Source organism: Cherax quadricarinatus, chromosome 80, assembly GCF_038502225.1.
Source record: "Cherax quadricarinatus isolate ZL_2023a chromosome 80, ASM3850222v1, whole genome shotgun sequence".
NCBI lineage: Eukaryota > Metazoa > Arthropoda > Malacostraca > Decapoda > Parastacidae > Cherax > Cherax quadricarinatus.
This window is the reverse complement of record NC_091371.1, coordinates 4,372,625-4,444,713: the sequence shown is the minus strand read 5'-3', so window position 1 is coordinate 4,444,713 and position 72,089 is coordinate 4,372,625. Positions and strand designations below refer to the sequence as shown.

Below are 72,089 nucleotides of genomic sequence, written 5' to 3'. Positions count from 1 at the left end.
CGGTCTGGGGCTCCTCGCATACATGTCTGAACCTCAATTATGTTGTGATCTGAGTATATTGTTTTTGATATGGTGACATTTCTTATCAGATCATCATTGTTAGTGAATATGAGGTCTAGTGTATTCTCCAGTCTAGTAGGCTCTATTATTTGCTGGTTTAAATTGAATTTTGTGCAGAGATTTAAAAGCTCGTGTGAGTGTGAGTTTTCATCAGAGCTGCCTCCTGGTGTTATTACTGCAACAATATTATTTGCTATATTCCTCCATTTTAGGTGCCTTAAGTTGAAATCCCCCAGGAGCAAGATGTTGGGTGCAGGAGCTGGAAGATTTTCCAGACAGTGGTCAATTTTTAACAGCTGTTCCTGGAATTGCTGGGATGTTGCATCCGGAGGCTTGTAGACTACCACAATGACTAGGTTTTGGTTCTCGACCTTTACTGCTAAAACTTCCACTACGTCATTTGAGGCATTTAGCAGTTCTGTGCAAACAAGTGACTCTGCAATGTACAGGCCAACCCCCCCCTTTTGCCTGTTCACTCTGTCACATCTGTATAGGTTGTAACCTGGGATCCATATTTCATTGTCCAAGTGATCCTTTATGTGGGTCTCAGTGAAAGCCGCGAACATTGCCTTTGCCTCTGCAAGCAGTCCACGGATGAAAGGTATTTTGTTGTTTGTTGCTGGCTTTAGACCCTGTATATTTGCAAAGAAGAATGTTATCGGACTGGTGGTATTGTTGGTACTGGGGGGGGATTTTTTTTCCGGCATTAGTATCTGTATCTGTTGGTTTGGAGTGGAGGCCATCGACTGTGGTTCCACTCCAGGAATGACTGGATTTGGTGTACGATTTCTGCCATTTCCTACCAGTTTTTTTTCCTTCCTGGCACTAAAAAACCTCTCCCTCTTGAGTGGCTGTGGCTACCCAGGTTTTCCCATGGCCTGGATGTTTTGTATCTTTTTGTCCCCTTTAGATGGTATGCCTGGCAATTTAAGTTATAGCACAGTCTTTCCTGTACTGAAGAGGTACACATTTCAGGGTGAAAAAGCTTACAGGAAGGGAGTTTGCATTTTCCTGTTGTCATATGGGCATGGCATTTTCTAGGGTGGTCATAGTTGCACGTCCCATCTGTTTTTCCAGATTTCCCATGCCAGCAGATACCAAGTGCATAGTATGTGCACAGGCTTGGTTTCCGCTTGCCTTGGGTTTCTGTGACTGTATTCCCTGTAGGTGCATGTTTCCCTGTCTTACTTCTATCCTCCCTAGCACAAAGTAGAAAGGCGTAAGGAGAGGAGGAGTTTGAGGTAATCAGTCCCTCAGCCTGGAGTCGATGTGTTCAGTCCATCAATCTTTGTATCAGACTGATGAAGCCACTGTGTGGCGAAACGTTTCCTGAATAAAGATTCCCATATGTTGCATAAGTGTCTCAATCTTCAACTTGTCGGTTTTTCAAACCATTCATCACAACTGTCAGACACTGCAGCATCATGGGATCTTGTTACAAAGAAATCAACACTTGTCCAACCTTTGGACGAAGACCTACTTCGACTAGTGGATGGTACCACTATGACCTCACCTCCTCCTGCTTCGCCTCACCTCACTACAGTATATAAGCCACGTCTACGGCCCTATGCTGTACATTCTACAAGATTGATGGACTGAACACATCGACTCCAGGCTGAGGGACTGATTACCTCAAACTCCTCCTCTCCTTACGCCTTTCTACTTTGTATCGGACTGATGAAGCCACTGTGTGGCAAAACGTTTCCTGAATAAAGATTCCCATATGTTGCATAAGTGTCTCAATCTTCAACTTGTCGGTTTTTCAAACCATTCATCACATGGTAGACAAGGCTGAGGAGGAGATGTGCCAGTACTGTCAGCACGTTTTCCAGCGGCCCCTAACACACTATCTTCTGGAGTGCGAAGTTACTGAGACACTCCGCAGGCAACTAGGAGTGATATTCCCTCCCGAAGAGGACCCAGAGATGACTGCGGCCACACTTGTGTACCATGGAGTCAACGAACAAGACAAGCTGTTACCTGTTAGGTAATACACATATGCAACAGTTAGGCATCTTTATTTCGAAACGTTTCGCCTACACAGTAGGCCCGGTGGCCTGGTGGCTAAAGCTCCCGCTTCACACATGGAGGGCTCGGGTTCGATTCCCGGCGGGTGGAAACATTTCGACACGTTTCCTTACACCTATTGTCCTGTTCACCTAGCAGCAAATAGGTACCTGGGTGTCAGTCGACTGGTGTGGGTCGCATCCTGGGGGACAAGATTAAGGACCCCAATGGAAATAAGTTAGACAGTCCTCGATGATGCACTGACTTTCTTGGGTTATCCTGGGTGGCTAACCCTCCGGGGTTAAAAATCCGAACGAAATCTTATCTCTTATCTTAGGCTTCTTCAGTCGAGTACAGAAAAGTTGATAGAAGCAGAAGAGACTTGAAGACCTAACTGTTACATATGTGTCTTACCTTACAACCTGTCGGTATTTTATACCATTTTAATGTTCAATCTGTCAGACACTGCAACACAAGGGTATCTTGGTACAGACCTTAAATCAACTTTGACAACCTCTACTAGTGAGAACGGCTGGATTTGAGAGGGACCTGACCTCCCAACATCTGCGTTCTACTAGTGACCTACGTCTCACCTGGCTCTATATAAGGCTCCATCCTGTCACTTCAACTCCATATTGTTTCAGAATATGGAGCAATGCTCTTCTCCAGACTGAGGGACTGACCACCTCGAAACTTTAAGGGTGATGGACTGATTACATCGTCTTCAAGTCTTTTCTGCTTCTATCAACTTTTCTGTACTCGACTGAAGAAGCCTACTGTGTAGGCGAAACGTTTCGAAATAAAGATACCTAACTGTTGCATATGTGCCTTACCTAACAACCTATCGGTATTTTATACCATTTTAATGTTCAAGCTGTTACCTGTGATAACGACATATCCTCCTCGCTAGTGTCCACAGTTAGGAGTACATATGGTGTTGTCGCTTATGAGATGCACCAGTTGAACTGACCAGAAGAGTGCTTGAGCACCATATGTCGCATCACTGTAGAAACCTTTCTCCCTCGGGAGCCAGAGACGGGTAGTGGTGACGTGTACTTAGCTCTGTGAAGACCTGTTTGTGTGCTCTCTGTGAATCTGAACCAGGATGCCCTCTCTTGAGCAGCTTTACCAGCAGCTGAGAGAAGAGCTCAGAGTTGCTAAGCTGGAGATACGGCGATTAACGGAGGAGAACAAGAGGATTCGTAGTAATCCTCCTGTTGTGAGTCCCCAGGTTAAGAGGGGAGCTTGGTCAGTGGCCGGGCAACATGGAACCAAGCTGAAGATCAAGAAAACGGTTGGAGAGGCAGAAACAACGAGAAACCAGAAGACTACCGTGGAAACTTCCAACTCATTCTCGGTGCTACCTGACGAATGTGAGTGTTCTACTGGGAATGCCACAACGAGCACCAAGGAAGCATTGGCAGTAGTGAGTGAGACATCCCTAGAAACCCCAACGAAGACCATCGAGAACGTCTTGACGAATTCTACAAGTGGTGTAATGCTACCTGGCGAATGTGAGTCGACTACTCGGAGCATCACGACGGACGACGCCAAGGAAGGTAAAAACATTGTTGTTGTTGGGGATAGCCAGATTAGGTACATGGATAGGGCATTCTGCTTGAAGGATAGGAGTAGGAGGCAGAGTGTGTGTTTTCCTGGGGCTGGGATGAAGGATATTGTTAGCCGTCTGGATGACATCATGAGAGGTAATGGGAGCAATCCTATTATCTGTCTCAGTGCTGGAGGCAACGATGTTGGCAGACGTAGGAGTGAGGACCTGATTAGCAGGTATAGGTCAGCAATAGAGATAATTAGGAGGAAGGGTGGGAAACCTGTCATATGTGGCATTTTGCCAAGGAGAGGAGTTGGAAATGAATGGTTGTCCAGAGCAATTGGTGTCAATTGCTGGCTGGACAAATACTGTAAGGAAAATGCGGTAACATTCATTGACAACTGGGACCTCTTCTATGGCAGAAATGACATGTATGCCAGGGACGGGGTTCACTTATCTAGGTGTGGGGTGGGAGCACTGGCCAACGCAGTGGAGGGAGCTGTTAGGTCTTTAAACTAGGAATAGTTAGTGGTATGGGTTTTTGCGGGAAAACTGTGAAGTCGCAGGGTAGTAATATGAGTACTAGGAGAACTAGTAATAGGCAAAATGAGGTGGATATTGGAAAGCCAGTGGCACTAATTGACAAGGACAGTAATAGGTTTAGTGGAATAACAGAAAGGAGCAGGAAGGGTAAAGAGAGAGGAGGGTCTTTAAATATTTATTACACAAATAGTCGCAGTGCTAGAAATAAGATGGACGAGTTGAGACTAGTTGCTAGTGCAGGTAACATAGATGTATTTGCCATTACTGAGACGTGGTTTAATTCAAAAAGTCGGGACATGCCTGCAGAATGTCACATCCAGGGTTTTAAATTGTTCCAAGTAGATAGAAGTGTCGGAAAGGGGGGTGGGGTGGCATTGTATGTCAGAGATAGCTTGAACTGTTGCATAAAAATGGGTATTAAGTCTGAAGTAACACATACAGAGTCTGTTTGGATAGAATTTTCAGAGGGGCATGAAAAATTAATTTTAGGTGTGATATACCGTCCCCCAAATTTAGATAGGGACCAGGGGAGACTACTATGGGAGGAAATTGTTAGGGCCACAAGGCACGATAATGTAGTAATTCTAGGAGACTTTAACTTTAGTCATATTGATTGGAATTTCTTGACTGGGAATTTAGAATCACACGACTTCTTAGAAGTAGTTCAGGATTGTTTTTTGAAGCAGTTTGTGACAGAACCTACAAGGGGTAATAACCTGCTTGACTTAGTTCTGGCAAACAACGAATCCCTTGTTAATAATTTAGAAGTTTCAGAGGAACTGGGTGCTAGCGACCACAAATCAATTACATTTAGCATTGAATGGAAGTATGATAGTAGGGATAACTCAGTAACAGTCCCAGATTTTCGCTTAGCAGATTACGATGGGCTTAGAGAACACTTATCATCTGTTGACTGGGGTAACGAAGAGAGCTATCAATATGACAGTTTTCTGAACACAATACATGCTGCTCAAAGAACGTTTATCCCTTATAAAGAAATTAGATCAAATAGAAATGACCCAAAATGGATGAATAATAGGCTGAAATATCTACTAGGGCATAAGAAAGGAATTTATAGGCGAATCAAAAGAGGCGAGGGTCATCTTATGAATCAGTATATTGACATTAAGAGGGACATTAAAAAGGGGATAAGAAAAGCTAAAAGGGACTATGAAATTAAAGTTGCTAGGGATTCTAAAACTAACCCAAAAAGTTTTTTCCAGGTATATAGAACAAAAGTCAGAGATAAGATAGGTCCCCTTAAAAATAACTATGGGCATCTTACTGACAAAGAGAATGAAATGTGCTCCATTTTAAATAATTATTTTCTCTCGGTTTTTACACAGGAAGACACTAATAATATTCCGGTAATTAATTTTTATAGTGGGCCAGAAGAAGATAAATTATGTAACATCACAGTCACTAGTGAAATGGTTGTGAAGCAGATAGACCGACTGAAGCAAAATAAGTCACCTGGTCCTGATGAGGTTTTTTCAAGGGTTCTTAAGGAATGCAAAATGGAAGTCTGTGAACCATTAACTAATATTTTTAATTTATCTCTTCAAACAGGTGTAGTGTCTGATATGTGGAAGATGGCTAATGTGGTTCCTATTTTTAAAACAGGGGACAAGTCGTTACCGTCAAATTACCGCCCAATAAGCCTGACCTCAATTGTAGGCAAATTACTAGAGTCAATTATAGCTGAGATTATAAGAAGCCATCTCGATAAGCATAGCTTGATTAATGATACTCAGCATGGATTCACAAGAGGCCGGTCTTGTCTAACTAATTTATTAACTTTCTTCAGTAAAGCTTTTGAGGCTGTTGACCACGATAAAGAATTTGATATTATTTACTTAGATTTTAGTAAGGCATTTGATAGAGTTCCGCACCAAAGACTGTTGAAGAAAGTAGCAGCTCATGGCATTGGGGGAAGGGTGCTCTCGTGGATCAAATCATGGCTCACAGACAGGAAGCAGAGAGTGTCCATAAATGGGGTTAAATCCGAGTGGGGATCAGTAACAAGTGGCGTTCCACAGGGATCAGTCTTGGGCCCGTTGTTGTTTATAATATATATCAATGATCTTGATGAAGGAATTACTAGTGATATGAGCAAATTCGCCGATGACACGAAGATAGGTAGGATAATTGATTCAAACGTAGATGTTAGGGAACTTCAGGAGGATTTAGACAAACTCTACTCTTGGTCAGAAATGTGGCAGATGCAGTTCAATGTAGATAAATGCAAGGTTCTGAAGCTCGGGAGTGTCCATAACCCTAGCACTTATAAGTTAAATAATGTAGAACTTAGCCATACAGATTGCGAAAAGGACTTGGGGGTTATGGTAAGCAGCAACCTTAAACCAAGACAGCAATGCCTAAGCGTACGAAATAAGGCAAATAGATTACTGGGATTTATATCAAGAAGTGTAAGCAACAGAAGTCCAGAGGTCATACTGCAGCTTTATACATCATTAGTAAGGCCTCACCTAGATTATGCAGCTCAATTCTGGTCTCCATATTACAGAATGGACATAAATTCGTTAGAAAACATTCAGCGTAGGATGACTAAATTAATACATAGCATTAGAAATCTTCCTTATGAAGAAAGATTGAAGACTCTTAAGTTACATTCACTTGTTAGACGAAGAATGAGGGGAGACCTGATCGAAGTGTATAAGTGGAAGATAGGTATTAATAAAGGGGATATTAACAAGGTCTTGAGGATATCTCTCCAAGAGAGAACCCGCAGTAATGGATTTAAATTAGATAAGTTTAGATTTAGAAAGGACATAGGAAAGTATTCGTTTGGAAATAGGGTAGTAGATGAGTGGAACAGACTACCTAGTTGGGTTATTGAGGCTAGGACTTTGGGTAGTTTCAAATTTAGGTTGGATAAATACATGAGTGGGAGGGGTTGGATTTGAGTGGGACTTGAACATCAGAGCTTATTTCTTGGGTAGCATTGAAAATTGGGTTGGTCAAATGTTTAAAGGACCTTTAGTGGGATGAATTGTAAAGGACTGTGCCTAGTATGGGCCAACAGGCCTGCTTGCAGTGTTCCTCCTTTCTTATGTTCTTGGCGAAATGTTCAAATAAAAATGTTATGTTGATCCAAGGGAAAGGTAGGTCCATTTCCTTGGATCAAGAGCACCTCGCAGGCATCAATGAACTTCTTTTTATTTATTTATTTAATTTATGTCTTTGCAAACAGTACATTGAGATTTTGTATTTACAATAGTGGGTTGCAATGCAAAGAGAGCCTCTATTATGCCTAGGCATTATTGAGAGACACTTCTTTAAAACCTAACTAGTAACGACCCAACGATGAACAACCTTTTATTTTACTTTGCTAGGTTATCCTACCCATCAGGTATAGGTACACATAAATACAGTTACGTAAAGTACCATATATAGCAGCTTATGTGTAGCTTACCCAGGATAACCCAGAAAGTCATAGTGACTTATTTCCATTGGGATCGGGTGAAAGCTTCTTGATTCAAATAATCAATTGATAGAGTCTTCACTCACTTGAGGACCTAGAATTGCTCTCCAGCATTGGCGAAATATTGATCAAGTTTCCTCACACGACGATGCACCATCCCCCCAATGAAAAGCAGGGGTGTCACTAGCACGTTAAGAGACCATACAATAAGTGTCAGGGGCCCGAGACTGTTCAACTGCCTCCCAGCACACATAAGGGGGATTACCAACAGACCCCTGGCAGTCTTCAAGCTGGCACTGGACAAGCACCTAAAGTCAGTTCCGGATCAGCCGGGCTGTGGCTCGTACGTTGGTTTGCGTGCAGCCAGCAGCAACAGCCTGGTTGATCAGGCTCTGATCCACCAGGAGGCCTGGTCACAGACCGGGCCGCGGGGGCGTTGACCCCCGGAACTCTCTCCAGGTAAACTCCAGGTAAACACCTGCTTTACCCAGTTCACCTAGCAGTATTATTATTATATCACTCTCTTATTTACCCCTATCTCACCTATGGAATTTGTGCATGGGGCTCAACAACAATTAACCATCTCAGACCACTAATTACCCAACAAAAGGCTGCAGTTAGAATGATAACAAATTCTCACTACAGGCAACACACTCCACCAATATTCAAAACACTCAACCTACTCACCATACAAAACATCCATACTTATTACTGCACCTATTACATACATAGAACACTTAACTCTGATATTAACCCTCCCCTCAAACATCTCCTTGCCAACCTCAACAGAACACATGACCATAACACAAGGCACAGATCACTCTTTGATGTTCCTCGTGTCCATCTCACGCTATGCAAAAACTCAATGCACATAAAAGGCCCTAAAATCTGGAATTCATTACCTGTAAATATAAAAGAAACACTACCTGTTTATAAATTCAAGTCTCTTCTCAAAGATCACTTACTCACTCAAAACCAAATAAATACTGAATAACTGAACCTTATAAATTGTATATCCTATATGTTACTCACAATTATATCACACAAATGTTAAACCTAGGACCCAATCTAACTTTATTATTTTTTTAAATGCACTACCTAACAGAATACTCCATTCGACTGAATGTACAGCAATGCAAGCAACCATATGACCTGTCTTTGTAATACTCATTTATGCTTTATAGTTATCTGCTTACAATAATGTTTTATCACTGATTTCATCATTGCTTAGTTAATCTTAAGTTAATTTTAAGCCAGCCCGTAATGCTATGCATATAAGTGGCTTTGGCATGCTGCTCTTACCTGTATTTTTTGTACCTCTGTTTGTATGCTTAAATTACTAAATAAATAAATAAATAAATAAATGGGGAAGCGCTAAACCCATAGGATTATAGTGCCTGTGGGGGGGGGGGATGGAAGGTATTCAGGCTTAATTCAGGGAACTGGAGCACAGATCTAATTCCCTAGATCAAGAGCCCCCTCACTGGTGTCAAGGAACTTCCCTTGAAAGGCCTCCTAGCAGTAAATATCTACCTTAGTGTTATGCAATTGTTGTGGATTGCATCCTGGTGAGACGCCAATAGAAATAAGATGGACAGTCCTCAATGATGCACTGACCTTATGTTTTTCTTGGGTTGCTAACCTTCAGGTTAAAAATCCAAACAAAATCTTATATCGTCTCCTCTCCCTTGGATTTAATCCAAGTGCCTCCAAGTGTATGACCCACACATAATAAATTAATAATAATGTGTTATTATAGTTTAAATACTGATTTTTTCATAATTATGCCTTTAATACTCTTCACTGGAGGTGCTTTAATGCTAATGACTTTATCCAAAAAATTGGAACTATCCTCAAATGTCTTGGCCTATCAAGGGAAGGGCCTTGATGCTGGTAAAAGGATCTTGATTTAAAGAATCAGCACTACCCTCCTTTTCCTTAGACCAAATCTAATTATCTCCTATTTATTCCCCATGTGTTGTAGGGCTTATTCCTGTGGGTTCATACACGTTTGATTCCATTTCTTGAATCAAACCTGTTTTCTTTCAGTTCTCCAGGTGCTGTAGGACTTCTGTGGGTTTAGCACTTCTCCATATAGTATGTAATAAGATGCCTATAATAGTCTTGTACCTAAAACATACATTATGAAGCATATTTATATTTACCATGAATTAAAACTTAGGGATGCTTGACCCTTTTGGGTTTAGTGCTTAACTATTATTGCTGTATTATTATTATCATCATTTATTATCCTGTATTATTTATTATTCAAACTTACCATTCTTAAAACTTTGGCTTTCTTAAAAAGATTTATTAACTTCTATCCTTGCCAGGGAGGTTCATTAATGCTGCTAAGGGGCTCTTGATCTTAGGAATTGGACCTGTGCTCCATTACCTGAATAGTCTAAATGCCTTTCAATTCCCAGTGCTGTATGACCTCTACGGGTTTAGTGCTTTCCCATGAATGCAGTGATAAGGTATACGTACCTCTGTGTATTCCAGGATACACTACTCAACTGTACTACATAGTTTAGTTCATGTGCTTTTGAATTAACTACAGCATATTAATCAGAACTTCTGGACTAGACTTCTTTATCAGCCATGGGGTACCTCTCACTCTATTCCTCTACTGTGCAATTTTCACAATCTTTCCTCACTCTCGCTGAGAGGAAAAGTAAGACATTTGCCACAGTTGGGTATCTTTATTGTTGACTGAAACATTTCACCTATGCAGTAGGCTTCTTCAGTCAAAAAGGAGATTAAATTGGAGTCAGCAGGCATAATAGCAAAGTAAAGATGATGCAATTAGTACATCATCATTACTTGGTTACTGTGCCTGCTGTTTCCAATCTAATCTCCCTTATATTTTACTGAAGAAGCCTCCTGCATAGGTGAAATGTTTGAATCAACAGTAAAGATACCAAGCTGCTGGCACGCATCGTAATCTTCCGCTTTTTGGTATTATATACCATTTTAATCATATACTTGTTTAACACAACAACACAACAGTATCTTGGTACAGAGAACGTCTTCCACAATTTCATTGCTTATCTACAAACAGAATTCTTTTCATGCTTTCTACAGATGTATCATGTATCTTCCACAGTATACACATTCTGAAAATGAAGGCAAAAAATAATAACCCTGCTTATAATCTAATGAAAAATGAAACATGTTGTAATGATGTAATCAAGGAAGACAACATTAAAATATTTCAACAGACATAATGCCACTTTCTGCATTTGTGAAAATTATCAAAGTTTAACACAGGCTATTTATTGCTGATTTACCCATAATTATGAATAGCATTGAGAAAAACCTTTAATTTTTGTCCCCTTTTGCATATTGAATGTGTCATTTATATCAACAGTTTAAATGAACTTGTCCCATTGTTGTGTGGAGGTATATGTAAATTAACATACATTGCAGTGCACTGGAGGACTGAAATTGATGCCAGAATGGTTGCTACCTTGTAAAATACAAATAGTAGTCCATCATGAAACATACTGTCATTGACTTCTGCCATGGCTTTTATCAGAGGACTGTATAAGGTTGTTCCTCTTGACTTCTAGTAGATTTTTGTCATGATCAAAATTTGACATCACTAAAACCTGTAATAAGAGTACAGTATAGTTCAACTTGCAACTCCATAACTAGGAGGAGGATAAAAAGCAATCAGAGGAATTCAAAAGTTGTCTGTGTTCATGTAGTGTAATAGACTGAATTCATTCTTGCAGTTGAAACGGGACAGCTACCTCGTTTGTGTCACTGCTCACTATTGATATCTAAATGACCACTAAGCAGTTTCATGCAGCAATACAGTATACAATATTTGAATGTGTTGCATATAAAAAAATAAAATTTACATGATGTATGTAATTGTTCAGTAGGTTGCAAAGAAATTTTCACTGATAAAAGTTAGTCTTTTTTTTCCCCCATTTTGCCTGAATCTGCAGAATCTCTGAGGCAGTTTACCTGAGGTCTGCGCCAACCAGTCCCCCCGGCCCACGCACTTGTATGAGAAAAAAGTAAATTTTACTTATGGCCAAGAATAAACATTTGGTAAGTGCAGTACAAATATAATAGTTAAGTAAAAAGAATACCTATTCATTTTACTTTATTATATTTGTTAAATTTTACAGCCATATTTTCAGTGTACAGTATTTTAATATCAACTCTGTTAATGATCTATTCCCCTTTTTATATTTTTCCAACAAATATTTTATATATATATTTGTTATCTGGTATTTCTGTAATTTCCCCATATCCCCAGATTTAAGAGATGGGGAGCAGCAATAGCACACAGAAGGATGTGCACAACACACAGACAAGCACAGCTGCTCATACAAGTGGAGATGGCATTAAATCTATCCGAACCACAAGTGTTTTCAAAGCTGTTAACTTTGAATTGTATGTTAAACCTGTAAGTTATCTTCTTGTGAAACTTATACCATATATGGCATAATTCAGTTGATTTAAAATGATAGAATTTGAATATTATAACTGATTTTGTCCCTGGTGGGCTGTATAGGGGATCTTATAGTTTTTGTAAATGACATATAGCTTTGTATGGTAATGAATATTTATTGCTTAAGGATAGGTTTATAGCAGTTATAGTTTTTGTTTCATCTGTATTTAGTAAAATATTTTTCCTATCAATAATAAATTAGGAAAGGCTACTTTTTATTAATGAATATACCCATACAGTAATCATTTGAAGCTTTTGATTCAATAGCCATTACAAACCTCTGCTTATTGAAGATTAATCAAGCCTTTACTTTCATAGTCCCCTCTAAATTACTGTGTATATAGTAATATATTTTTTCACATGCTAACTTGTATATACTTGTCCTAGGGCAACCATTTGCACTAGACATATATGTTAGTACAGGTTTTCTAACATTGTCAGTTTATTACCTTGTGACAAGTTCTATATCTCATGGATGCTTATCACTGACAGTAATTTTTCCCGAGAGAGATTCTGAGGTAATGTAGCATAGTTTGATGAAACTACTCCCTTACAGCATCAATAATTCCATATCATCTGAACACTGATTCAGATATGTATGAAGATGATAGCATTTTATTAAGAAAATTTTCACTCACTGGGAGCTTTGTTAGTCTAATACATGGCATGAAAAAGAATAGTTACTGTATATAGAAGAGATGATAGGTGCAGGAGACTTAAGGTCAGTAATATGTTAGTCAAATCACCTGATCATGGTGTCTTGTCAGGGTAGCATCAAGTTGGCCAGGAAATCTATGTTGAAGCTACTGGACTTAAAATGTCAGAAATGGTGATCTGTGCTGATTCAAGGCAATGCCTTTTCTGCAGACTGGTTTCTTTTCTTGTGAGCCAGGCCACTCCCTTCATCAGATGGCCATGTGAACTACAGTGAATCAGTGCTATGGGTATATTTATGCTCTCCAAGGCATTGCTCCAGACTTGTTGCCATTTCTCTCATGTATACGTTAGGGCCCCACTTATATGGCAGGTTACGTTCCAGGCTACCGCTGAAGAGCGGACATCGCCAGAAAGCAGAACGCCATTTTTTCCACTTATAAATGCATATAAATGCCATACAACAAGTTTACACTAATATAAGTTAGCAATAGAACTAGGTATTAACAACAATAAAAAGTAAAATACACACACACAACAGGTTAAGGTATTGGCTTAAGCCAGTGGGAGACCTGGACTTGCCTCTCATGGCCCAGTAGGCTTGCTGCAATGTTCCTTCTTTCTTATGTTCTTAACCCTTAAACGGTCCAAACAGATCGACGTTCAAATTCGTAGTGCTACAAAAGTAGATCTACTTTTTTTACATATTTTCAAATACATGTATAACAAAAAAAAAAAATGTAGGTAAAAGTTTTTTTGCACGTTTTCAAATGTAAAACAAAAAAGAAGATCTATATTTTTTTACATACTTTCAGATGTTGAAAAAACGTATATATACGTTTGGACCATTTAAGGGTTAATATACTCATTACTTACCTTAAAGTATTTGTAGTCTTAATGTAGGGTTAGAGGTGACTAGTACAGTAGACCCCCGGGTTACAATATTATTTCATTCCAGAAGTATGTTCAGGTGCCAGTACTGACCGAATTTGTTCCCATAAGGAATATTGTGAATTAGATTAGTCCATTTCAGACCCCCAAACATACACATACAAACACACTTACATAAATACACTTACATAATTGGTCGCATTGGGAGCTGATTGTAAACCGGGAGTCCACTGTATTTATTTGTAGGAAGTCAGATGTAGGAGGTATGGTAGCCAACCAGGCCAGGCCACCTGCTCCACCCACATGTAATATAGTACTACGACATTTAAAGAACCCTAGAACGATAAAATGCATATACAGTGCACTCATTACTTACCATAAAATATTTGTAGTCTTAATGTAGGGTGAGAGGTGAATAAACGAGGTAAAATGAATAAACGAGAGAGAGAGAATGAGTAAATGAGAGGGGAGAGAGATGTGTAGTATGTAAACAAGCAGATGAACGTGTCTGGTTTTGGTTCGTACATGTTCATCTACATGTAACAGCTCATATTTATGTTACTTTATTTTATTGTGAGGTGTATTTATCATGTTTATATTTTACGTAGCATGTTTATTATATAATTTTGAAAAAATATCATAGATGGATTAATGAAAATGCTTATATTAACATAATATATGACATTTAATGTGCCTCAGAGTGATTATTGTTGTGTATTATTATTAATATGGCATCATCAAGACTAATAAGACACTCTTAGTGATTTTAATGTGTGCCTACACTCCAGCACAGTGTTTAGGTTTATTTAGTTACAGGTACACATTAGTATAATTATCAGAGTATATATAAAACATGAAAAACCTGAAATTTTGGAAAGTTTCCAGACATAATGGAGAGATGTGGTGCTCACGGAGCTCATGGAGAATGTAAACAAACTGGGTGGGGTGCGGTGACTGTATTAGAAAGTCAGGTGGGGGGACGTGTATAGCGAGTTTTTGGTCATAATTTGAAATGTCCGTCTTAGCAGAACGCCATAAGGCAAAACTCTGTAAAGCGGGACCCTACATGGGACAGTACAAACTCCTGTGCTGGAATCGAGGTGTTGTGACAGCCATAATTATTGTCCAGATGCCCTGTATTGGTCTAACAGAGTACCAAGTGGTAGAAGCACTTCATAATAAAATGTTCGAGCATTACCCATGTCTTTATTACATTGTCAGTATACATATGTACTGTAAAATAAAACAAACAAACAAAATAAAACAAAATAAAACAAACCCTACCTCCTATGCAGTGATGTGCATAGGAGGTAGGGTTATTTGGATGCATTTTTGGGCATGTCCAGATATGAAAATGTTACTCTGCACGAGGTCAAACCCTTACTTTTTGCCTTTATTATAAAAAAATGTATTTATAACAAAAAGAATGTTTACCAAAATTAATGTTAATTTTTTGTTTCAGAACTTGGCAATTATGTCCTTTGGTGTGGTAGCAATTTTATGCAGCACTGCATACTTAGCATATATGAAGTCTCAGCAACATGAGACCAAAACATACGTTGCAATAGCAGAGGATGGTACACAACATCTTACCAAGAAGAAATCCAAATGGGATTAAATTTCATAATTTAAAGTGAAGGCATATACAGTGGATCCCCGGTTAACGATATTTTTTCATTCCAGAAGTATGTTCAGGTGCCAGTACTGACCGAATTTGTTCCCATAAGGAATATTGTGAAGTAGGTTAGTCCATTTCAGACCCCCAAACATACACGTACAAATGCACTTACATAAATACACTTACATAATTGGTCGCATTGGGAGGTGATCGTTAAGCGGGGGTCCACTGTATAGTGTAACCCTCAATATAACAGACTTGAAATAATGGGTAAAATTCACTTGGTGAATTGTATTTTTTAATTCCTTTACATATTTTCAGTGTTTATTATGGTATATCTGTAAATGTGTGTACAGTACTGTACTAAGTATAATACTGTACACAGCACTATACTAAGTATATGGTAGAGTACTTAATTTATTTATTTATTTATTTTTTTTGCTATTTGTGTTATTCTGATTTAACAGATACTCACAGTATCTCCTATTAATTCGTTATATTGAGGGTTTACTAGAAATGGATAGTTTATATTGTCATTCATTTTTTATTCTGTAATATACATAAAATATTTATCTAAATATAGCATTGGTGTCAAAGTAAATCATTTCCTTTGAGGAATGGTTTTGTTCTCCCTCCCTTGTTATCATGTATGCTGCGATGTTGCACACATGCGTTGTTCATACCACGGACCAACAGATTAAACTAGTTTGTACATGGTTCTGCCTGTTTCTGCTGTGTAGACATGGCATTCTCAAGGAATCCTTTTCACCATCATTAGTCTCAGTGGTACTGGCTGGTTTCAGCTTAGCCAAGTTTCTGATGCAAAGCCATATTTAGACATGGCAAGGCCTTAGTCTATGGGAAGTTGGAGAGGCCCTATTTGAAAAGCATTAATTGATCTAAGAAATTGAACCTGTGCTCCAGTTCCTTGAATTAAGGCCAAATGCCATCCATCTTCCCAAGTACTGCATGACCCTTGTGGGTTTAGCACTCCCCATGAATGTAATAATAATAATAATGGCAAATGTTAACAGAATAAGGTTTTATAACAACTAAACTTAACAAGAATGTTACCAAGATGCATAACGAAACCTTATTTTCTTCTGATATCCACTTTCAAAAGTTCTTGTCATTTAAAGAAAAATGACTGAAAATATGAAAGGAAGCAATTGTTTTGAAATTTATGTAATCGCTTCCATAAATAACAGTAATGTGAAAAATCAGCAGAAGTACAGTTTTATTCAGGTATACACAAATCCAGTTACATAGATTATCATAATGGGACAGAACTGGCAGGGAAGTCAGTAAATGAGATGATGGAATATGTGACAACAATATTCAGGAAGCTGAGGAGAGGTTTATACCCAAGGGTAACAGGAATAATGAAAAAGCCAGGATGAGCCCATGGTTCACCCAAAGGTGCAGGGAGGCAAAAACCAAGTGTGCTAGGGAATGGAAGAAGTATAGAAGGCAAAGGACCCAGGAGAATAAGGAGAGCAGTCGTAGAGCCAGAAATGAATATACACAGGTAAGAAGGGATGCTCAATGACTATGAAAATGACATAGCAGCGAAAGCCAAATCTAACCTGAAGTTGTTGTACAGCCACATCAGAAGGAAAACAACAGTCAAGGACCAGGTAATCAGGCTAAGGAAGGAAGGAAGGAGGAGAGATCACAAGAAACGACCGCAAAGTATGCAAGGAACTCAACATGAGATTCAAGGAGGTGTTCACAGATCAGACAGAAGGGACTCCAGAAAGACGGAGAGGTGGAGTACATCACCAAGTGCTGGACACAATACATTTATTTATTTATTTATTAACAATTTGAGCACACATACAGAGGTACAAAAAAATACAGATAAGAGCAGCATGCCAAAGCCACTTATACTATGCATAGCATTACGGGCTGGCTTAAAATTAACTTAAGATTAACTAAGCAATGATGAAATCAGTGATAAAACATTAATGTAAACAGATTACTATAAAGCACAAGTGAGTATTACAAAGACAGGTCATATGGTTGCATGCATTGCTGTACATTCAGTCATATGGAGTATTCTGTTAGGTAGTGTGTTTAAAAAATAATAAAGTTAGATTGGGTTTTAGGTTTAACATTTATGTGATATAATTGTGAGAAACATTTAAGATATACAATTTATAAGGTTCAGTTATTCAGTATTTATTTGGTTTTGGGTGAGTAAGTGATCTTTGAGAAGAGACTTGAATTTATAAACAGGTAGTGTTTCTTTTATATTTACAGGTAATGAATTCCAGATTTTAGGGCCTTTTATGTGCATTGAGTTTTTGCATAGTGTGAGATGGACACGAGGAACATCAAAGAGTGATCTGTGCCTTGTGTTATGGTCATGTGTTCTGTTGAGGTTGGCAAGGAGATGTTTGAGGGGAGGGTTAATATCAGAGTTAAGTGTTCTATGTATGTAATAGGTGCAGTAATAAGTATGGATGTTTTGTATGGTGAGTAGGTTTAGTGTATTGAATATTGGTGGAGTGTGCTGCCTGTAGTGAGAATTTGTTATCATTCTAACTGCAGCCTTTTGTTGGGTAATTAGTGGTCTGAGATGGTTAATTGTTGTTGAGCCCCATGCACAAATTCCATAGGTGAGATAGGGGTAAATAAGAGAGTGATATAGGGCCAGGAGGGCTGACTGTGGAGCATAGTACCGTATCTTTGATAGTATGCCTACAGTCTTGGAAATTTTCTTAGAAATTTGTTGTATATGTGTATGAAATTTGAGTCTATTATCAAGGTGGATTCCTAAGAATTTTCCCTCTGTTAGCTTTGTGATAGGTGATCCATTTATCATTATGTTAAGAGGGACATCTGTAGCTCTGTTACCAAACTGAATGAAGTAGGTTTTGTCAATGTTTAGTGTAAGTTTGTTAGTCCTCATCCAGGTAGATATTTTCTGTAATTCGGTATTTACAGTATTGGCTAGCGTGACTGGGCTCGGGTGGGAGAAGACGTATGTAGTGTCATCTGCAAACAGTGTGGGTTTGAGTAATTGCGAAGCATTTGGTAGGTCATTTATGTTTAGGAGAAAGAGAAGAGGGCCAAGGACACTTCCCTGTGGGACACCAACTGTAATTGGTTGTGCAGAAGAGTTTGCCCCATTTGCGTACACATATTGGCTTCTGTTGCTGAGGTATGACTTGAGGTAGTTGAGGGAGTGCCCTCTTATACCATAGTGTGACAATTTTACGTGGAGCAAGTCATGGTCAACTGTATCAAAAGCTTTACGTAAGTCAATGAAGATCCCCAGTGGGACTTCTTTTTTCTCTATTGCAGTGTATATATGTTCTAGCATGTGTATAATAGCATCATTAGTATTTTTATTAGGCCTGAATCCAAATTGGCAGGGGTTGAGTATGTTTTGGGAGATAAGGTAGGAGTAGATTCGTTTATGAATTAATTTTTCGAAGATTTTTGAGAGAGGGTGTAAGTTGGATATTGGCCTATAGTTATTCAACTCTGTTTGGTCTCCTCCTTTGTGGATCGGGGTGACCCTTGCTATTTTGAGTACTGTAGGGAAGGTGGAGGATTCAATGGATTTGTTAAAGAGTGTTGCAATGATTGGTGATAGCACTTGTGATACTTTTTTGTATATAAAGGGTGGTAAGGTATTTAAATCTCCTGCCTTGTTTTTTAGTGCGTTGATAATAAGGGAGACTTCGTATGGGTTAGTCGGAGCAAGGAACGGTGTGTTCGGGTAGTTGCCGGTGAGGTAGTCATTTGGTGGGGTATCTGAGCTTGGGATTTTATTGGCAAGGTTTTGTCCTATAGTGGAGAAGAAATCATTGAGTCTGTTTGCTGTTTCTGTTGGTGGGAGTTGGGGTTCATCTGATTTTGCTAATTTTATTTCGCTATTTCGTGATATCTTTTTTGTTCCCAGAATTTCTGATAGGGTTTTCCAGGTCTTTTTTATATCACCTTGTAAGTTGGATAATCTGTTCTCATAATACAATTTTTTTCCCTTCTTATCAGGCTGGTTAGGATTGACGAGTAACGTTTTGTTTGGTCTCTGGTTATGTGACCCATTCTGTACTGTTTTTCATATTGGTGTTTTGTATTTATGGATTTGAGAATGCTGGATGTTAGCCAGGGACTGTTCAGTCTCTTAGCTGTCATCTGTTTAGTTTTTTTTGGGCAGTGCTTGTTATAGAGGTATTGGGTCTTTTTTATAAAATTATTAATACATTCGTCAATATCTCTATAGATTTCTAGCTCAGTGTGCCAGTCAATGTTTGCTACTGCTGTTGTGAAGTTATTAATGGCTGCCTCATTGTGAAGTCTGAAGGTGACTTTAGTAGTGTCTTGGGGTAGTTTACCAAGAGTTGTTATGAGGAAAATAGGGTAGTGGTCTGTGGTATTATCTGTAATTATGCCTGATTTTAAAGGGGATATGGTGTTGGTCCAGATGTGGTCAAGTAGGGAAACACTAGTCTCTGTAACTCTTGTAGGTTTTGTTACTGTTGGTAGCAACATACAGTTACTCATTGTGTTTGTGAATTCAGTAACGTGTGGGTCCTGGTCTTGCAGGAGATTTATATTGAAGTCACCTGAGAGTAGTAAGTGATCTTTGTTCATGCGTGCATCAGTTATCATACTTCCTAGGTTTTGACTAAATTGGCTAATGTTTGACTTTGGAACTCTGTAGATGTTTATCAATGTGAGAGGTTTTTGTAGGTATTTGGATTTGAATTTGGCTATTATATATTCCCCATGTTCATCCCTTGTGCAAGTATTAGTGATACATTCTAGTTGGTCTGAGTAGTATATGGCTGTGCCACCCCCTTGTTGGTCTGGCCTACAGTTGTGTATGGCTGTGTAACCAGGAATGGCATAGACATCTGTACTATCAGGCTTTAGCCAGGTTTCAGTTAGTGTAATGATGGACATATTGGCATGTAAGGAATTTAGTAATGCTATGAGGTCATCAGAATGCTTGCTTAAAGATCTGATATTGTAGTTAAAGATAGTTATGTTGTTGTTGGCACTGAGAAGTGCCTTTGATTGTTCTGCAGTGTAGTAATTACAGTAACTGTTTGATTCATTTAAGTCATTAAATAAGAGGTTGGTATCAGGATCAATGCTTGTAATCATAAGATTTGTAGTGAATCTATAGTTAGAATTAAGTATAAAACAAAGTAAATAGTCTTAAGCTAAAAAATAGCACCTGAATTATTTAACAAATGTAAAATAATGAGCTAAGGTAGTTTTTTTTTTTTTTTTTTTTTTTTTAAGCTAAAATAAAGGAGACAATATAAAAGGGACTAATACAAATAAAGTGATGATCAAATAATGGAGCTTGGGAATATGATAGTAGGTAGTACTATAAAGGTAATTCTTTAAAGTTAGAATTATAGTATAAAATTATAATATAAAAGGGACTAATATAAGTTGTGGTGAACAATAAAGTGGTAATCAAATAAATGAGCTTTGGAATATAATGGCAAAATTGTGAACTTATTCTACTTTAGCACCTGAGAATAGCACCTTGATTATTTTAACAATTGTGAATATATAAACTAGGGTAGTTATATAAAGCTAAAATAAAGGAGAAAATATATAAGGGACTAAAATTAAGTAATGGTAAACAAAGTTAAATGGACAGATGGTCACTATGAAATAATATTGGTTTAGGAGTAAGATCTGATTTGTAATATTAAATAAATTGAGCAGTTTATTGCACAATAAAAAGTAAAAAAAAAAAAATGAGGTAGTTGGTACTAGCTAACAAAAGATAGTTTTGGTACTTGCAAAAAAGTAATTGGAATATACACTAATTGCATACACAATGAAAAGTGACTAAAAAACAAGTAGTGATAAACAAAATTAAATGGACAGGTAAGAATAGTGAATATTATTAATTTGGAGTAAGATTTGACTTGTAATTTAAAATTATGAGCAATTAATAGCAGTAAGAAAGAAGTATAGAGTATTGGAGGTAGTTGGCATTAGCTAGTGATGAAAAATAAAAATAATAACCAAGGAAGAAGCAAAGAGGCTGCTGAGTGAGCTAGATACCTCAAAGACGATGTGACTGGATAACATCTCTCTATGGGTCCTGAGAGAGGGAGCAGAGGCACTATGTGTACCTCTAACAACAATATTCAACACATCTATTGAAACAGGGAGATTACCTGAGGCATGGAAGACAGTGAATGTAGTCTCAATTTTTAAAAAAGGAGACAGACATGAAGCACTAAACTAGAGACCAGTGTCACTGATATGTATGCAAAGTCATGGAGAAGATTATCAGAAGAGTGGTGGAACACCTAGAAAGGAATGAGCTTATCACCAACAGCCAACACAGTCTCAGGGATGAGAAATCCTGTGTCACAAACTTATGACAGGGTGACAGCAGCAGTAAGACAAGAGAGAGGGGTGGGTAGATTGCATTTTCTTGGACTGTAAGAAGGCATTGATACAGTTCCACACAAGAGATTTGTGCAAAAACTGGAGGACCAAGCAGGGATAACAGGGAAGGCACTACAATGGATCAAGGAATACCTGTCAGGAAGATAAGTAACTTTACTCACAGGATTCATTACCTTGTGAGTTTATTACCTTTGTACTTAGTTCAGCTATCAAAACATTAGGGCCCAATCCCTGGACCCATTATGTACTTCTGTATTGGGTATAGGGTGCATAATAAACATTAAACTAACTACATCTGGTGGCGGTGATTTAACCTGCCAAAGATACTTGTAACCCAGCCGGAGGCGGGCGGTAGTGACATCCAGGAGTCGTCGGCTTATTTTGTTGGATGCAACATAGACGTGGCGCCTCCTTCACGATGGAATTATGATAGATGGACTGACTGGTGTCAGTCTCCCTGAGTCTTAAGTCAATAAAATTCACTTAAAGTTCTATGATATCAATGGCAAGACAGATGGGGAAAAAAATCAACCCTATTCTATCTTTGATATTACCGTCAGTGATAACGTAAAGCTGCTGAGAATGGTTATCTTGTTACAGAATTTAGGTAGAAGATGAATAAAGGTCGTGAAATAAGAGTTTGAAGATGTGTATAATATAGCTTTGTTTACTGTACGCCATATTGCTGGAGCAACTCCCAACTCTCCCAGACGTTTACTAAAGTGAGATTCTGTGTTTTCTATGTTGTCTTGTTTGTCTTGCTTTGTACATTGGTTTTATAGAATGATCCAGCCGTGTACTGTGCACACATGCTCGTTCTTGTGGTTCTATGGTTCTCCACTGACGTAGGTGAACATGATGCCAATAAGCGAGTTTGACAGGAGGCTGCGAGGGAGACGCTGCTCTCAAGCTTATAACAAAGTTTTACTCTACTGTCTGCTTCACTGCCACTGCTGATCACTATGTCTCTAATAAGAGGTAGGGAAACTTACTCGCTTTCGTTTTTAAAGTATTAACTCGAGTGTAATACTACTGATTTTCAGTAAATTAAATGATAACTACCAGAAGTTGGTAATGTCAGTATAACTCTTAGCTGTGTCTTTCTTGACACTTAAAGGGAGGTGAGCCTTGAGGCTGGTGGAGAGCTCTTTATTCAACGACTTGGACCTGTCATTCTCAACCTTTAATCAAACCTGATTAAAGTATCTCTTGGTATTGTATACCATTTGATAATCAACGTATCTCTTATTGGCCCTTCAAGGGAGGTTCCTTGTTGCCAGTTAGGGGCTCTTGATCTAAGGACTTGGATTGTTCTCCTTTCTTTGGATCGACCCTGAATGCCTCCCATTACCCCAGGAACTGTATAATCCCATTGAGATTATTAATATTACATTCATGAACAGTAGTAATGTCAAGGATATTGAACAGGCAGCACGGTGGAAATAAGTCACTTTGACTTCTGAGTTATCCTAGGTAAGTTAAACTATGGAGGATAATTGTACTTACGTGTATTTATTTTTATTTATTAACACACTGGCCAATTCCCACCAAGGCAGGGTGTCCCGAAAAAGAAAAACTTTCACCATCATTCACTCCATCACTGTCTTGCCAGAAGGGTGCTTTACACTACAGTTTTTAAACTGCAACATTAACACCCCTCCTTCAGAGTGCAGTCACTGTACTTTCCATCTCCAGGACTCAAGTCCGGCCTGCCGGTTTCCCTGAACCCCTTCATAAATGTTACTTTGCTCACACTCCAACAGCACATCAAGTATTAAAAACCATTTGTCTCCATTTACTCCTATCAAACAAGCTCACGCATGCCTGGAGTTTACCTGGAGAGAGTTTCGGGGGTCAATGCCCCCGCGGCCCGGTCTGTGACCAGGCCTCCTGGTGGATCAGCGCCTGATCAACCAGGCTGTTGCTGCTGGCTGCACGCAAACCAACGTACGAGCCACAGCCCGGCTGATCAGGAACTGACTTTAGGTGCTTGTCCAGTGCCAGCTTGAAGACTGCCAGGGGTCTGTTGGTAATCCCCCTTATGTGTGCTGGGAGGCAGTTGAACAGTCTCGGGCCCCTGACACTTATTGTATGGTCTCTTAACGTGCTAGTGACACCCCTGCTTTTCATTGGGGGGATGGTGCATCGTCTGCCAAGTCTTTTGCTTTCGTAGTGAGTGATTTTCGTGTGCAAGTTCGGTACTAGTCCCTCTAGGATTTTCCAGGTGTATATAATCATGTATCTCTCCCTCCTGCATTCCAGGGAATACAGGTTTAGAAACCTCAAGCGCTCCCAGTAATTGAGGTGTTTTATCTCCGTTATGCGCGCCGTGAAAGTTCTCTGTACATTTTCTAGGTCGGCAATTTCACCTGCCTTGAAAGGTGCTGTTAGAGTGCAGCAATATTCCAGCCTAGATAGAACAAGTGACCTGAAGAGTGTCATCATGGGCTTGGCCTCCCTAGTTTTGAAGGTTCTCATTATCCATCCTGTCATTTTTCTAGCAGATGCGATTGATACAATGTTATGGTCCTTGAAGGTGAGATCCTCCGACATAATCACTCCCAGGTCTTTGACGTTGGTGTTTCGCTCTATTTTGTGGCCAGAATTTGTTTTGTACTCTGATGAAGATTTAATTTCCTCATGTTTACCATATCTGAGTAATTGAAATTTCTCATCGTTGAACTTCATATTGTTTTCTGCAGCCCACTGAAAGATTTGGTTGATGTCCGCCTGGAGCCTTGCAGTGTCTGCAATGGAAGACACTGTCATGCAGATTCGGGTGTCATCTGCAAAGGAAGACACGGTGCTGTGGCTGACATCCTTGTCTATGTCGGATATGAGGATGAGGAACAAGATGGGAGCTAGTACTGTGCCTTGTGGAACAGAGCTTTTCACCGTAGCTGCCTCGGACTTTACTCTGTTGACGACTACTCTCTGTGTTCTGTTAGTGAGGAAATTATAGATCCATCGACTGACTTTTCCTGTTATTCCTTTAGCGCGCATTTTGTGCGCTATTACGCCATGGTCACACTTGTCGAAGGCTTTTGCAAAGTCTGTATATATTACATCTGCATTCTTTTTGTCTTCTAGTGCATTTAGGACCTTGTCATAGTGATCCAATAGTTGAGACAGACAGGAGCGACCTGTTCTAAACCCATGTTGCCCTGGGTTGTGTAACTGATGGGTTTCTAGATGGGTGGTGATCTTGCTTCTTAGGACCCTTTCAAAGATTTTTATGATATGGGATGTTAGTGCTATTGGTCTGTAGTTCTTTGCTGTTGCTTTACTGCCCCCTTTGTGGAGTGGGGCTATGTCTGTTGTTTTTAGTAACTGAGGGACGACCCCCGTGTCCATGCTCCCTCTCCATAGGATGGAAAAGGCTCGTGATAGGGGCTTCTTGCAGTTCTTGATGAACACAGAGTTCCATGAGTCTGGCCCTGGGGCAGAGTGCATGGGCATGTCATTTATCGCCTGTTCGAAGTCATTTGGCGTCAGGATAACATCGGATAGGCTTGTGTTAATCAAATTTTGTGGCTCTCATAAAAAATTCATTTTGATCTTCGACTCTCAGTCTGGTTAGCGGCTTGCTAAAAACTGAGTCATATTGGGACTTGAGTAGCTCACTCATTTCCTTGCTGTCATCTGTGTAGGACCCATCTTGTTTAAGTAGGGGCCCAATACTGGGCGTTGTTCTCGATTTTGATTTGGCATAGGAGAAGAAATACTTTGGGTTTCTTTCGATTTCATTTATAGCTTTTAGTTCTTCCCGCGATTCCTGACTCCTAAAGGATTCTTTTAGCTTAAGTTCGATGCTTGCTATTTCTCTGACCAGTGTCTCCCTGCGCATTTCAGATATATTGACCTCTTTTAGCCGCTCTGTTATTCTTTTCCGTCGCCTGTAAAGGGAGCGCCTGTCTCTTTCTATTTTACATCTACTCCTCCTTTTTCTTAGAGGAATAAGCCTTGTCCATACATCGAGTGCCACCGAGTTAATCTGTTCTAGGCATAAGTTTGGGTCTGTGTTGCTTAGTATATCTTCCCAGCTTATATCGGTTAGGACTTGGTTTACTTGGTCCCACTTTGTTTTTGTTATTGAAGTTGAATTTGGTGAATGCTCCCTCGTGACTAGTCTCATTTTGTCGGTCTGGGGCTCCACGCATACATGTCTGAACCTCAATTATGTTGTGATCTGAGTATATTGTTTTTGATATGGTGACATTTCTTATCAGATCATCATTGTTAGTGAATATGAGGTCTAGTGTATTCTCCAGTCTAGTAGGCTCTATTATTTGCTGGTTTAAATTGAATTTTGTGCAGAGATTTAAAAGCTCGTGTGAGTGTGAGTTTTCATCAGAGCTGCCTCCTGGTGTTATTACTGCAACAATATTATTTGCTATATTCCTCCATTTTAGGTGCGTTAAGTTGAAATCCCCCAGGAGCAAGATGTTGGGTGCAGGAGCTGGAAGATTTTCCAGACAGTGGTCAATTTTTAACAGCTGTTCCTGGAATTGCTGGGATGTTGCATCCGGAGGCTTGTAGACTACCACAATGACTAGGTTTTGGTTCTCGACCTTTACTGCTAAAACTTCCACTACGTCATTTGAGGCATTAAGCAGTTCTGTGCAAACAAGTGACTCTGCAATGTACAGGCCAACCCCCCCCTTTTGCCTGTTCACTCTGTCACATCTGTATAGGTTGTAACCTGGGATCCATATTTCATTGTCCAAGTGATCCTGCTGGAAGTCCAAGCCCCTCGCACACAAAACCTCCTTAACCCCCTCCCTGCAACCTTTCTTAGGCCGACCCCTACCCCGCCTTCCTTCCACTACAGACTGATACATTCTTGAAGTTATTCTGTTTCGCTCCATTCTCTCTACATGTCCAAACCACCTCAACAACCCCTCCTCAGCCCTCTGGACAACAGTTTTGGTAATCCCGCACCTCCTCTTAACTTCCAAACTACGAATTCACTTATGTGTACCCATGCCTAAATAAATTTATAGACAGGTGCCCAAACTTACACTGATGTTGAGCTGTGCCAAGAGCACACTCGTTTCTTATATTTCAGCTTTTTATTTTCAGTACATTTAATTATCATTCAATCTGTTTTATATGCAAGTCTACCAGTCAGACCTAATCAGTAAACCAGCCACTGCCTAGATAGTAAGTCAGTAAGTTTATTTAGGTACAGGTCTATATAAGTACAATTATCATGCATAGTAACATAGGATAACCCAGAAAAGTCAAAGTGACTTGTTTCTATTGGGGTCCTTGACTAACATATCAATGGGCTTTAATAAAATTTTCATACATTTTCTTTTATTTCACCTAATGAGTAAACAAACACAAATGAAGAAAAAATGGCAGGAGTGAAGGAGCAGTTGAGGAAAAGAAAAGAATGAAGACTTGTGAACAAAACAAAATCTGAGAAAATATGCCAGTGTATGATCCATTGTAGGGTAGTTAGTCAGGGTGTTACCCAACTGTTGTACAGTTTACTAGGGTGTTACCCAACTGTTGAGTAGTTTACGAGGGTATTACCCAACTGTTGAGTAGTTTACGAGGGTGTTACCCAACTGTTGTACAGTTTACCAGGGTGTAACCCAACTGTACTGCAGTTTACTAGGGTGTTACCCAACTGTTGTACAGTTTACCAGGGTGTTACCCAACTGTAGTGCAGTTTATTAGGGTATTACCCAACTTGTACAGTTTACTAGGGTGTTACCCAACTGTTGTGCAGTTTACTAGGGTGTTACCCAACTGTTGTACAGTTTACTAGGGGTTACCCAACTGTTGTACAGTTTAGTAGGGTGTTACCCAACTGTAGTACAGTTTATTAGGGTGTTACCCAACTGTTGAGTAGTTTACTAGGGTGTTACCCAACTGTTGTACAATTTACTAGGGTGTTACCCAACTGTTGTACAGTTTATTAGGGTGTTACCCAACTGTTGAGTAGTTTACTAGGGTGTTACCCAACTGTTGTGCAGTTTATTAGGGTGTTACCCAACTGTTGAGTAGTTTACTAGGATGTTACCCAACTGTTGAGTAGTTTACTAGGATGTTACCCAACTGTTGACTAGTTTACTAGGGTGTTACCCAACTGTTGTGCAATTTACTAGGGTGTTACCCAACTGTTGAGTAGTTTACTAGGGTGGTACCCAACTGTTGTGCAGTTTACTAGAGTGTTACCCAACTGTTGTGCAGTTTATTTGGGTGTTACCCAACTGTTGTGCAGTTTACTAGGGTGTTACCCAACTGTTGTGCAGTTTACTAGGGTGTTACCCAACTGTTGTGCAGTTTACTAGGGTGTTACCCAACTGTTGCACAGTTTACTAGGGTGTTACCCAATTGTGCAGTTTATTAGTGTTACCCAACTTTTTTGCAGTTTATTAGGGTAGGACCTACTTCCACTGGGGAATCCTGCCTACCAGTGACTATGCCCTCGTCTGCTACACGTCACTATTCACTGACGCCTATTTAAGCGCCAGTCTCCTTACCTGTGCTTCAGAATCTCTACAACCACGGTGTTGTAAACACCACCTCCAAGGCTGAGGGACTGATTACCTCATCTTTTGTATATAGTTCTTCTGTTTTCTAATTATGTCCAAGAATCTGTATTGATAAAGCCACTGGATGGCGAAACGTCTACAAAAAAGATAACCAGATGTTGCACAAGTGTCTTAACTTTCATCTTGTTGGTACTGTATACCTGTTTTGCACAGTTTATTAGGGTGTTACCCAACTGTTTTGCAGTTTATTAGGGTGTTACCCAACTGTTGTGCAGTTTACTAGGGTGTTACCCAACTGTTGTGCAGTTTACTAGGGTGTTACCCAACTGTTGTGCAGTTTATTAGGGTGTTACCCAACTGTTGTGCAGTTTACTAGGGTGTTACCCAACTGTTGTGCAGTTTACTAGGGTGTTACCCAACTGTTGTGCAGTTTACTAGGGTGTTACCCAACTGTTGTGCAGTTTACTAGGGTGTTACCCAACTGTTGTGCAGTTTACTAGGGTGTTACCCAACTGTTGTGCAGTTTACTAGGGTGTTACCCAACTGTTGTGCAGTTTATTAGAGTGTTACCCAACTTTTTTGCAGTTTATTAGGGTGTTACCCAACTGTTTTGCAGTTTATTAGGGTGTTACCCAACTGTTTTGCAGTTTATTAGGGTGTTACCCAACTGTTTTGCAGTTTATTAGGGTGTTACCCAACTGTTTTGCAGTTTATTAGGGTGTTACCCAACTGTTTTGCAGTTTATTAGGGTGTTACCCAACTGTTTTGCAGTTTATTAGGGTGTTACCCAACTGTGTTACCCAAGTGTGTGTAATCATGCATCTCTCCCACCTGCATTCTAGGGAGTACAGGTTTATGAACTTTAAGCACCACAATTACTGGGAATGCTTGATCACAGTTATGCATGCTGTGAAGGTTCTCTGTACATTTTCTAGGTCAGCAGTTTCACCTGTCTTGAAAGGGGCATTTATTGTGCAGCAATATTTCAGCCTAGATAGAACAAGCAACCTGAAGTGTGTCATCATGGGCTTGGCATGCCTGGTTTTGAAGGTTCTCATTATCCTTCCTGTCACTTTTCTAGCAGATACGATTGATACAGTGTTATGGTCCTTGAAGATGAGATCCTTTGACATGATCACTCCCAGGTCTGTGACATTAGTTTTTCGCTCTATTGTGTGGTTGTAATTTGTTTTATACTCCGATAAAGTTTTAATTTCCTCATGTTTTCCATATCGGAGTACATAATTGAAATTTCTCGTCATTGAACTTCATATTGTTTTCTGCAACCCATTTAAAGATTTGGTTGATGTCCGCCTGGAGTCTTGCAGTGTCTTCAATGGAGGACACTGTCATGCAGATTCGGGTGTCATCTGCAAAGGAAGACACGGCACTGTGGCTTATATCCCTGTCTATGTCCGATAGGAAGATGAGGAACAAGATGGGAGCGAGTATTGTGCCTTGTGGAACAAAACTTTTCACCGTAGCTGCCTCAGACTTTACTCTGTTGACTACTACTCTTTGTGTTCTATTTGTTAGGAAATTATAGAGCCATCTACCAACTTTTCCTGTTATTCCTTTATAACGCAATTTGTGCACAATCACACCATGGTCACACTTGTTAAAGGCTTTTGCAAAGTCTGTGCATATTACATCTGCATTCTGTATGCCTTCTAGAGCATCCAGGACATTGTAGTGGTCCAGTAGTTGGGACAGACAGGAGCATCTTGCTCTAAACCCATGCTACCCTGGTTTGTGTAACTGATGGGTGGTGAGCTTACTTCTTAGAGCCCTTTCAAAAATTTTTATGATACGGGACATTAGCGCTATTGGTTTGTAGTTCTTTGCTATTGCTTTACTGCCCCCTTTGTGGAGTGGGGCTATGTCTGTTGTTTTTAGTACCATTCTCCTATCCCTGTCTTGGGGGCTAATATTAGAGAAAACAGAGAATAGCACAGGGCTACCTGTGATATACACTCATAGTGTGCCATAAAACTGAAACAAGAAATTTAATTTCTCTACATAGATTATCATACATAACAGCACGTGTGTAGAGAACCTAGTACAGTGGTCCCTCGTTGTTCGTAATTAATCCGTTCCTGGAGCCATTACTATAAACGAAATTTACGATTTACGAATCAATTTTCCCCATAAGAAATAATGTAAATACAATTAATCCGTTCCTGACACCCAGAAGTATTAAAACAAAAAAATTTTTAACATGAAATATACATGTAGTACATAAACAATACAATGGGAAATGATGAATGAAACATTAACAGCATAACACTTACCTTTATTGGAGATTCTTCTTAGTGTTTGGGAGAGTGGATTGTTTATAGTTTGGAAGGGGAATCCCCTTCCATCAACACCTCAGGTACCATTTGCTTTTCTGGGGTTGCTTCTCTTCTCTGTTTCTTAATGCCACTAGGACCACCTTGAGAGTCACTGGAGTCCTGTCTCACAAAATAACTGTGGAGAGAGCTCTGTTTCTGGCGTCTCTTTAACACTTCCCTAAAATGGCCCAAGACTTTGTCACTGTACATGTTGCCAACCTAGCTCGCAACAACCTTGTTAGGGTGATGTTTCTCCATAAAGCTTTCCATCTTACCCCACATAGTAAAAATCTCTTTAATTTCTGAAGAAGGCACCTTCTTCCATCTCTCTTCCTCCTCCTCTGCAGCAAGATTCTGAGCTGCGATGTGTTGCTCTTCCTGCTGAAGCTCTTGCAGCTCCTCAGTGGTGAGCTCTTCATTGTGGTCTTCCACCAATTCTTCCACATCCTCCAAACTCACATCCAACCCCATGGAACTCCCCAGTGCCACAATTGATTTTACAACAGACATAGGCTCATTAGGGTCAGTCCCAAATCCTTCAGAATCCCTCTTGTCGACACAATCTGGCCACAATTTTCTCCAGGCAGAGTTCAAAGTCCTGGTAGTCACTCCCTCCCAAGCCATACCTATAAGGGTTATGCAGTGGAGGATGCTGAAGTGTTCTCTCCAAAATTCCCTTAGGGTCAAGTGAGTGTCTGTGGTCACAGTCAAGCACCTGTGAAACATTGCTTTTGTGTAGAGTTTTTTAAAGTTTGCAGTAACCTGCTGGTCCATGGGTTGGAGGAGAGGAGTGGTATTCGGGGGCAAGAACTTTACTGCGATGAACCCAAACTCCTCGAAAATTAGGTCATCCAAGTTTGGAGGATGAGCAGGTGCATTGTCCATTACTAGCACGCACTTGAGATCCAATTTCTTTTCCAGGAGATACTCCTTCACACTAGGGCCAAACACTTCATTGAACCACTCGACGAAAATTTCCCTCGTGACCCATGCCTTACTATTAGATTTCCAAAACACACACAATTTACTCTTCATAACATTGTTTTTCCTGAACACTCTGGGATTTTCAGAATGGTACACTAGTAATGGTTTCACTTTGAAATCCCCACTAGCATTAGCGCAGAACATTAGTGTCAGCCTGTCTTTCATAGGCTTATGTCCTGGCATTGCCTTTTCCTCTTGTGTAATGAAGGTCCTCTTTGGCATTTTCTTCCAAAAGAGGCCTGTTTCATCACAATTGAACACTTGTTCAGGTTTCAGTCCTTCACTGTTTATGTACTCCTGAAATTCATGCACATATTTTTCAGCCGCCTTGTGCTCCGAACTGGCAGCCTCACCATGCCTTACCACACTGTGTATGCCAGTACGGTTCTTAAATCTCTCAAACCAGCCTTTGCTGGCCCTAAATTCACTCACTTCACCACTATTTGCAGGCAATTTCTTTACCAAATCTGAATTCAACTGCCTAGCCTTTTCACAAATAAACGAAGTCATAAGAGTATCTCCTGCTAATTGTTTCTCATTTATCCACACCAATAATAACTTCTCAACCTCTTCCAGTACTGGTGATCTCATTTTTGTCAGCATAGTTACTCCCTTTGCAACAACAGCATCCTTTATTTCATTTTTCTTGGCCACTATGGAACATAAGGTTGTGTAGGGTTTCTTATACATCCTGGACAGTTCGGCCACACTTGTACCACTTTCATATTGTTCAATGATGGTTTTCTTAAATTCAATCGTATTTCTCACCTTCTTTACCACAGGCTTGGCATTAGGAGCTTTCTTTGGAGCCATGGTAGCTTATTTAGTACTTGCAAGCACTAAAATAAATGGAATATTATGAAATATTTCACTGGAGCACGCGAGGGGACCTTCGCTCACGGGTAAACAATGCCAGACTGGCTGCCGCCCTGGCTCACGCCGTGCGTACGCGTCCCGGACGAACTACGACTCGCGAGTCAACCTATGAAAAGCGAGTCCATGTTTATACGAAAATACCCCTATGATTGGCGAATTTTATGATTGCCGGGAACTACGAAAAGCGGGGGACCACTGTATAACCCAAAAAAGTCAAAGTGACTTATTTCTAGAACTGGCCTGGGCTTGCCATATGTATGATTTTTGGTAAATAATTTTTTTCTCAGTTGTTTGTTGGGTTATCTTATTGAAACTTGGGCAATGTATGATGGAAAGATGCGTACACCAAAAATGAAAGAAATCGTACGATAAATAATGGAGTTCACTTCTCGGCCATTAGCCGCCCCTTAGCGGTATATTTTCGTATGGTTTTTATGGTTGTATTCTTGCTTTTTTGGTCTCATTTGATAGAATAGAAGATATACTACAGAAATAGATATGGTTTTGATTGGTTTCACGACAAAAAGTACCTTGAAACTGAGCTCAAAGTAGCGGAAATGTTCGATTTTTGCCAATGTTCAGTGAACTTTTTTGTGTAAGTCAAGTTGGTTAACTTTATTAAGTGTATTCTAGCTTAACCACTCTGTAATCCAGCAAACTCAATAATCCGGCACACTACAGGTCCCAATGATGCCGGATTTGTGATGGCAGACCTGTATTCATCACTACTTTTATACCTGGAAAGGGTTTTGGGGATCTAAGCCTGATCAACCAAGCTGTTACTGTTGGCTGCACACAAGCCAACATATGAACCATAGCTCGACTGGTCTTTAACCTTAAGTAAACTATCCAAACGTAGATCTACGTACACTCGCGTGGCACTCTGAACGTAGATCTACTTATTTTACATTCTTACGGAGAAAATCAAGGTCGGAGTGCTACGCGCGCAAACGTAGATCTACGTTTGGACAGTTTAACCCTTTGACTGCAGCGGCCGTATACATGTATATACGTTTTACGAGGTACCGTGTTTGACGTATATACGTATACTCATAAATTCTAGCGGCTTCAAATCAAGCAGGAGAAAGCTCGTAGGCCCACATGTGAGAGAATGGGTCTATGTGGTCAGTGTGCACCATATAAAAAAAAATCCTGGAGCACGCAGTGCATAATGAAAAAAAAAAAACTCCGACCATTTTTTTAATTAAAATGCTGACTTTGTGATCTATTTTCGTATAGTATTTATGGTTGTATTCTCGTTTTCTTGGTCTCATTTGATAGAATGGAAAACATGTTATAGAAATAGAGGTGATTTTGATTGATTTTACTATAAAAAGAACCTGGAAATGGAGCTCAAAGTAGGGGAAATGTTTGATTTTTACCGATGTTCAAAAGTAAACAAATGATGTCATTGTCCAATAAATGTCCAACTAGCCATTCTAATATGCAGTCATGAATAGGTTGATGTTATTTATACAATTATTACAGTATTGCAGTAGTCTGCATAATAGTAAATCTTCTATTTTTTGTTTAAATAAAAATTCAAAATAGAAAGCAAGAGTAATATCAGAGGGGCCTGGAGACATGACTGATAAACAAAGAAAATGTTATTTTAGAGCCAGGAATGTCTGCATTGTTCATTCTGGACCTTATTTTGAAATTGTCATATTTTTTAATTTTCGTGAAATTGGCTAAATTGCAAATTTCTGACCACGTTATTCGGTAGTTGAAATCAGTAAATGGGCAGTTTCTAGTACTCAATCGATAGAAAAAATGGAGTTCTAAAGAAATAACTATGAGTTTGGTCGCCTGAAACAATGGAATTAGCCGAAAATAGGGCTCAAAGTGGGCGAAATCTCCAATTTGTAAATATCGCTGAGGTCGCTAACTTTGTGAGAGCGTAATTCCATCAGTTTTCCATAAAATTTTTTTTTTTTTTTTTTTTGGTGTCATTACAATCGGGAAAAGATTCTCTACCATTTCATAAGAAAAAATAATTTTTTTTTTAAATTTTGCGACACCAGGAGACAGCTCAGGATTGGGGGTTGCGACAGTCAAGGGGTTAAGGGTTAAAGTAAAAATAACATTAAAAACATGTATTTTTTTTTCTTCCTGCTCCATTCCACCTTCTGCATATTGAAAGAGGTCAAAAAGTTTAGTTTGTCTTTTTGTGTAAAAAGAAATTTCGCACAGGCTTTTATTCAGACATTTTCCTCTGTGTAAAGTTTTGATTTATCATGTTGTGACTTGATAAAGCTGTACAGAGATGAACATTGTCTCTAAAGCTTGTTCTGTAATTTGCCTTTCTTAGGTTTATGTCAGTAGCTACTACATCATTTGAATCCAACTTAAATACAGCCGACCCTCAACTAACGGTGGCATTAAGTAACAGCAATTTTGTCTAACAGCGCTTTTTGCCGTAGAAAAAATGCCTTAACCAACGGCAAAAAAACTTAACCAACAACGTCAGTGTCCCATTGTTTACAAACTGTTGTGGTTGGTTTCCACGTGTGCCTCCCATACATTTTGGATTATTCCACTGTTTCTAGTGCTTGTAACCGCTAAATAAGCCACCATGGGCCCCACCAAAGCTTCTAAAGCCAGCCCTTTGGTAAAGGATGTGAGAAACACGACAGAATTCAAGAAAAAGTTTGTAGAAAAATACGAAAGTGGTGGTGGTAGAGGGTGGTAGTGATGGAGGTAGAGGATTTTAGTGATGTTGGTAGAGGGTGGTAGTGGCTGTGATGGTGGTAGAGGGTGGTACCGGTTGTGATGGTGGTAGAGGGTGGTAGTGATGGTGGTAGAGGGTGGTAGTGATGGTGGTAGAGGGTGGTAGTGATGGTGGTAGAGGGTGGTCCAATGATTCTCAAGCTGGTCCTAGTGGCATTAAAAAGCCAAGAAGTGAGGTAACCCCACCAAAGGACTTGGTACCTGAAGTCTTTATGGAAGGGGATTCTCCTTCCAAGCAATAGACAATCCTGAACTTCCCCTGCTGCTGGCACATCACTCATCAACAACTCCACAATAAAGGTAAGTGGCATTTAATTATTGTTTATTTTGTATGTCCCATTCCTTTCCATATAAGGAAATGTATATTTCATGTGAAATTTTTTTTTTTTTCAGACTTCGGGGTATCAGGAACGGATTTATTCTATTTCCATTATTTCTTACGGGGAAAATTAACTCGACCAACGGCAAGCCCTCTGGAATGGATTAATGCCGTTGGTTGAGGGTCCACTGTATTGTTTTTTACTTGGATAGCTGATTGGTCTAACCTCTAGGGTAAAACATATGGGGAACAACATACAAAAGCATTTCATAGAAATTCACAATGTATGGCCAGGAAATATAAAAAATAATATTTTATATTCATTCACCATATTCTGTAATATCCACTTAAAAAAAAGTAGGTAATTATACGTTATTGTATATGCACCAAAGGTGTGTACTAGTAATCTTTTAATATTAACAAGTCTTGGAAAGTAGTTTAAAAAAGAAAATTTTCAGTATTGTTAGTTTTATAATCTCAAATGATAAACTAACTTTTTACTCTTACCTTTTAAAGACTAACCTTTAATGGGAGGGGTACCTTGATGTTGGTAGAGAACTTGAGTCCAAAGAATTGGAGTTACCCTTTCCTGTAAAGGATCAAATCCAAGGTGTTCTGTAGCTCAGTTGCTTACACACACAGCTCACACATTGAGGTCCTTGGTTTGATCCACAGTGCAGGTGGGGATCAAACCACAGACACCTGCTGTCCTTGTTTATCTATCAATAAAATTGGTACCTGGGTGTTAGTTGACTGGCGTGGGTTGAATCCTGGGGACAAAATTGACCTAATTTCCCTGAAATGCTCTGTATAACACGGGGCTTTCTCTATAGTAGTACATATTTCACTGAAGTCGGCTAGGCCTGTATACCTTGTACATGTACTATGTACTTGTAGAAATAAAAGATAAATGTTCTTATTATTAAGGCATTCTGTCCCTGACAGGGTACCTTGATGCTGGCAAAAGGCTCTTGACCCAAGGAATTAGAGCTACTCTTCCTTGGGTCAAATCTGAATACCTCCTGTTCCACAGGTCTTGTACGACCTTTGCAGCTTTTACACATCTTGAATTTTATAGTACTGTAATAATAATAGTAATTTTGAAAATTTAATGCACATTTTCATCAGGATCTAAGCCTTGTTAAATACTTTTACAAGCATCTATCCTAAGATTTGTGTACCTCAAACAGCACTACTTACACTACTCTGATCTATCCCTACCGCACTTATGCTATTTGTGCCTGGGGAACTACTACACCAAATTACTTAAAGCCAATAATGATTCAACAAAAGCAGATGTATGAATGATCACCCAGATGTGCCAGACACCACACTCCCTCACTCTTCAAAAATCTAAATTTGCCTAATACAGTGGAACCTCAAAAAATCGAACGTATCACATATCGAACGTTTCGAAAATAGGACCCTTTTTTTGGACAAACTGTGTCCCTATTATCAAACGCGCCCCTATTTTCGGACCGCCAGGTACAGGACCTGTCCACCGGCCCGCTCTGTCCGCGTCCCTACACAGGCGCCGTGAGCAGTCTAGCTTTGTTTATGCTTGAGTGAACTCTAACCTGCGCTCTTATTCACACATTTTACGATTATTTCATTGTGTTTAGTGCTTGTGGGACTGTGAAATAAGCTGCCATGGGCCCAAAGAAACTTGCTAGTGGTACCCCTGTGGTAAAGAAAGTGAGAAACACCACAGATGTGAAGAAGGAAATAATACAGAAGTATGAGAGTGGAATGGTATCCAAATGTTTGTACAGAAGTACCACCCTGAGCAAGCTGAAACAAGTCATCTTTGCAACAAGTTCAGCGACAGAACCATGTCCCATTTTAGGGAAATATTAAAGAGGTGCCAGAAACAGGACTGTGGACAGTTATTTTGTGAGACAGGGGTCCAGTGACTCTCAAGCTGATCCTAGTGGCATTAAAAGACAGAGAAGGGAAGTAACCACAGAGAGTGCTTTACCTGAAGTCCTCATGGAGGGGGATTCTCCTTCCAAACACTAACCCCAACTCCCTCTCTCCTCCTCCCTATCTTCCAGATGCCATCACCAATCTTCAATAAAAGTAAAAATGTTATTTTATATGTATTACTATACATAATTAAAAACTAGTATTTGTTGTATGTAAAACTGTAATTTATCTCAATAAAATGTATTTTTTGTGTGAATATTTTTGAGTTTCTGGAACGGATTAATTGTATTTACATTATTTCTTATGGGAAATATTGCTTCGAATTTCAGACTTTTCGAATTTAGAACTAGCTCCTGGAACGGATTAAGTTCGAAATTTGAGGTTCCACTGTATACAGAACAATCAATTCTGATGTCAATCCTGCTTTCCTGCTTTGAAGCTTTCCTGGTAACTGCAACAGAACTCATAGGTATAATACCAAACACAAATATCTTTGTGATATTCCACATGTCTGGCTCTACCTGTATAAAAAGCCATTGAGCATAAAAGGACCTAAAATTTAGAACTCTTTGCCTGAAGATTCCAGAGGCTCCCTGTGTCAACCACTTCAAGGCTACTATTAAAAAACACCTCCATATCTTAATGTGATCCTGACAGCAATTTATTATGCCAAACAAATCATGAAACCCTGCCTTTCATTCATTATTGTCCCTGTTCTTGTTCGATCCTTTCTTCAACTCTTATTTATTACTAGAAAGGCATCAATTCTTGTACCTAGCTTCAGCCTTAATGTATCTTTAGTAAGAAATTTTATTAAATTACTGAATGCCTTCAGTATAGTATAAACTAAGTATTCTTATTCTCATGTACCTTGTGTTTCATTGTCTGTTAATTTTGAGATAGTTTTAAGGTTATCCAAAATGCCTTGCCTAACAAAGGGCTTTCTGTAAAGTAGTTTATACATGTTAATTACCCTAATTGCATACTGTATAGTACACCACTTTATAGAAACAAAGTTTTGTTTTTGTTTGTGTGTTTATACATATTGTACATATTTCACACCATTTTCAGGCAGTGTTGTTTATAAAGATGACCTGAAAAATGGATCTTCAGTCATATGGAAACATGGCCAGGGAATTGGTATCAGACCCCCAAGAGATGCAGCACTTGAACAGTCCTGAAGTTATGCAAGCTCCTAAGGCTGTCATAGAAGAGCAAGAGATATTTCAAAAAGAATCAGAGCCTCACCTTTCCACAACAGTGAATGATGATCATGAGGAAGAAGGTGCTGCTGAAGATGATAAAGCTCCAGATGTGGAAGGGCAACCTAAGAAAAAGGCTACTAGACGTGGTAGAGCAAAGGTACATATGTGTATATACTAAGCCATGTGGTGAGTTCACAGCCTGTTTATATAGGTCCACATCCCTTTATCCGAAACCCTTGGGGCCAGTAGCGTTTCTAATTTCAGAATTTTTCGAATTCCGGAATGAAGGTTGGGTCTAGGGCAACACCCCATAATCAAGCATTAACACTGTAGCAAAAACTTATGAATACTCACATTAAGTGGTTTAAATAAAGACTACAAATACTACTATGGTTTATTTATAAAGTAATACATATATTGATAAATGAAATAATGGGATAATTATAAACCAGGATCATGATTCTCAAGATTGACAGATGGCATTTTTAAAGACTTCTTCAAGTGTCATCTGTCTTATTAACATGGGTTTCTGTCTAAGCAATCTCTCTTTAGCTGAGTAAATTGCCATAATCTCTTGCTCACTGATAAATGCATGTTGTTCAAGGCCAGCAATTAACTGATCACACATTTTCACCATCATCAACACTACTATTCTCATGCTTATTTGTATTTAACACCATTTCAGCAATTTCACCATCACTCAAGGAATGGACAACTGGTGCATCATTGTCAATGTTCAGCATTCCTTCAGTGTCAGCTTCCTGTAATTTATTTACACTTTTGTCCGATAAACTTTTAGCCTAAGTTACGAGGTTTGATATCTTCTCATTGGTGACACAAAATCCTTCAAAGTCTTCATCTGTAGGTTCATTTACATCAAACATCATTTTAGGCCAAAGTCTGTGCCAAGCATTTATTGATGTTGATTTATCAACATCCTTCCAAGCACTGCACTGTTACCCATAGGGGTATCTGCAGCTCTTTTTGACATTTTCACAGTGAAATTAAACACAGTCACAAAATAAAAAGCAAAAATAAAATATCAGTGAACAGTAGATGCATGTGTGAACACTACAAGTGCTGAGACACAACTGACACCTGCCACTCTGGCAGGTGTCAGTTGTGTCTCAGAGGGATTTAAATGCTGGGTCACACCGCCACGTGGCAGCATTGGAGTTATGTAGAGATGACTGACACTCTACACTCCATGAAAAAACTCCGGTTTTCGGAACTTTTCGAATTTCAGAATTTCGGATTTAGGGATGTGGACCTGTATAATATTAAACATGTGATTACTGTGGTATAATTTTGTATGAAATTGTATACCATTCTTTTGTATTTCAATTATGTTTTTGTATTGTCCTGTAACTACTATAGGTATACAAGTATCTTGATTTACCATAATGTATGATTCGGGGTGTCTGACTTCAGTGAAATTTTGAATGCATTAAGACCTCCTATATTGGTAATTATTTTAACCTTGAGATTGTGTTTAATGTATATTTACACGGGAATTACACCAGGTTTGTGCCTTCAAATCTGCTCTGCACAGTCATTTTATGCCTCGGCTGAACTACTACTATTTCTTGACTAGGAATTTTTTTTCTTCCTCAAATGAGTACATCCAGTTCATCATGAGTAACAGTACTTCAGTAGAATGTGTGGAACTGTCATGAAGAAGCTTTATTTGTTTCACTTTCAGTTTCATGATACAAGCAGTTAAATTTATAGAAATTGTCCAGTAACAGAGGGGACAATAAGTAACATTGTTTGACTTTATTGAATTATCCTGGGTTAAATCTACATACTGTAGTGAATTAAAAATGCATGCCCTCTCACAGCTGAAGGGTTTAACCCTTTCAGGGTTGACAGGCTCTCTCAGAGACTTGTTCTCAGGGTCGCCCAAATTTAAAAAAAAAAAAAATTCTTATGAAAAGATAGAGAATCTTTTCCCGATCATAATGACACCAAAAGTATGAAATTTGATGGAAACCATACAGAATTATGCTCTTGCGAAGTTAGCGGTCTTGGCTATGTTTATGCATCGGCGATTTTGCCCACTTTGAGCCCTATTTTTGGCCAATTCCAGTGTACTTGTTGACAAAAATAATACATATTTCACTAGAACTCCTTTTTTTTTTTATTGAATGAGTACAAGAAACCACCCATTTACCGATTTCAACTATCCAATACAGTGGACCCCCGCATAACGGTATTATTTCAATCCAGAAGTCTGTTTGGGTGCCGTTATAGACCGAATTTGTTCTCATAAGAAATATCGTGAATTAGACGAGTCCGTTTCAGACCCCTAAAAATACACCTACAAAAGCACTTACAAAAATACACTTAAATAATTGGTCGAGTTGGGAGCTGATCGTTATGCGGGGGTCCACTGTACAGTGGTCAGAATTTAGCAATTTTGCCAATTTCACACAAATTTCAAAAGATGCCAATTTCCGAATAGGGCCCAGAATAAACAAGAAAGACATTCCTGGCACTAAAATAACATTTCCTCTGTTCATTAGTCACGTCCCCATGCCCCTCTTACGTTCTTTTGCTTTCCACTTTGAATTTTTATTCTCACAAAAAAATAGAAGATTTACTGTTATGCAGACTACTGCATTGATGTAGAAATGGTATAAGTAATATCAACGCACTTGTGAAAGAATATTAGACTCACCAGTTGACGTGTATTGGACGCATAGCATGATTCGTTTACTTTTGAACTTCGGTAAAAATCGAACATTTCTGCTATTTTGAGCTCAATTTCACGGTACTTTTCTTTGTAAAACCAGTCAAAATCATCTCAATTTCTGTAATATGTCTTCCATTCTATAAAATGAGACCAGGAAAACTAGAATACAACAATAAATACCATACGAAAATACAGTGCAAAGTCACTGTTTTAATCCAAAAACATGGTCAAAGTTTTTTTTTTCTCATTACGCACTGTGCTGCAGGCTTTTTTTTTATACCACACACTGACCACATAGACCCATTTTTTCATATGTAGGCCTACCAGCTTTCTCTCACTAGATTTGAGGGCGCTAGAATTTAGGCGTACTAGTACGCCAAAAACCCTGGTGCATAAGCCATACTAGTACAGCCGAAACCCTGAAAGGGTTAACAAAAGTAAAGAATTGCTCCATCTTTTTACCCTCAAACCTGCTGGTTGATTATTTTCAACCTTTTATACTTTTTGTTTCTGATTGACCCTGAGGTTTAGTATTGTTTACAAATATGGTGGCCCATGGCCTGGTCTCAAAAGATCTCTCTTCACATGGTGAGGACTCTGGGTTCGATTCCCAGCAAAAGTTGGAAGCATTGGGCATATTTCCTTACACTGGTTGTCTATGTTCACCCATCAGTAATAATGAGTACCTGGGTGTAAGTCAACTGGTGTGGGTCACATCCTGGGACAAAATTGACCTAATTTGCCTGAAATGCTTTCTATATAGTAGTGTGTCATTGATGTCAGCTAGGCCTGTATACCTTGTACATGTAATTGTAGAAATAAAGATATACAGCCTCTTCTCATTTAGCAATGTACTCGTTTACCAACAACTCAGACTTACGACAGGCTCTCTGACCAGTATGCATTCCTAAATAATGTATATTTGAGTAGATTTCCTATACTCTGTTTATTACAATATATAGTGCACTACTGTATAAACATTTAAAAATATGCCAAAAATGTTATAAGTGGTGCAAAGGTGACATTAAAACAATATCAAAGATGGTTGACACAAACCCACTACCATTTCTTGGGTAGCTTTAGGTAGATGTCGTTTTGATAAGGACCTACCTTGTATGGGCCAGTAGGCCTTCTGCAGTGTTCCTACTTTCTTATGTTCTTATTATAGTATGCTCCTCACTTAGCGATGAATTCATTTACCGATGTGGTCTTAGGAACAGAACTCCATCGTTAAGCGAGGAGAGGCTGTATTGTATTATATAATAAGTGGATGCCTGCTGATTGAGTATCAACTGTATATATTTGTGAATATAAATAATCATGCTTAGCTGGTACACTGTAAACATAATCTTTACTTTGCTGCTGATTTTGGATGCTTCAGGGGAAGGTTCCTTGACTGATGAAGGCCTTTTTATCCAAGGGGTTGGATCTATCCTTTCTTTCCTTGGATTGCTTCCCATTCCCTGAGGTGCTGTATGACACCTATGAGTTCAGCACTTCCCCATGAAATAAAATGTCTTTCATTTCCCAAGGTGCTGTATGACCCCTATGGGCTTAGGACTTACACATGAAATAAAATACAGTAGGACCCCACTTGTACGGCAGGTTATGTTCCCTGCTAACGCCGGAAAGCAGATATTGCCAGAAAGCAGAATGCCATTTGTGTCCACTTGTAAATGTCAGATAATAAGTTTACACTAACATAAATTAAGTTAGCAATAGAATTAAGCATTAAAAACAATAAAAAGTAAAATACACACACAGTACACTTGTTACTTACCTCAAAATATTTGTAATTTTCATGTAGGGTGAGAGGTGAGTAGTGTTTATTGTAAGAAGTCAGGTGTGGTAGGTATGGTAGTCCACCTGGCCAACCCACCCACACGTAATATACTACAACATTTAAAGCACCCTAGAGCGATAAAATGCATATAGTGTACACTCATTACTTCTTTCAACAAACCAGCTGTATCCCACTGAAGCAAGGTGGCCCAAAAAAGAAAAACAAAACTTTCTCTCTTTAACTTTTGTAATGTATACAGGAGGAGTTACTAGCCCCTTGCTCCCAGCATTTTAGTCGCCTCTTATGACATGCATGGCTTACGGAGGAAGAATTCTGTTCTACTTCCCCATGGAAATAAGAAGAAATAAACAAGAAGAAGAAATAGTAAGAAAATAAAAGAAAACCCAAAGGTGTGTGTGTATATATGCACTTGTACATGCATGTGTAGTGTGATCTAATTGTAAGTAAAAGTAGCAAGGTGTACCTGAAATCTTGCATGTTTTTTTTTTTTTTTCAACAAACCGGCCGTATCCCACCAAGGCAGGGTGGCCCAAAAAGAAAAACAAAAGTTTCTCTTTTTAAATTTAGTAATTCTTACAGGAGAAGGGGTTACTAGGCCCTTGCTCCCGGAATTTTAGTCGCCTCTTACAACACGCATGGCTTACGGAGGAAGAATTCTGTTCCACTTCCCCATGGAGATAAGAGGAAATAAATAAGAACTAGAAAGAAAATAGAAGAAAACCCAGAGGGGTGTATATATATATATATATATATGCTTGTACATGTATGTGAAGTGTGACCTAAGTGTAAGTAGAAGTAGCAAGACGTACCTGAAATCTTGCATGGTTATGAGACAGAAAAAAGACACCAGCAATCCTACCATCATGTAAAATAAGTGCAGGCTTTCATTTTACACTCTCTTGCAAGACGGTAGTACCTCACTGGGTGGTTGCTGTCTACCAACCTACTACCTACTACACTCATTACAGTGGAACTCCGGTTTTCATATGGTCCTCATATTGTACAATTTGGATTTAGAGCACTTTTTGGGGCAAAATTTTGGTCAGGATTTCGAACCTCAGTCCGGAAATCGTACGTATCATACGCGTCCGCCCGCTTGGGAACGCTGTCAGTCTGGCTTTGTCACTGGCTGAGTGAGCATTCATACAAAACATTTTGTAGTTTTTGTGCTTGTTTATTGATTGTGACTGTGAAATAACCCACTATGGGCCCAAAGAAAGTTCCTAGTACCACCCCTATGGTAAGAAGGTGAGAAACACGATAGAATTCAAGAAAGAGATTGTAGAAAAATACAAAAATGGCATACGTTTAGCTGAGCTTCACAGGAAGCGGCTTCCAGGACTTTAAACTCTGCTTAGAGAAAATTATGGCCAGAATGTGTCCAAGAGAAGGATTTTCAAGGGTTTGAGGCTGACCCTGTCGACCCTACGCCTATTGTGGAATGCATTTTGTCTTTGGGGAAGTCCATGGGGTAGGATGTGAGTGGCCAGGATGTGGAAGAGTTGGTGGACGACCACAGGGAAGAGCTAACCACTGAGGAGTTGCAGGACCTTCATCTGGAACAGCAACAGACCACAGCAGAGGAAATTGCTTCAGAGGAGGAGGAAGAGAGAGGGAAGAAGGTGCCTTCTTCAGTGATTAAGGACATGTGTGCAAAGTGGAATGAGTTGCAAACCTTTGTTGAAAAATATCACCTTGACGAAGCTGATATAAGCCGTATCTGCAACATGTTCATTGACAATACCTTGTCCCATTTTAAGCAGATCTTAAAGAGGCGCCAGAAACAGAGCTCTCTGGACAAATTTTTAGTGCGACAGGGGTTCAGTGCCAGTAATAAACAAAGAAGGGAAGTAACCCCAAAGAGGGCTTTGATACCTGAAGTCCTTATGGAGGGGGATGCCCCTACCAAACAATAATCTTCCTCCCTCTCCCCTTCTCGCCTTCTTCAATATGCCAACAAGAGTCTTCAGTAAAGATATGTAATGTTCATTTATCATTAAAATTAGTCATTTGTATTTATTTCTCATTGTTTTCTGTATGTAAAACTATAGTTATTCTTTAAAAAAATTATTTTTTGTTAATGTTTTTGGGTGTCTGGAACGGATTAATTGTACGTATTTACATTACTTCTTGTGTGAAATATTAATTCAGTTTTCGTGCATTTCGGTTTTAGACCGACCTTCTGGAACGGATTAAGTACGAAAACTGGAGTTCCACTGTACTTACCTTAAAATATTTGTAGCCTTAATGATCTTTATATAGGGTGCAAGGTGAATAGTATTTATTTGTAGAAAGTCAGATGTGGTAGGTATGGTAGCCCATCTGGCCAACCCACCCACACATAATATACTAGGCATTTATTTATTTATTTATTTATTTATTTTATTTATTTATTTATTAATTAATTTGAACATGATACAGAGAAGTACAAGGAATACAATTTTTAAAGTGCAGCGTGCCAAAGCCCCTTGTATGCAGAGCATTATGGGCAGGCTTAAAATTAACTTAAGATTAACTAAGCAATGATATATTCAGTGGTACAAAAATTATTTTAAAACAGAAAACAATTTAGTACAAATGAGTACAGTGGACCCCCGGTTAACGATATTTTTTCAATCCAGAAGTATGTTCAGGTTCCAGTACTGACCGAATTTGTTCCCATAAGGAATATTGTGAAGTAGATTAGTCCATTTCAGACCCCCAAACATACACGTACAAACGCACTTACATAAATACACTTACATAATTGGTCGCATTCGGAGGTGATCGTTATGCGGGGGTCCATTTTATTACAAAGACAGGTCATATGGTCATTTACTGTGTTGCTGTGTAATCAGTAGAATGGAGTATTCTGTTAGGTAATGAAGTTAAATAGTAACAAAGTTTGATTGGGTCACAGGTTGACATTTATGAGATACACCCTTTTAAGGTCGGCAGGCCCTCTCCTAAACTTGTTCTCAGAGTCGGAAATTTTTCGAAAAAAAAAAATTATTTTTTTTTCTTGTGAAATGATAGAGAATCTTTTCCTGGTCATAATGACACCAAAAGTATGAAATTTGATGGAAAACTTATGGAATTATGCTCTCGTGAAGTTAGCGGTCTCGACGATGTTTTTGCATCGGCGATTTCGCCCATTTTGAGCCCTATTACCGGTCAATTCCAATGTACCAGTCAACAAAAATCATACCTATTTTGCTAGAACTCCATTTTCTCTATCGAATGAGTACAAGAAACCACCCATTTACCGATTTCAACTAACCAATAACGTGGTCAGAAAATGGCAATTTTGCCAATTTCACACAAATTTCAAAAGATACCAATTTCCATATAGGGTCCGGAATAAACAAGACAGACGTTCCTGACACTAAAATAACATTTCCTCTGTTGATTACTCACGTCCCCAGGCCTCTGCTACATTTCTTTTGCTTTCCACTTTGAATTTTTATTCTCACAAAGAATAGAAGATTTATATTATGCAGACTACTGCATTCATGTAGAAATGGTATAAATAATATCAGCGCACTTGTGAAAGAATATTAGACTCGCCAGTTGTTGTGTATTGGATGTGTGGCATGATTTGTTTGCCTTTGAACTTTGGCAAAAATCAAACATTTCTGCTACTTTGAGCTCAGTTTCAAGGTACTTTTCATTGTGAAACCAATCAAAATCATCTCAATTTCAGCAAAATTCATGAAAGCATAATTTTGTCAGTTTTCCATCAAATTCTGTAATTTTTGTTCTATTACCTTCAGAAAAAGATTCTCGACCATTTCATAAGAAAAAAAATAACAAAAAATTTTTGACCCTGTGGACACTTTTCAGATTGGGGGTCTGGACCCTCAAGGGGTTAAACATCTCTATTTAACCCTTTTAGGGTCCAAGGCCCAAATCTGGAGTCACGCACCAGTGTCCAAGAATTTTCAAAAAAAAAATTTGTTATTTTTTCTTATGAAATTGTAGAGAATCTTTTTGTGAAGGTAATAAAACAAAAAGTACGAAATTTGGTGGAAAATTGACGAAATTATGCTCTCGCGAATTTTGATGTCTCAGCGATATTTACGAATCGGCGATTTTGCCGACTTTGACTCCCATTTTAGGCCAATTACATTATTCCAATCAACCAAATTCTTAGCTATTTCACTAGTATTACTTCTATTCTATCGATTGAGCACAAGAAATCGCCAAGTCAACTGTTTCAACTACAAAATAAAGTGATCGGAAATTGTTAATTTGGCCAATTTAACACAAAGTTCAAAATATTCCAATTTCAAAATAGGGTCCAGAATGAACAATGTAGGCATTCCTGGCACTAAACTAACATTTCCTCTGTTCATTAGTTATGTTTTGAGGCTTTACAAATAAATTCCATTTTGATTTTTTATTCACATAATGAATTTTTATTCACACCAAAAAATAGAAGATTTACTGTTATGCAATATTGTAATAATTGTATAAATATCATCACCACATTTGTGAATGTATATTAGACCCACCAGCTGGCGTGTATTAGACGTGTGAGGTCGTTTGTTTACTCTTGAATATCGGCAAAAATTTAACATTTCTGCTACTTTGAGCTCAGTTTCAAGCCATTTCCAGTGCTAAAACCAATCAAAATCATCTCTATTTCTGTAATATGTCTTCCATTCTATCAAATGAGACCAAGAAATCGCAAATACAACTATAAAAAACATACGAAAAAACACTGCAAAGTTGCTGTTTTAATCGAAAAATCATGATTTCATTTTTTTTCTCTCATTATACACAGTGTGCTGCAGGATCTGTTTTATGTGGTGCACACATACCACATAGATGTATTCTCTCATATCTAGGCCCAAATGTACCACTCACAGTTTATCAGAGTGAGCTGAGCTCATGGCGTAGATCTACGGTTTGGACCCTGAACATAAAGCCGTAGATCTACGGGACGGACCCTGAAAGGGTTAAAAATGAGTAATGCAAGTCATTTATTTTCGTACAATCCCCAGAGATTTTTACTTTTTATAATTACTCTTTGTGGTATTATACCATACAGTATGTATTTTTTGTTCTTTCAGGTAAAGAAAAAAGGAAGAGGAAAACGAAATGTTGCTCTTAGTGATGCAGAAGTAGCAACAGCTTTTACGTTCATGAGGAAGAGACGACAAGACCTCACACTTGGTGCCAAAGTAAAGGTAAATATACTTTTTAGGTAAGTTATACAGGTGTCCCTTGCTATATGCAGTAGATGTGTTCCAGGATCATGACAGCTGTAGTAATCTTAGTCATGTCTTCAACACTTAATTCTGAACCTCTCCTTGAGTGTAGGCATTGTACTCCCCACCTCCAGGACTCAACTCCAGCTAACCGGTTTCCCTGAATCCCTTTACAAAATATTACCCTTCTCACACTCCAACAGATCATCAGGTCCCAAAAACCAATCCTCTCCATTCACTCCTATCTAGCATGCTCACGCATGCCTGCTGCATGTCCAAGTCCCTTACACACAAAACCTCTTTTATCCCGTCCCTCACTCCATCCTTTCTTAGAACAACCCCTACCCCTTCTCCCCTCCACTACAGATTTATACACCCTCCAAGTAATCCTATTTTGCTCCATCCTCTCTAAATTACCAAACCACTTTAACAACCCTTATTCATCCCTCTGAATTATACTTTTAGTAACTCCACACCTACTCCTAATTTCCACACAACGAATTCTCTGCATAATATTTACACCACACATTGCGCTTAGAAACGACATCTCCACTGCCTCCAGCGTCCTCCTCGCTGCATCATCTACAGCCCATGTTTCACATCCATGTAAGAGTGTTGGTACCACTATACTTTTGTACATTCCCTTCTTCGTCTCCAAGGATAATGTTTTTTGTCTCCACAGACACCTCAGTGCACCACCCACCTTTTTCCCTTCATCAGTTTTATGGTTTAGCTCATTTTTCATATAGTACCCATTTTGATATACCCATCACCTTACTCTTATCTATGTTCACTTTGAACTTCCTTCCTTTACACTCCATCCCAAACTCATCCACTAACCTTTGCAACTTCTCTTCAGAATCTCCCAAAAGCACAGAATCATCAAGCAGTGAGGAAAATTGGTGTGAGTGGTAGGTAATACCTGCTGTACCAGAACATATGGTGTGCCTAACACAGTCCCTCCTTACTTTTTTAAACATGACATTATTGGCCCTTCAGGTGTAGATATAAAACATAGATTTGTACAGAAAATTTAGAAATGTGATAGTGTTGAATTTAGGTAGTAGGTTGGTAGACAGCAAACACCCAGGAAGGTACTACTGTCTTGCCAAGTGAGTGTGAAACAGAAACTTGTAATTGTTTTACATGATGGTAGGATTGCTGGTGTCTTTTTTTCTGTCTCATAAACAGGCGGGATGACAGGTATATCTTGCTACTTCTGCTTAAACTTAGGTCACACTACACATGCATGTATAAACATATATACACACCTCTCTGGGTTTTCTTCTATTTTCTTACTAGTTCTTGTTATTGTTTATTTCCTCTTACCTCCTGGAGTTTACCTGGAGAGAGTTCCAGGGGTCAATGCCCCCGCGGCCCGGTCTGTGACCAGGCCTCCTGGTGGATCAGAGCCTGATCAACCAGGCTGTTGCTGCTGGCTGCACGCAAACCAACGTACGAGCCACAGCCCGGCTGATCAGGAACTGACTTTAGGTGCTTGTCCAGTGCCAGCTTGAAGACTGCCAGGGGTCTGTTGGTAATCCCCCTTATGTGTGCTGGGAGGCAGTTGAACAGTCTCGGGCCCCTGACATTTATTGTATGGTCTCTTAACGTGCTAGTGACACCCCTGCTTTTCATTGGGGGGATGGTGCATCGTCTGCCAAGTCTTTTGCTTTCGTAGTGAGTGATTTTCGTGTGCAAGTTCGGTACTAGTCCCTCTAGGATTTTCCAGGTGTATATAATCATGTATCTCTCCCTCCTGCGTTCCAGGGAATACAGGTTTAGGAACCTCAAGCACTCCCAATAATTGAGGTGTTTTATCTCCGTTATGCGCGCCGTGAAAGTTCTCTCTACATTTTCTAGGTCGGCAATTTCACCTGCCTTGAAAGGTGCTGTTAGTGTGCAGCAATATTCCAGCCTAGATAGAACAAGTGACCTGAAGAGTGTCATCATGGGCTTGGCCTCCCTAGTTTTGAAGGTTCTCATTATCCATCCTGTCATTTTTCTAGCAGATGCGATTGATACAATGTTATGGTCCTTGAAGGTGAGATCCTCCGACATGATCACTCCCAGGTCTTTGACGTTGGTGTTTCGCTCTATTTTGTGGCCAGAATTTGTTTTGTACTCTGATGAAGATTTAATTTCCTCATGTTTACCATATCTGAGTAATTGAAATTTCTCATCGTTGAACTTCATATTGTTTTCTGCAGCCCACTGAAAGATTTGGTTGATGTCCGCCTGGAGCTTTGCAGTGTCTGCAATGGAAGACACTGTCATGCAGATTCGGGTGTCATCTGCAAAGGAAGACACGGTGCTGTGGCTGACATCCTTGTCTATGTCGGATATGAGGATGAGGAACAAGATGGGAGCGAGTACTGTGCCTTGTGGAACAGAGCTTTTCACCGTAGCTGCCTCGGACTTTACTCTGTTGACGACTACTCTCTGTGTTCTGTTAGTGAGGAAATTATAGATCCATCGACCGACTTTTCCTGTTATTCCTTTAGCACGCATTTTGTGCGCTATTACGCCATGGTCACACTTGTCGAAGGCTTTTGCAAAGTCTGTATATATTACATCTGCATTCTTTTTGTCTTCTAGTGCATTTAGGACCTTGTCGTAGTGATCCAATAGTTGAGACAGACAGGAGCGACCTGTTCTAAACCCATGTTGCCCTGGGTTGTGTAACTGATGGTTTTCTAGATGGGTGGTGATCTTGCTTCTTAGGACCCTTTTAAAGATTTTTATGATATGGCATGTTAGTGCTATTGGTCTGTAGTTCTTTGCTGTTGCTTTACTGCCCCCTTTGTGGAGTGGGGCTATGTCTGTTGTTTTTAGTAACTGTGGGACGACCCCCGTGTCCATGCTCCCTCTCCATAGGATGGAAAAGGCTCGTGCAGTTCTTGATGAACACAGAGTTCCATGAGTCTGGCCCTGGGGCAGAGTGCATGGGCATGTCATTTATCGCCTGTTCGAAGTCATTTGGCGTCAGGATAACATCGGATAGGCTTGTGTTAATCAAATTTTGTGGATCTCTCATAAAAAATTCATTTTGATCTTCGACTCTCAGTCTGGTTAGCGGCTTGCTAAAAACTGAGTCATATTGGGACTTGAGTAGCTCACTCATTTCCTTGCTGTTATCTGTGTAGGACCCATCTTGTTTAAGTAGGGGCCCAATACTGGACGTTGTTCTCGATTTTGATTTGGCATAGGAGAAGAAATACTTTGGGTTTCTTTCGATTTCATTTATGGCTTTTAGTTCTTCCCGCGATTCCTGACTCCTGCAGGATTCTTTTAGCTTAAGTTCGATGCTTGCTATTTCTCTGACCAGTGTTTCCCTACGCATTTCAGATATATTGACCTCTTTTAGCCGCTCTGTTATTCTTTTCCGTCGCCTGTGAAGGGAGCGCCTGTCTCTTTCTATTTTACATCTACTCCTCCTTTTTCTTAGAGGAATAAGCCTTGTGCATACATGAGTGCCACCGAGTTAATCTGTTCTGGGCATAAGTTGGGGTCTGTGTTGCTTAGTATATCTTCCCAGCTTATATCGGTTAGGACTTGGTTTACTTGGTCCCACTTTATGTTTTTGTTATTGAAGTTGAATTTGGTGAATGCTCCCTCGTGACTAATCTCATTATGTCGGTCTGGGGCTCCGCGCATACATGACTGAACCTCAATTATGTTGTGATCTGAGTATATTGTTTTTGATATGGTGACATTTCTTATCAGATCATCATTGTTAGTGAAGATGAGGTCTAGTGTATTCTCCAGTCTAGTAGGCTCTATTATTTGCTGGTTTAAATTGAATTTTGTGCAGAGATTTAAAAGCTCGTGTGAGTGTGAGTTTTCATCAGAGCTGCCTCCTGGTGTTATTTCTGCAACAATATTATTTGCTATATTCCTCCATTTTAGGTGCCTTAAGTTGAAATCCCCCAGGAGCAAGATGTTGGGTGCAGGAGCTGGAAGATTTTCCAGACAGTGGTCAATTTTTAACAGCTGTTCCTGGAATTGCTGGGATGTTGCATCCGGAGGCTTGTAGACTACCACAATGACTAGGTTTTGGTTCTCGACCTTTACTGCTAAAACTTCCACTACATCATTTGAGGCATTTAGCAGTTCTGTGCAAACAAGTGACTCTGCAATGTACAGGCCAACCCCCTCCCCCCTTTTGCCTGTTCACTCTGTCACATCTGTATAGGTTGTAACCTGGGATCCATATTTCGTTGTCCAAGTGATCCTTTATGTGGGTCTCAGTGAAAGCCGCGAACATTGCCTTTGCCTCTGCAAGCAGTCCACGGATGAAAGGTATTTTGTTGTTTGTTGCTGGCTTTAGACCCTGTATATTTGCCAAGAAGAATGTTATCGGACTGGTGGTATTGTTGGTACTGGGGGGGGATTTTTTTTCCGGCATTAGTATCTGTATCTGTTGGTTTGGAGTGGAGGCCATCGACTGTGGTTCCACTCCAGGAATGACTGGATTTGGTGTACAATTTCTGCCATTTCCTGCCAGTTTTTTTTCCTTCCTGGCACTAAAAAAACCTCTCCCTCTTGAGTGGCTGTGGCTACCCAGGTTTTCCCATGGCCTGGATGTTTTGTATCTTTTTGTCCCCTTTAGATGGTATGCCTGGCAATTTAAGTTATAGCACAGTCTTTCCTGTACTGAAGAGGTACACAGTTCAGGGTGAAAAAGCTTACAGGAAGGGAGTTTGCATTTTCCTGTTGTCATATGGGCATGGCATATTCTAGGGTGGTCATAGTTGCACGTCCCATCTGTTTTTCCAGATTTCCCATGCCAGCAGATACCGAGTGCATAGTATGTGCACAGGCTTGGTTTCCGTTTGCCTTGGGTTTCTGTGACTGTATTCCCTGTTGGTGCATGTTTCCCTGTCTTACTTCTATCCTCCCTAGCACCAACAATGGAGCTCCCACCAGTTGTTTTTGGTAATATATCCTCACTATTGCTAGTGGAGTCCTCTTGTTTGCTATTTCCTGCAGTATTTCTAGTTTGCAATATTGGTTTTATCTTATCTTTGACTACACTTGTTTCCCTACTATGGCTCCTGTCCCCTATGAGGTCATTTATATGTATTCCTTCCTGCGTATAATTCCCGACTACCTGGACAAAATCTCCAGCTTCACCATTACTGTCTCCCAGGACAGCATCTCCAGCTTCACCATTACTGTCTCCCAGGACAGCATCTCCAGCTTCACCATTACTGTCTCCCAGGACAGCACCTCCAGCTTCACCATTACTGTCTCCCAGGACAGCACCTCCAGCTTCACCATTACTGTCTCCCAGGACAGCACCTCCAGCTTCACTATTACTGTCTCCCAGGACAGCACTATCAGCCCCACATTTACTGACTACCAGGACATCATCTCCAGCCTTACAGTTTCTGACTACATGGCCAGTATCAAGGGCAGTACCATTCAGCCCAGACTTTTTATGTTCCCATCTGTTGTAGAAAGCTTCCAGGTTTTCTATGAAAGCAGCTTTGATGTTGACCCCTCCATGGGGAAGTGGAACAAAATTCTTCCTCCATAAGCCATGCATGTCTGTGCCACTAAAATCCCGGGGCGAGGAGCTAGTAACCCCTTCTCCTGTATACATTACTAAATTTAACCCTTTCAGGGTTTCCGACGTACTAGTACGGCTGACACATCAGGGTTTTTGACGTACTAGTACGCCTAAATTCTGGCACCCTCAAATCTAGTGAGAGAAAGGTGGTAGGCCTACATATGAAAGAATAGGTCTATGTGGTCAGTGTGTGCAGTATAAAAAAAAATCCTGGAGCACACAGTGCGTAATGAGAAAAAAAAACTGACTGTTTTTGGTTTAAAACAGCGACTTTGCACTGTATTTTTGTATGATATTTATGATGGTATTCTAGTTTGCCTAGTCTCATTTTATAGAATGGAAGACATATTACAGAAATTGAGACGATTTTGATTGGTTTTACAATGAAAAGTACCTTGAAATTGAGTAGCAGAAATCTTCAATTTTTGCCAAAGTTCAAAAGTAAACAAATCATGCTACGCGTCCAATACACATCAACTGGTGAGTCTAACATTCTTTCACAAGTGCGCTGATATTCTTTATACCATTTCTACACTAATGCAGTAGTCTGCATAACAGTAAATCTTCTATTTTTTGTGAGAATAAAAATTCAAAGTGGAAAGCAAAAGAATGTAAGAGGGGCATGGGGACATGATTAATGAACAGAGGAAATGTTATTTTAGTGCCAGGAATGTCTTTCTTGTTTATTCTGGACCCTATTTGGAAATTGGCATCTTTTGAAATTTGTGTGAAATTGGCAAAATTGCTAAATTCTGACCACTGTATTGGATAGTTGAAATCGGTAAATGGGTGGTTTCTTGTACTCATTTGACAGAAAAAAATGGAGTTCTAGCCAAATGGTTATGATTTTTGTCAACTAGTACACTGGAATTGGCCAAAAATAGGGCTCAAAGTGGGCAAAATCGCCGATGCGTAAACATTGTTGAGACCACTATCTTCGCAAGAGCATAATTCTGTAAGTTTTCCATCAAATTTCATACTTTTGGTGTCATTATGATCGGGAAAAGATTCTTTATCTTTTCATAAGTTTTTTTTTTTTTTTTTTTTTTTTTTTTTTTTTTGAAATTTGGGCGACCCTGAGAACAAGTCCAGGAGAGGGCCTGGGGACCCTGAAAGGGTTAAAAAGAGAAACTTTTGTTCTTCTTTTTAAGTCACCCTTCCTCTGTGGGATATGGCTGGTTTGTTGAAAGAAAAAGATTATATATATATATATATATATATATATATATATATATATATATATATATATATATATATATATATATACAGTGGACCCCCGCTTAATGATCACCTCCAAATGCGACCAATTATGTAAGTGTATTTATGTAAGTGCGTTTGTACGTGTATGTTTGAGGGTCTGAAATGGACTAATCTACTTATTTATTTATTTATTTATTTATTTATTTATTTATTTATTTCCAATTTGTGCACACATACAGAGGTACAAAAAAATACAGATAAGAGCAGTATGCCAAAGCCACTTATACTATGCATAGCATTACGGGCTGGCTTAAAATTAACTTAAGATTAACTAAGCAATGATTATTATTATTATTATTATTATTATTATAATCAAAAAGAAGCGCTAAGCCACAAGGACTATACAGCGCTGCTACTAAGCAATGATGAAATCAGTGATAAAACATTAATGTAAACAGATAACTATAAAGCACAAGTGAGTATTACAAAGACAGGTCATATGGTTGCATTCAGTTAGGTAGTGATTCTGTTAGGTAGTGTATTTAAAAAATAATAAAGTTAGATTGGGTTTTAGGTTTAACATTTATGTGATATAATTGTGAGAAACATTTAAGATATACAATTTATAATGTTCAGTTATTCAGTATTTATTTGGTTTTGGGTGAGTAAGTAATCTTTGAGAAGAGACTTGAATTTATAAACAGGTTGTGTTTCTTTTATATTTACAGGTAATGAATTCCAGATTTTAGGGCCTTTTATGTGCATTGAGTTTTTGCATAGTGTGAGATGGACACGAGGAACATCAAAGAGTGATCTGTGCCTTGTGTTATGGTCATGTGTTCTGTTGAGGTTGGCAAGGAGATGTTTGAGGGGAGGGTTAATATCAGAGTTAAGTGTTCTATGTATGTAATAGGTGCAGTAATAAGTATGGATGTTTTGTATGGTGAGTAGGTTTAGTGTATTGAATATTGGTGGAGTGTGCTGCCTGTAGTGAGAATTTGTTATCATTCTAACTGCAGCCTTTTGTTGGGTAATTAGTGGTCTGAGATGGTTAATTGTTGTTGAGCCCCATGCACAAATTCCATAGGTGAGATAGGGGTAAATAAGAGAGTGATATAGGGCCAGGAGGGCTGACTGTGGAACATAGTACCGTATCTTCGATAGTATGCCTACAGTCTTGGAAATTTTCTTAGAAATTTGATGTATATGTGTATGAAATTTGAGTCTATTATCAAGGTGGATTCCTAAGAATTTTCCCTCTGTTAGTTTTGTGATAGGTGATCCATTTATCATTATGTTAAGAGGGACATCTGTAGCTCTGTTACCAAACTGAATGAAGTAGGTTTTGTCAATGTTTAGTGTAAGTTTGTTAGTCCTCATCCAGGTAGATATTTTCTGTAATTCGGTATTTACAGTATTGGCTAGCGTGACTGGGCTCGGGTGAGAGAAGACGTATGTAGTGTCATCTGCAAATAGTGTGGGTTTGAGTAATTGCGAAGCATTTGGAAGGTCATTTATGTATAGGAGAAAGAGAAGAGGGCCAAGGACACTTCCCTGTGGGACACCAACTGTAATTGGTTGTGCAGAAGAGTTTGCCCCATTTGCGTACACATATTGGCTTCTGTTGCTGAGGTAAGACTTGAGGTAGTTGAGGGAGTGCCCTCTTATACCATAGTGTGACAATTTTACATGGAGCAAGTCATGGTCAACTGTATCAAAAGCTTTACGTAAGTCAATGAAGATCCCCAGTGGGACTTCTTTTTTCTCTATTGCAGTGTATATATGTTCTAGCATGTGTATAATAGCATCATTAGTATTTTTATTAGGCCTGAATCCAAATTGGCAGGGGTTGAGTATGTTTTGGGAGATAAGGTAGGAGTAGATTCGTTTATGAATTAATTTTTCGAAGATTTTTGAGAGAGGGTGTAAGTTGGATATTGGCCTATAGTTATTCAACTCTGTTTGGTCTCCTCCTTTGTGGATCGGGGTGACCCTTGCTATTTTGAGTACTGTAGGGAAGGTGGAGGATTCAATGGATTTGTTAAAGAGTGTTGCAATGATTGGTGATAGCACTTGTGACACTTTTTTGTATATAAGGGGTGGTAAGGTATTTAAATCTCCTGCCTTGTTTTTTAGTGCGTTGATAATAAGGGAGACTTCGTATGGGTTAGTCGGAGCTAGGAACAGTGTGTTCGGGTAGTTGCCGGTGAGGTAGTCATTTGGTGGGGTATCTGAGCTTGGGATTTTATTGGCAAGGTTTTGTCCTATAGTGGAGAAGAAATCATTGAGTCTGTTTGCTGTTTCTGTTGGTGGGAGTTGGGGTTCATCTGTTTTTGCTAATTTTATTTCGCTATTTCGTGATATCTTTTTTGTTCCCAGAATTTCTGATAGGGTTTTCCAGGTCTTTTTTATATCACCTCGTAAGTTGGATAATCTGTTCTCATAATACAATTTTTTTGCCCTTCTTATCAGGCTGGTTAGGATTGACGAGTAACGTTTTGTTTGGTCTCTGGTTATGTGACCCATTCTGTACTGTTTTTCATATTGGTGTTTTGTATTTATGGATTTGAGAATGCTGGGTGTTAGCCAGGGACTGTTCAGTCTCTTTGCTGTCATCTGTTTAGTTTTTTTTTATTCCTTATGGGAAAAAATTCGGTCAGTACTGGCACCTGAACATACTACTGGAATGAAAAAAGTTCGTTAACCGGGGGTCCACTGTATATATATTTTTCAAGTCGGTCGTCTCCCACCGAGGCAGGGTGACCCAAAAAAGAAAGAAAATCCCCAAAAAGAAAATACTTTCATCATCATTCAACACTTTCACCACACTCACACATTATCACTGCTTTTGCAGAGGTGCCCAGAATACAACAGTTTAGAAGTATATACGTATAAAGATACACAACATATCCCTCCAAACTGCCAATATATATATATATATATATATATTTTTTTTTTCAACAAGTCGGCCGTCTCCCACTGGATTTTCCTCTATTTTCTTAATAGTTCTTGTTCTTTATTTCCTCTTATATCCATGGGGAAGTGGAAAAGAATTCTTCCTCTGTAAATCATGTATGTCATAAGAGGCGACTAAAATGCCGGGAACAAGGGGCTAGTAACCCCTTCTCCTGTATAAATTACTAAATTTAAAAAGAAAAGCTTTTGTTTTTCTATTTTGGGTCACCCTGCCTCGGTGGGATACAGCCAGTTTCTTGAATTTAATTTATCTGGTCCCTTTTGTTGACATTAATTGGGGTTGAATGTATATCACATAATTTATATCACACAATCAATAAGAAGTCATCACACACACACACACTTGATGGATGTGGTACTGGAAAACCTCATGCATCAACACATCAGGGACACTACCAGAGAGCGAGGGGAGGATAAACCAGCAAGACTGGACCTTGTGTTCACCCTGAGTAGCTCAGACATTGATGACATCACATATGAGAGGCCCCTTGGAGCTAGTGACCACATAGTCCTGAGTTTTGATTACATAGTAGAGTTACAGGTGGAGAGGGTAACAGGAATCGAATGGGAAAAGCCAAACTATAAAAGGGGGGACTACACAGGTATGAGGAACTTCCTGCAGGAGGTGCAGTGGGACAGAGAAATGGTAGGAAAGACAGTAAATGAAATGATGGAGTATGTAACAACAAAATGCAAGGAGGCAGAAGAAGGGTTTGTTCCCAAGGGCAACAGAAACAATGGGAAGACCAAAGCGAGTCCTTGGTTTACCCAAAGGTGCAGGGAGGAAAAAACTAAGTGCATTAGAGAATGGAAGAGGTATAGAAGGCAAAGGACCCAAGAAAACAAGATCAGTCGAAGAGCCAGAATCGAATATGCACACATAAGGAGGGAGGCCCAGCAACAGTACGAAAATGACAAAGCATCGAAAGTCAAGTCTGACCCAAAACTGCTGTTTAGCCACATTAGGAGAAAGACGACATTCAAACACTAGGTGATCAGGCTGAGGAAAGAAGGTGGGGAACTCACAAGAAACGATCAAGAGGTATGTGAGGAGCTCAACAGGAGATTTAAGGAAGTATTCACAGTGGAGGCAGGAAGGACTGGGAAGACAGGACAGAGGGGGACACCAACAGGGAATAGACCAACAGGTGCTGGACAATATGCGCACAACTGAGGAGGAGGTGAAGAAGCTGCTAAGTGACCTTGATACCTCAAAGGCAATAGGACCGGACAACATCTCCCTGTGGGTCCTCAGGGAGGGAGCAGATATACTGTGTGTGCCATTAACCACAATCTTCAACACATCCCTTGAAACTGGGCAACTACCCGAGGTATGGAAGACCGCAAGTGTAGTTCCCATTTTTAAAAGAGGAGATAGAAAAGAGGCACTAAATTACAGACCAGTGTCACTGACCTGTGTAGTATGCAAGGTCATGGAGAAGATTATCAGGAGGAGAGTGGTGGAGCACCTGGAACGGGAACAAGATTATAAACGATAACCAGCACGGATTCATGGAAGGCAAATCCTTTGTCACAAACCTTCTGGAGTTCTATGACAAAGTTACAGAAGTGCGACACGAGAGAGAGAGGGGTGGGTTGATTGCATTTTCTTGGACTGCAAGAAGGCCTTCGACACAGTTCCTCACAAGAGACTAGTGTAGAAACTAGAGGATCAGGCGCGTATAACAGGAAGGGCACTGCAATGGATCAGAGAATACCTGACAGGGAGGCAACAACGAGTCATGGTACAGGATGAGGTATCACAGTGGGCACCTGTGATGAGCGGGGTCCCACAGGGGTCAGTCCTAGGACCAGTGCTGTTTCTGGTATATGTGAATGACATGATGGAAGGGATAGACTCAGAGGTGTCCCTGTGTGCAGTTGATGTGAAGTTAATGAGGAGAATTAAATCAGATGAGGACCAGGCAGGACTTCAAAGAGACCTGGACAGGCTGGACACGTGGTCCAGCAACTGGCTTCTTGAATTCAACCCTGCCAAGTGCAAAGTCATGAAGATCGGAGAAGGGCAAAGAAGATCGCAGACAGAGTATAGACTAGGTGGCCAAGGACTGCAAACCTCGCTCAAGGAGAAAGATCTTGGGGTGACCATAACACCGAGCATGTCTCCGGAGGCACACATCAACTAGATAACTGCTGCAGCATACAGGCACCTGGCAAACCTGAGAATGGCATTCCAATACCTTAGTAAGGAATCGTTCAAGACACTGGACACTGTGTACATCAGGCCCATACTGGAGTATGCAGCTCCAGTTTGGAACCCACACCTGGTCAAACACATCAAGAAATTAGAGAAAGTGCAAAGGTTTGCAACAAGGCTAGTTCTGGAGCTTGGGTATGTCCTATGAAGAAAGGTTGAGGGAAATCAGACTGATGACATTGGAGGACAGGCAGGTCAGGGGGGACATGATAACGACATACAAAATACTGTGTGGAATAGATAAGGTAGACAGAGACAGGTTATTCCAGAGAGGGGACACAGAAACAAGGGGTCACAATTGGAAGCTGAAAACTCAGATGAGTCATAGGGATGTTAGGAAGTATTTCTTCAGTCATAGTGTCGTCAGGAAGTGGAATAGCCTAACAAGTGATGTAGTGGAGGCAGGAACCATACATAGCTTTAAGACGAGGTATGACAAGGCTCTGGAAGCAGAGAGAGGACCTAGTAGCGATCAGTGAAGAGGCAGGGCCAGGAGCTGTGTCTCGTCCCCTGCAACCACAATTAGGTGAGTACACACACACACATTGTATATGCTTCCTCATTTGATGATGTAACTTCTCTGCTGGTATATGTGACACAGTACTAAGACTTTTACAAAATGATACTCATAAATAAGAATGTCTAGGAAAAGGAGAGAGAGATTGGGGTGTGCTATTTTTAATTTGTATTTTTATATTATTAGATTAAACCTAGTTGTACTATAGCTCATTCTAGCTCAATACATAGACTATACGAAAGTCATTACATTAGACCTTAGTGCAATTACAAGTGAGAGTCTTGTGCTATTTTTAATTTGTTTTTTATATTATTAGTTTATAACTCTCTCCAGGTAAACTCCAGGTAAATACCTAGTTGTACTTTAGCTCATTCCAGCACAACACATAGACAACACCAACTCCATTATGTGTATTAGTGACTATACTCTACATGACCAAAATGCTATAGCTATATACCTGTCCAAACTTCCCACCACTACAGATATCAGTACTAAAACTCTACACACAACTCAGGATATAAATAACCATAATTTAAACCTAGAAGATGATTGATCACGTTGACCCTGATCTAAACCTCCATAATCTGACACACAACCAAAACCTATTGGAAAGTAACTGCCTTTACTACACAGCATCACAAGCCAGCACTATCCTAAACAATGCTAAAAGTCTATCAGTACTTAACTACAACATCAGGTCCTTAAGCAAACACTATGATGACCTCCTGGCACTCCTTGAATCACTAAAGACACCCTTCTCCTGCATTATTCTTACTGAGACCTGGCTTAAGCAGGACACAATAGATATCTACCCTCTACCAGGATACACAGCAATCCACAACTGCAGACCATACCAAGTTGGGGGTGGTATTGCAATCTATTACTCTAACCAATTATCTTGTATTAGCACCACTTGCTTTAGTGATGAATATGGAGAATACATTTTTGCTAATTTTACTGTAAAAAACCTTAAGACGCCTATAACAATCGGTACCATTTACCGGATACCCCACACAAACATCCCAAATTTCAGTGAGAAATTAAAGGAACTAATAACAAACAGACAAATGAATAAGCACCACCTTCTCTTAGCTGGAGACTTCAACATCAACCTTGGCCTACTAGATGATCAGCCTGTAACTGATTTCATCAACAATATGAACAACACACTTCTCATACCAACAATAACTAAACCAACCAGGCTCCCTGAAACAAGTGCAACCATAATAGACCACATATGGACCAATATACTAGCCCCCCTTAAATCAGGAATAATCACAGATAGCACTACAGACCACTACCCTACCTTCCTCTTGACAAACATTAGTAAACCACCACTTGAATACAACAAAGTTTCATTTAGACTCCATGATGAGGCCTCAATGAGGAAGTTCACAGCTGACCTAGAGACTGTTGACTGGCCTACAGAATTCTCCAAGGCCAATGGTATTGATGACTGGACAGACATTTTTCTTAACAAATTACTTAGACTATACAACAAACATTGTCCTATAAAAACGAAACAGATCACAAACGGCTTGGTTGCCCATGGCTAACCAGCACCATTCTGAAATCCATTGATAAGAAACACCAATATGAAAAGCAATATAGACAGGGCCTAATACACAAAGATATTCTTAAACACTATTCATCAGTCCTCACCAAAGTAATAAAGAAAGCCAAACAACTATACTACTCCAGTAGATTCACTGACACAAGAGGAGATATAAAAAAGACCTGGAAAACACTCTCTCAGATTCTAGGGACCCACAAACTGAAAAAAGCCAAGAATATTGTCTTAACTAAACCTAATGAAACACCACTGCATCCCACTGACACAGCTAACAAGATAAACGACTTCTTCTCAACCATAGGTTCTAATCTCGCCAATAAAATACCACGTACCAATGCCCATGCCGGGGACTACCTAGATGGGAATTTCCCAAATTCCTTCTATCTTGCTCCAACTGAGCCCACGGAAGTCCCCAAGATTATAAAGTCACTTAAAAATAACTCAGGGAATCTGTCTCATGTCCCACCATTATTGTACAAGAGAGCGGCCCATGTCCTCTCGCATGCTATCTCATTACTTTTTAACAAGTCACTCGAAACTAGCTTCCCGAAACTACTCAAGACGGCAAGGGTTACACCAATACATAAAGGTGGTGACCCTACAGATTTAAACAACTATAGGCCAATACCAAACTTACCATTGCTATCCAAAATCTTTGAGAAACTCGTGCACAGGAGACTATATTCATTTATAACGGCACAAAACATAGTCAACCCCTGCCAATTTGGATTCAGGAAAAATAAAAGCACTAACGATGCCATCATAAAAATGCTAGATCTGCTTTACATAAGGAATATCCACTAGGAATTTTTATTGACCTAAGAAAAGCTTTTGACACAGTAGACCATGGCATCCTACTCCACAAACTTGACCATTATGGTATAAGAGGCCATGCGCTTGCATATTTCAAATCTTACCTTATTAATAGGTATCAGTATGTCACCATTAAAGACAGCATCAACAACACAGCCACTTGATACTGGAGTTCCGCAGGGAAGTGTCCTTGGTCCCCTGCTCTTCCTCATATACATCAATGATCTTCCAAACGTATCTCAACACCTGAACCCCATTCTCTTTGCTGATGACATGACTTATGTCATCTCTCACCCTAATCTTGCCACCCTCAACACCATTGTTAATGAGGAGCTGATCAAAATATCGACTGGATGACAGCCAATAAACTTACGCTTAACACTGACAAAACCTACTACATTATGTTTGGTAGCAGAGCAGGAGATGCGCAAATTAACATTAAGATCGACAACACTCTAATTGCCAGGCATAATGAGGGCAAATTCCTAGGCCTATACCTCGACACCAACCTGAACTTCAGCACCCATATCCAACACATAACCAAAAAAGTATCCAAAACGGTTGGGATCCTCTCCAAGATATGATACTACGTGCCGCAAACTGCCCTTCTCACACTATACCATTCACTTATACAGTGGACCCCTGCATAACGATATTAATCCGTTCCTGAGAGCTCATTGTTATGCGAAATTATCGTTATGCGAATGAATTTTCCCCATAAGAAATAATGGAAATTAAATCCGTGCAAGACACCCAAAAGTATGAAAAAAATATTTTTACCATATGAAATATACATTTTCCTACACACACAGAGAAGGATACATGCACAATAGTAGAGTAGTACATGCACAATATATATTGTGCATGTACTACTCTACTAAATGAAGAATAAATAACACTTACCTTTTTTGAAGATGCAGCAATGACTGATAAGACACTGTGTCCTGGGAGTGCCTTTTCCTCCTGAGTACTGTAGGTCCTGTTTGACATTTTCTTCCAGAACAGGCCTTATCACACTGTGTATGCCACTACGATTCTTAAATCTCACAAACCAACCTTTGCTGGCTTTAAATTCACCAATATGAGCACTAGTTCCAGGCATTTTTCCCTGTTCACCTGGGTGTTAGTCGGCTGGTGTGGGTTGCATCCTGGGAGACAAGATTAAGGACCCCAATGGAAATAAGTTAGACAGTCTTCAATGACACTGACTTTTTTAGGTTATCCTGGGTGGCTAACCCTCTGGGGTTAATTGTTTCTTGGTATTCTCAATAAGCCACACCAACAACGGTGCTACAGTAGCAGCAGCTGACAGCGCTACAGTAGCAGCAGCTGACAGTGCTACAGCAGCAGCAGACTGCTACAGCAGCAGCAGATGGTACTGCAGCAGCAGCAGCAGCAGCTGACGGTGCTACAGCAGCAGCAGCAGCTGACAGTGCTACAGCAGCAGCAGATGGTGCTACAGCAGCAGCAGATGGTACTACAGCAGCAGCAGCAGCTGACGGTGCTACAGCAGCAGCTGACAGTGCTACAGCAGCAGCAGCAGCAGCTGACAGTGCTACAGCAGCAGCAGCAGCAGCTGACAGTGCTACAGCAGCAGCTGACAGTGCTACAGCAGCAGCAGATGGTGCTACAGCAGCAGCAGACAGTACTACAGCAGCAGCAGCTGACAGTGCTACAGCAGCAGCAGCAGCTGACGGTGGTACAGCAGCAGCAGCTGACGGTGGTGCAGCAGCAGCAGCTGACGGTGCTACAGCAGCAGCAGCAGTTGACCATGGTACCACAGTATTTCGATAATATTTCTCACCCTTTTTACCACAGGGTTGGCACTAGAAGCTTTCTTGGGGCCCATGGTCACTTATTTTGCAGATAAAATCACCAAAAACGCTGTAATAATACGAAATGTTCCGATTGTATGCTTGGATGTTACCGCGGAGGCTGGCTTGTAAACAATGCCACCGGCGGAACATGTGAGGCTGGCTCAGGCCTCACATAGACGCGTCTCAGACGAATAGCGTTGAGCGAGTTTTTTAGCGCTATGCGAGGCAAAATTTTAGTGATAAAATGTATCGCTGTGCGGATTTAACGTTAAGTGATGCCAACGGTATGCGGGGGTCCACTGTATATCCATACCTCACCTATGTTATCTGTGCTTGGGGTTCAACTGCAGCAACACACCTAAAGCCAATAATAACCCAACAAAAAGCCGCAGTAAGAATAATCACTAAATCCCATCCCTGGTAACCCCCCCCCCCACTCTTCATAGATCTAAACTTACTCCCTGTTCAGTACATCCACACTTACTACTGTGCAATCTACATCTACAGGACCTTAAATTCCAATATTAACCTTGACCTAAAACGCTTTCTTGATAGTTGTGACAGAACCCACAGGCACAACACCAGACACAAACATCTCTATGACATTCCCCGTGTCCGACTAAACCTTTACAAAAATTCAATGTATGTCAAAGGCCCTAAAATCTGGAACACCCTACCTGAAAATTCTAAAACTGCAGACACATTCATCACCTTCAAAACTACCATCAGAAAACATCTTATCTCCCTGATACACCCTGTCAACTAATTACACGAATACCACCTGGTGGTTAACGCTTACACTCACTCACCCATTTGACCATAAACAGAAATATCAATCTCAATCTCAAAATAATGAATCTTAACTAGTCATAAGTTGGCCTGTGATACTCCAATACTGAAACTATGTATAGTGCCAAAACAAAAGCATTCACATTGCTAAACTCACAAACTAGTATTTAGTCACTTAGCCATAATACCAACTTACCTCATAATTTTGTAATATTTTAAACTTAAGATTTAATTTAAGTCTGCCCAAAATGCTTAGCCATGCTAGGTGTTCTAGTGGTACACTCTGTAATTATTATTTTACTACATGTAAACCACACAATAACCAAATTCTGTAAACTCAACATTGTAATCCTTAAAGAGAATAAACTTTGAATTGAATTGTAAATGAAATCCTGTAGTTAGTTTTGAATTTATGGGGTTGTGCACCTAGCCTGAAAAAAAAAGGCACCTTGAATCATCAAAGTTATGCAGAATTTCAGCAAAACATTAAATAGTTGAAGTACATGAATTTGAGGGTTTAACTGTACTATATGTTATTACTTATGGATATTCAGAAGTATTTATCTGAACCTTGCATTCTGGTGGTTATGACAGTGTGGATTATACCTTATAATAATAATAATAATAATAATAATATTTTATTAGGACATGATACATAGTTGTACAAGGTATTACAGTAGTTGGGTGTACATGTCAAAAGCCCCTTGTATGCAGAGCATTGCGGGCAGGCTTAAAATTAACTTAAGACTATCTGAGCTACAATAGATTTAATGGTAACAGTTACTGTAGACAATTTACAATATCAAGTACAATTGAGTTATTTTAAACAATGAATCTGAACATTTCAATTTTGAAGCAGTGTCTTGAAGAATTTCCCTTCCACCTCATATTAAATGTATGCATCAGTGAATATATTTTTTTACCATTATTATTTTTTTTTCAGGTTCTTGAAATGCTTGACCATGAACCCAAAGTACCACAAGGGAAGATTGCCTCTATGTTTCGTGTAAGTCAAAGTCAGGTTTCGAGAATCATGAAGAACAAGGATGCCATTATGGCACAATGGAACAGGTTTGCTACCCCAGACCGTAAACGTTGCAGACTTGGTAAAGCTGGTGCTCTCGAACAAATATTAGTTGACTGGTATAAGGAAGCTAAAAAACAGGATTTACCCATATCCGGTCCTATTCTTATGGAAAAGGCAAAATCTATAGGTAATGAAATGGGAATAGAATTTAAGCCTTCTGCTGGATGGCTAGGGAGATGGAAGGACAGAAATGGAGTAACTCTTAAAAGATTTAAAGATAAAGATGGAGCTCCATCTGTCACCAAGGTTGGGAATCACTGGAGAAGATACATGTTTACAAAGGCAACTAAGGAATATCCACTTCAAAATGTGTGGGTTGTTGATGAAACTGCTTTAGCATATAATACCCTACCAAAATATATGACTCCAGGAACTTCCAGTGGAAATGATAAAGTGTCTGTTATACTGGCATGCAATTTAGCTGGAACTGAGCGGAGACCTGCAGCAGTGATAGGACGACCACAGTCACTTAGCTCCCTTAATCTTCCAGTGCCTTTCTACCATCATCCTAAAGCTGCTATTACTTTAGGACTCTTTTCCTCATGGTTGTGGGAATGGGATCGTGAATTACGTTCAAAAAGAAAGAAAATAATTGTACTTTTGAATAGGGCTGCTCATCATCCAGAAAATCTACATCTTTTCAACATTAATATAACATTTTTCCCACCAGGTACAGCAACTGTTTTGCAGCCATTGAAGTTAGGTATCATCTACACATTTAAGGCTTTGTATAGATATCAACAACTGAAATATATTTTGGCAAAGACACAAGCCAATGAACAGATGAATCATACTAATGCATTCAATCATAATAGCTTGTCACCGCCATCAATGGGTCGGTGTGTTTCTACTTTAGATGCAGTTTTTATGATATATAAAGCCTGGAAGCATGTTAGTCCTGAAACCATAGTGAAAGGAGTAGTGAAAGCTGGACTCAGCAAAGATGTAAATGCTTTGAATGTCTATGACCAAGTTAGCCCCCCACCTGGGGTTAGCCAGCAAGATTTTGAAGCTTTTGTCACTTCTGATGATGGACTACATTGTACTGAGCATGAGGAAGCGTCCACCCAAAGTTTGAGTCCACACACAGGAATGATTACCAATATTGTTCAGTATCCACATTCCAATATATTTAACACTTCAAACAATAAAAGCCAGCAGCCTAACCAAATTGATGCCATAGAAAATGTTCGAAGTCCACCAAAGGCATGTGAAGCTGTTATTGCTTGCCAAGTTCTCAGACACTATTTGCAGCAGCAAGGTGGCAGATTATTTGATGAGTTTTCAGAACTGGAATCTGCTATTCATTTGGACATGATACTTGAAATGAGACCCGACTTCAGAAATGACTTACAATCTGATCCTTTACATGATGCTAGTTCTGTTCATAGTTTAGAAGCACATCAAGTGGCTCATGAACAAAAGCTGTACTATATTCAAAAGGTGCAAGATGAGCTGCAACAACAAAAAGTTCAGAAAGAAATGAAGAAGGCAACACAATCACCTGTTCCATCCCAGAACACACACACCACCCTCTCTACACCAACACAAGGGGATGCAACAGATGCACATAATCAAATTTTAGGATTACAAAGCCATGATATGCATACTCAGGAGATGCCAAGACAGGAAATGATGAGACAAGAACTTCAACAGCCTGTGCAAAGACAAGAACATGTACGCCACGATATGATAAGACCAGAATATAGACATGAAGTTCCTCATGATAATGCTCGTACATCACTTGTGGAACTTAAGGCTGTAAAAGTGTCAAATTTTAGACCTCTTCATTCAGATGGTAGAAATGAAGGTAGGAATAATATTAAAAATGATGCGATGACTGTACCAGCAGATTTACGTAACCATCCTGCAGCCAGTCACAACGCAGAGGCTGCTGAACTTCACCATCAGGGAATCCCAACAGATATGAGTCAAAACTTAAGACAGCCAGATGCAAGGTTGGACAATCCGGGGATACCATATTATACAATACCAAATCCTTTGCATCATTATATGCAACCAAAATAAAGCGTAATGCTTCAAGAATTTTTAGTATTTTAGCAGCTAATAGTGTATATATGTATTACATATTTTTTAATTCTGTTGTAATCGAATATGATTTTTTAACTGCTAAGTACAAATTGTTTTGTAAAATATACGTTGTACAAATAATGCTGTTTAATTTTAAGATTAAATTTGTAACGTTTTGTATATTTTTGTAAGTTGTGCGATAGTTTCTTTTACATAGGGAAAATTTCAATGATGTATTTATTTTCTTTCTAGATGAAATAATTAAAAACTACATACATACTGTATCTTGAAAGAGCCTTCTATTTTAAATATTAAGGATTCCCTGTTAGGATTCATGTTATTACCAATACTTCACCATCCACTTGAGATCAGTCAGAAACACTGTAGCAGGTCTGCAAATAAACATTTATTCTCTGTTATATAGAACTTCAGCAGTGAGCATCTCTTTGACCTATGGGAAATTACTTTGTATATACGTACTAGCATTAAGTATTCTCTATCACATTTGTATATCTTTTTATGTACTAAGTAAATTATCTCAATATATACTTTCACTAACTGTTGTAAGCTCTGTTCCGTAACTCCTACTATTTACACAGCTGAGGAAAAAAACTGATGTATGCATAATCATTGTTTAACCCTTTCGGGGTTGTCTTGAAAAATTTCGGCTTTGAAGCCAGGGTCGGTCCAGTATAACTACACCAAAATTCTAGTGGCTTCCAGTCTTGCAGGAGAAAGCTGGTAGGCCTACATATGAGAGAATGGGTCTGCGTGGTCAGTGTGCGCAATATAAAAAAAAAATCCTGCAGCACGCAGTACACAGTGAGATAAAAAAAAAAACGACCATGTTTTTGGTGTGAAACAGTGACTTTGCAGTGTATTTTCATATGGTTGTATTCTCGGTTTCTTGGTCTCATTTGATGGAAATGGAGATGATTTTGAATGGTTTGCAGACTAAAAGTAGCTTGAAATTGAGCTCAAAGTAGTGGAAATGTTCGATTTTTGCCAATGTTCAGGAGTAAACAAAACATGTCATGCATCCAATACACATCAACTGGCCTGTCTAGTATGCACTCATGAATGCACTGACATTATTTATACAATTATTACCATTATGCAGTGGTCTGAATAACAGTAAATCTTCTATTTTTTGTGTGAATAAAAATTCAAAATGAAATGCAACCATAATATAAGAGGGGCCTGGAAACATTGACTAATGAACAGAAAAAAAAATGTTATTTTAGTGCCAGGAATGTCTACATTATTTATTCTGGACCCTATTTTGAAATTGGCCTTTCTTGAATTTTTTGTGAAATTGGCCCAATTAGCAATTTTTGATCACTTTATTGGGTAGTTAAAATAGGTAAATGGGCAGTTTCTTGTACTCAATCGATAGAATAAAAGGAGTCCTAGCTAAAGAGCTATGAATTTGGTCAACTGGAAGAATGGAATTGGTCCAAAATAGGGCTTAAAGCGGGCAAAATTGCCGATGCATACTATCACCAAGACCATTAACTTCATGAGATTGTAATTCTGTAAGTTTTCCATCAAATTTCCATCAAGTTTCATTACCTTCGGAAAAAGATTCTCTACATGTAATTTCATAATTTTTTTTAAATTCTTCAACCCTGGGAGTCTCAATCCTCAAGGATTAAAGGACAGTAAGGCCCCACCTATACAGCGAATTAGGTTCCAGGCGTATCAGCCTTTGTTTCACTTCTAAATGCATATAAATGCCTGGTAACATGTTTACACTATCATACATACAGTACACTTATTACTTTAAAATATTTGTAGTCTTACTGTAGGATGAGAGATGAGTAGTATTTATTGGAGGAAGTAAGGTGTGGTAGCCAGCCCTGCTACCACACCATACTGAATTTAAAAATGGATTAATGAAAATGTCTTTAATATTGTAATTTACTACATTTCAAGCACTTCAGAGTAATAATAATTATTATTATGTTTAATTGCCATCGCTGTACCTTGTTCACTAAGTTTAATTATTTCTAACTTGGCATTTAACGTAAGAGACTCACGACTCCTCTTTTTATCACAACTACTCTTCAATGCCATTGTAAATGAGAGAAAGATCAAGACAGATGCAGAATATGTAAACAGAGTGAATGAGTGATGGGTGGTCAGACAAACGCAGTTCATGTACATTCATTTTGCAAAATGCATGCATTTTTGAAACTTTTTCGCCCACAATACAAACACTTTACACCGTGTACAAGTTGTCTTCACATTGGTGTAGTAGAATAAATAACTGTGACACTCCCATTCTCATACAACATACCATTTCCCATTTTTAGAGTGAATGACACTGTAAGTGAAGGCATACGAAAGGAATATTTTTCTATGCTAAACACACACACACACACACCCCGTAATTTGATATATTGCACAGCTCTGGCATTGGACTAGAGAAAACTGAATTTTTTCCATCACCCACAAGCCGTCTGGCTACCACATGTCATACGCCAGTTTATTCCACTATGGTTTATATGATATATAGCGTGTTTATAATTATTATTATTGCTTCTTCATCACTAGTGAGACTGATATTGATGTGTACCTGTACACCAGCACTGTAAGTTTATTTAGGTACAAGTACACAAAGTACAATTATCAGAGTACAGGCACTCCTCACTTAATGACCGAGTTCTGTTCCTATAATGAGGTCATTTAGTGAATTGGTCAATAAGTGATGAGCATTGTTATCAGGGTTATCAGGAGTTGTAGAGGGCCCAGGGTAAGGAAGATGATGAGGAAATGGAAGGACTTGTAGGGGTAGGGGTCCAGTGTGTAGCTTTTGAGAAGAATCCCATTAGTGTGGTTTGCTTTGTAATTTTCTCTTTTTCTTCATAAATTTATTGATAGCATTGCAAAAGTTCATCCATTTGCTGTTCCACTTTCATGAACTGTTCAACATTCGGGTCCATACCCTCTAGTTCTGATATAGCAGCATTCACTTTCCAGAATACACCAGCTAAACCCTTTATAGTAACCTTCTTTTGTACTTCTTCCATTCTTTCCTCTTCTTACTCTTCCAAGTGCTACTGCGCTTCCAGCTCTATTAAATCTTCATTTGTTAGCTCTCCCTCGACATATTCCACTAATTCTTCAATATCTTCCACTTCAAAACGAGGGATGCCAAGCCCATGATGACACTCTTCAGGTCGCTTGTTCTATCTAGGCTGGAATATTGCTGTACATTAACAGCACCTTTCAGGACAGATGAAATTGCTGACCTAGAAAATGTACAGAGAACCTTCAC

At 39.4% G+C, this 72,089-nt stretch overlaps 2 protein-coding genes across 5 annotated transcripts; both read left to right on the top strand.

Annotated features, from left to right (window-relative positions):
• Positions 1 to 11,510: 11,510 nt before the first annotated feature.
• Positions 11,511 to 15,852, top strand: LOC128702298 (small integral membrane protein 8). Its single transcript, XM_053796480.2, has 3 exons — positions 11,511 to 11,669; positions 11,881 to 12,030; positions 15,083 to 15,852. The coding sequence occupies exons 2-3, from the start codon at positions 11,890 to 11,892 to the stop codon at positions 15,236 to 15,238; spliced, it is 297 nt and encodes a 98-aa protein (XP_053652455.2). The 5' UTR covers positions 11,511 to 11,669; positions 11,881 to 11,889; the 3' UTR covers positions 15,239 to 15,852.
• A 6,163-nt stretch (positions 15,853 to 22,015) lies between these two features.
• On the top strand, positions 22,016 to 69,478 carry LOC128702297 (tigger transposable element-derived protein 6). Of its 4 annotated transcripts, XM_053796477.2 has the most exons (5): positions 22,374 to 22,618; positions 37,647 to 37,786; positions 38,389 to 38,679; positions 48,076 to 48,192; positions 66,635 to 69,477. In XM_053796477.2, the coding sequence occupies exons 3-5, from the start codon at positions 38,419 to 38,421 to the stop codon at positions 68,804 to 68,806; spliced, it is 2,550 nt and encodes an 849-aa protein (XP_053652452.2). In that variant the 5' UTR covers positions 22,374 to 22,618; positions 37,647 to 37,786; positions 38,389 to 38,418; the 3' UTR covers positions 68,807 to 69,477. The 4 variants fall into 4 exon arrangements, with proteins under 4 accessions (XP_069958177.1, XP_053652452.2, XP_053652453.2 ...); XM_070102076.1 differs by lacking the exons at positions 22,374 to 22,618; positions 37,647 to 37,786 and adding an exon at positions 22,016 to 22,362 and having other exon boundaries at positions 66,635 to 69,473; XM_053796478.2 differs by lacking the exon at positions 37,647 to 37,786 and having other exon boundaries at positions 66,635 to 69,478.
• Positions 69,479 to 72,089: the final 2,611 nt, after the last annotated feature.

Coding starts and splice junctions, on each gene's coding strand:
- LOC128702298 (XM_053796480.2), top strand. CDS start 11,890: ATGGGGAGCAGCAATAGCACACAGAAGGATGTGCACAACACACAGACA. Junction 12,031..15,082: donor TTGAATTGTATGTTAAACCT/GTAAGTTATCTT, acceptor TTTTTGTTTCAG/AACTTGGCAATTATGTCCTT.
- LOC128702297 (XM_053796478.2), top strand. CDS start 38,419: ATGGATCTTCAGTCATATGGAAACATGGCCAGGGAATTGGTATCAGAC. Junction 38,680..48,075: donor CTAGACGTGGTAGAGCAAAG/GTACATATGTGT, acceptor TTGTTCTTTCAG/GTAAAGAAAAAAGGAAGAGG. Junction 48,193..66,634: donor CACTTGGTGCCAAAGTAAAG/GTAAATATACTT, acceptor TTTTTTTTTCAG/GTTCTTGAAATGCTTGACCA.